The 72,089-nt window shown below is 35.6% G+C and overlaps 3 protein-coding genes and 1 non-coding gene across 7 annotated transcripts; 3 read left to right on the forward strand and 1 right to left on the reverse strand.

The window, feature by feature from the left end:
* Positions 1-1,589: 1,589 nt before the first annotated feature.
* Positions 1,590-1,661, forward strand: Trnae-cuc (transfer RNA glutamic acid (anticodon CUC)). The gene has a single exon. It is a non-coding gene; the product is annotated as a tRNA-Glu (tRNA).
* A 6,957-nt stretch (positions 1,662-8,618) lies between these two features.
* Positions 8,619-17,431, forward strand: LOC123556728 (integumentary mucin C.1-like). The gene is made up of 11 exons (XM_045347667.2): positions 8,619-8,735; positions 9,421-9,462; positions 9,862-10,006; positions 10,386-10,588; positions 11,042-11,143; positions 11,841-11,967; positions 13,523-13,704; positions 14,192-14,318; positions 15,074-15,270; positions 15,940-16,113; positions 17,278-17,431. Exons 1-11 carry the CDS (start codon positions 8,702-8,704, stop codon positions 17,304-17,306), a joined length of 1,362 nt encoding a protein of 453 aa, XP_045203602.2. The 5' UTR covers positions 8,619-8,701; the 3' UTR covers positions 17,307-17,431.
* A 912-nt stretch (positions 17,432-18,343) lies between these two features.
* Positions 18,344-48,297, reverse strand: LOC123556750 (sushi, von Willebrand factor type A, EGF and pentraxin domain-containing protein 1-like). Of its 3 annotated transcripts, XM_053525458.1 has the most exons (22): positions 48,094-48,296; positions 47,177-47,249; positions 45,953-45,991; positions 44,682-44,781; positions 43,253-43,350; positions 42,596-42,722; positions 42,052-42,118; positions 40,793-40,996; positions 38,958-39,093; positions 37,805-37,912; positions 36,833-37,048; positions 35,749-35,846; positions 34,883-34,994; positions 32,529-32,702; positions 30,846-31,052; positions 29,871-30,077; positions 28,872-29,078; positions 27,445-27,651; positions 25,153-25,359; positions 21,539-21,715; positions 20,815-20,941; positions 18,344-19,580 (listed from the first exon to the last, which is right to left on the reverse strand). In XM_053525458.1, the coding sequence occupies exons 1-22, from the start codon at positions 48,127-48,129 to the stop codon at positions 19,436-19,438; spliced, it is 3,072 nt and encodes a 1,023-aa protein (XP_053381433.1). In that variant the 5' UTR covers positions 48,130-48,296; the 3' UTR covers positions 18,344-19,435. The 3 variants fall into 3 exon arrangements, with proteins under 3 accessions (XP_053381433.1, XP_053381435.1, XP_053381434.1); XM_053525460.1 differs by lacking the exon at positions 29,871-30,077 and having other exon boundaries at positions 48,094-48,297; XM_053525459.1 differs by lacking the exon at positions 27,445-27,651.
* A 2,397-nt stretch (positions 48,298-50,694) lies between these two features.
* LOC123556783 (complement factor H-like) lies at positions 50,695-57,746 on the forward strand. Of its 2 annotated transcripts, none has more exons than XM_053525462.1 (9): positions 50,695-50,852; positions 51,667-51,885; positions 52,639-52,827; positions 53,581-53,805; positions 54,125-54,313; positions 54,782-55,009; positions 55,259-55,492; positions 55,949-56,032; positions 56,392-57,746. In XM_053525462.1, the coding sequence occupies exons 1-9, from the start codon at positions 50,783-50,785 to the stop codon at positions 56,934-56,936; spliced, it is 1,983 nt and encodes a 660-aa protein (XP_053381437.1). In that variant the 5' UTR covers positions 50,695-50,782; the 3' UTR covers positions 56,937-57,746. The 2 variants fall into 2 exon arrangements, with proteins under 2 accessions (XP_053381437.1, XP_053381436.1); XM_053525461.1 differs by having other exon boundaries at positions 55,949-56,098; positions 56,392-57,743.
* Positions 57,747-72,089: the final 14,343 nt, after the last annotated feature.

Consider the following 72,089-nt stretch of genomic DNA (forward strand, 5'->3'; position numbering starts at 1 on the left):
TGTACTTTAACAAAAAGTGTACAAAGAAAACAGAAATAAATGGATGTACAGAAATGTAATGTATGTTCAATTAAAGACAAATGGTGATTTTAGATTGTCGAGAAAAAATTAAATATAACATTTTGATATCTGTTTTATTTTTGAAATTTGTGCCAAACTATTTATTCACCGACTTTTGCGCTGTCTCTATCGCCCCTCTTCCAACCCCAAACAGTTTCCTAATTGTTGTTGTTGTACTAATGTTTTCATGGTAATTTGGAAAGCAACAACATTTCAGTCTTTCGGATGAGACATCAGTCAATGTTCCATGTTGGGCGTTTACATTTTCTTAGCTAAATAGCCGGGGGTTAGGGGTGGGGAGCTTCAAGTTATTGAAGCTTCACCCCCAAGAAAAAAATCTAAATGTATGCATATTTTCTATGGGTAACTGATATAAACACCCGAACAAGAAACAAAAAAAGACAACATTCCATATCTTAAAAGAAAACTCTGATATGAAATGAAATTTAATAATTTTAAAATTTCTTTAGTGTTCAAAGTTTAAACTAAACAAATATGATTATTAGATAGCTTAAACAATGTTTTTATGCCACAAAGTCAAATAAAAAGATTGTGTTGACGGCATATCTGAATGTATACACATGAGACTCAAATGCCAAGGTGGCCTGAAGGCATATAGACACTAAATAGAAAAATGGCGCATAATGGCGGATACAAATAGTCCTCAGTTTTTTCGCTGTGTAGAGCTATTTTCCTTATCTTCTTTGCAATTTTTTTGGTAAAATCACATGACAGATCTATGCTTGACATGTAGATAGCATTTTGATCATGAAATAACAACATGACAAAATTTTTCATTGAAACTTAGATCATACACCACCAGTATAATTTGGGGTCTCATTTTTTAGCTGATTTGCAGTTTGTGTGTTTGACTGAAATTATTTTTCTTGCATCAAACATGACCCCCACTTCTTTTGATTTTTATTTAGCACTGACAATATTCTTCAAGAAAATGTAATTTACAGACATTTAAAATGGGTCCTGATGTGTGCTGCGGCCATTGGAAATAGGTCAATTTTATATAGAATAAAGAACAACAACTATTTAGTGTGTTATAACCTGAAAATCTAGAGAAAAAGGCGTGCTTGATTTTTAGCTGAAATGATTTTGAGACAAAATGTGTTAACCAAAGCACAGACTTCCAGTACCCATTTTTCTTGATATCGTAAGAATGTTTAAGACTGAAGCCGGTAATGCTGATTATGGAAACAATGAAACTTTTAAGTTTTTTTTCCCTCGACTTTAATATGAGACGGGATGGCATGAATTTCATCTTCTGTAACAACTGTTTACTTGATTCTGCATAAACCATAAACCTGTTTACCTGCTTTTGTATCAACTTTAATTAATATTTATTTTTTTCTGCATAAACCTATTTAGGCCTACTTGATTCTGCATGGAGGGAAAAACAAAAATCTACTTATTCCCGGAAAGCGATACTGTATAAATGCCAAGAATAACGCATTAGCCGACCAGTTTTCTATTATATATAATTATTATATTACTTCTACTGCAAATTTTCAACATGTTCCCAAGTGGTCTAGTGGTTAGGATTCCGCGCTCTCACCGCGGCGGCCGGGGTTCGATTCCCCGCTTGGGAAATCAATTTTTTTATATTTCTTGTTTAGGGATAGGTACATACGTATAAATGTATCTTGGCTATTAAAATCACTCTTCATGTTATGTGGAAGTTTACAGCCATTTATTTTATCTCTGAATAATTGTTTTTAGTTGTGGACTTGAATGAATGGTTGAAATGCTTTGATTAAGCAAAGACGTTGCTTTTAACTGAAAGAGCCGTCGCCGCACACACTAAGATGTCGAAAAGTCAAAACCACGATGGCGAAAGCCGAAACACTTTTTATCAAAGTACAAAATCATGCCATGTTTTCACCATTGTAGTTTTGTTGTTGACGAACTGGACAGAAAAATAATAGCCGTTGGTGATCCAGAATTTATTTGCCATGGAAGTAAATACACAGTATTTTTTGATAAACATCTTAATTTTAATAATAAATATGATTTTGTCATACATGTATTATAACATACATGGAATAGAACGAGTATAATCGGTTTTGCAATGGTCATTTAACACATTTTGTTATCTGTTGCTCTTCCTATAGACATTGACATAGGTCGAGAATATTTTAGTGAACTATATGGTACAGTCACCGTACTTCTGACTTCGATCCAAAGACTGGTTCTTGAAAACTGATATATTTGATTAAGAACAAAACTCGCTTACTTGCTAAGTACATTGTCAAAGCGTACCTGTACAGGCGTCAAAGTTCATATAGATAACTTGACTCTCATAAATTGATAAAACTGTAGAGATATTACCTTTATCATATTACTACGTAAATATCATTTTTAAATTTAAAGAATCATATTACAGCACTATCATATATTAATTTGAAGACAGAGCGCACTTGCTACATTATATTCATTTGTATTCATTTGTGACCATGTAATATTGTATGATAAATGTAAGTTTAAAAATGACTAATAGGCCCACTGTGCCGGGTGTACTTTGTATGTACATGAACGACCTGGTTCTGTACAACTGTTCACTATAATTAATAATTCATTTACTTATAGGAATCGAAATGACGAGACTATACGATTTATAAGTAAGATGTACATTTAATTCTTCTTACAGAGTATGTATGACTGAAGAAAGATTTGATAAAGATTTCATTAGATGTGTTGAATTTCAGAAATACAGGAGCAGATATATGGTTATCAGTTTTAATTGAGAAGCTAATGCCTTTTGTCGTTCTTGTGGTGAAGTCATGCGAAACTTAGCAATCACGTGTTTCTCAAAAATCGGGTATCTTCGGCTATTATCGACTAAAAATAATTGGTTTTGGAAGAAACATGGCCGCTGAAAGGGGTCAAATACGGCGGTCGGGAGGCAATTTCGGTGGCCGCTGGCCGCGGACGGGAGGTGGCCGCTGAATAAAGTGATGAAATAGAGGAAAATCCGTCGGGGGCGTCAGAAAATGACCGCTAAACGGAGGTGACCGCTGATCGGAGGTGACCGTTAGTGCAGGTAAGACTGTATGTTGATAGCATTTCATTCTTGATTACAATGTAAAATCATAGTCAGGACTTAATTCACATTCCCAATGTTTTCAGAAATATCTGATATAGAAAACATTTCATTTCTTTCAGATCAGAAGATATGTAGCAGTTGACAGAACTGCAACATGTGTACACTGCAACTTGGACGTGCGGGGATACGAATATCACTTTTATTTTTCAACAATACACGTACATCTCTCAATTCACGAATAATGCATCGGATCCATTATTAAAGAAGTTGGTGTTTTCAAATTGAAAATAAAATTGTGTCAGGAATGTGCAAAAACTGAAATGAGTCATGTACTGGAAGCGATACTGATTTATATATTTTATTTTGTACACAGTGAATGGTAAAGTTGCGTATTTTGAAAATTACAGGTATTTTGTTATCTATATAAAAATGTAGGTCTTCAGAGAGTACTGTGTGTAGCTGTGCAGATTCAGTTAATATTTCCCGCGGCTTTATCAGAAATCATATAGCTAATCATTTTGCCTATCGGACAATTCCCTTCCAACTTGTTCGCATGCTTTTCGTGCTAACCATTCTTTCGTCGGAGCATGAAAGATATTATAAAAAGAACACAGCTAATCTATGCCATCACTGTATGACTATGAATGTAAGTCTGGAATTGCCAGATCTATTTTTAGAATAGCAGAATGTTGGCTAAAAATAACTGACTGGCACTCACACTGACAAGTATGGTAACATGCGCGTGAGCGTTTTGATAGACTGGCTCTCAGACCAGTTGTCGGTCAAAATAAAACTTTCAAATATGCGCTATGTTTAAATATACTATATTCAATGCAATTTGAGAGTTCATTCCCTGATATTCAATAACTATAATTCGCCGTAGAAAGCATGATAATGAATTCAGATTCAGTTTTGATTCAATGCCCTCTTTAGAAAAGTACTTGTCAGCCCTGTTTTTGGAATATTAACAATTTTTCCAGCTTGCAGACAGAAGAAAAATACCAAGTAAAGAATGAAGATTACAATTTCCGGCTACAAAAAGCTCACACTTTCACATAAAATGTAAAAGGGTCATAAACATCCGGATTTGTAGAGCTATTAGTCGAAAACATATGTGTATAAGAAAGTTTATTTTAAAGGTCAAACACCAAAGAACGGGTTTCATACCATTTCGAAAAAAATAAATAAAAATAAACAACAAACAAATGTAAATGAGAATTTTGTTCGGGGCATTTTTGTTTTATTATTATTATTGTAACTTATAAATAAAAATGACACGACAAAATTAATACATTTCAAACGTGTTTCATTCTTTTTGTTGTTGTTGTTGTTGTTGTTGTTGAGATTAAGATTAGAATGAAACAGAAAGCGTCTAATCACACTTTTAATAAATATAAATGTATAAAATAATGATAAATTTTATGCTAAAACTATGCAAGAACTGATAGATTTTCTCCCAATAATTTGAAATATATTTGCATATCACAACTTGAACGAAGTTCTAGTCCCAATATTCATACAAAAGCTAGTCTATACGCTGTAGTACACAGCATGCAGTTGAAATGCTAAACACTTGAACAAACTTGAAATCTCATTCAGTGGGAAAGTTGAATACATTTAGTTGACAGGAGATGTGTTTGTTTACTTTGCTAAACCAAAGCCGCCTGAGGGCTTATCAGTTGTAGGATAGTACCAAAATGTATCAGAATGAACTTGAAAGTACTCTGTCATTATGTTATCAGGCGAAATAATTTGATTCTAAATTTTCACAAGATTCCCAAAACGGGAAGTAAGTCGCTCACCTGAGAAAGACATTACTTCTGACCAAGTTTGGTGGACATCCTTTATAGCAGTTCATTAAAACACATCCGTTTTCATATAGGAATTTTAAGGTAGTTTTGACCGTTTAGATAAAAAAGAATGACAACCTTGCCTTTGGAAAAAGGTCCTTTTGATCTGATTTTATTCAGGGCAAATGTATTCTACTACCGCCACAGTACTTACGTGGGAAAATTTAAAATAATTAGTGTACAGTCTTTTTTATAGGAATTCCGATTATATATAAATCATATTCTTTCTCGCCTAAGTATTGTCCAATACAGTTGGAATTATATTTTGAAACTGTGAGCTCATTATGATACAATATACAGTTATTTTTTCTACAAACCGCCGATTAGCATGAAATAAAAGTTGTTCCCATATTGATTTGGATATCACTAGCATTCCTCAACATTTAGAGTCTGGAATTTATGTATAGACTTAAGGTATGACCCATGTAATAGTGTACCTCCTTTTGAAGAGTATTCAATTCCTATAACAAACCTACATTTGACTTAAATTTTACAGGGGACATAGGTTCAAGCCCCACTGGGACCATTTTCCCCCTATATCTCTTTTTTCTAGTAAGTTTTTATTTTTTTCAAGACTTATTATTGTTTTACTGCAGAAAAAAGAAAAAAACATCATCTGATAAATGATTTATTGATGTTCAAAGTGAATTTACCTCTGAAACAGAAGGGGGCAGAGTTAGACATCTTTAAAAGTACAGAGTTACATGCGGTAAAAGTTCTCTATTTTGCCTTTACACTTTAGATTACATATTGTGGAAGAAATGTAGGCAGGTTTTACTTCTGTCACAAGGTTTTTTTTTAATGAAGTGAGCACAATTTAAAACATATTTTCAGCATTTTATTTTCGTTATAATAAATTTATACAAAGAAATTATGTTGTTTTCAGCTGGAGAAAGTAGGCTTGCAAAAGGTTCCATTTCTTTCTGTGCTAATTCAAGAATGATAGGGTAAAAGCATAAATACAATATTAAAAGTCCGAGTTGCAGACGGATACGCCATTCGGTCCATTTAACATCATTATTTTAGACGACTTGATGCTCATCAGGAACTAGTCGTGTTCCTACATCTCTGACACTATTATGACAGCAAGTGAATTACTCATTTCTAGTCTTTTATATCATTTATAGATATAAATAGTATTTTAGCAATATTCCGATAATTTTGTAGTACTAATTAATTCCAAAAAAAAAAAATCATGTATGTTTTTGGTCATAAAACATTCGATATAAACTAAATAGTAATAGAAAAAAAAACATGGAAAAGTGGTATTCTGTTTCTATAACGGTTACATTACAAGTACTACAAGTTCTTTAACACTGTCAGTACGAATACAACTTTACATTATCTTCCTGTCTAGAATGTATATTATAAAATTACTGTTCTGAACGGCGGAAATATGTTAAACAACGTTCTTTAGTGATTATTATCTACACAGCGTCCAGGTGCGATCGTATATAGGTTTAGTAGTCGTTATTTTTACGTAAAATATAGCTGGTACGTGTTTTTAGTAATTAGAGGCTTACGTATTACTGGAGCTTTCAACGTAACATGACTGTATGTATTTGTATATATTATATGCTGTTAATGCTGCCCACGTGGGTTTGCTTGAATAAACTTGAAACTTGAAACTTGGACTTACGTTGTAAAGTCTTTATATTATTGTTTTGTTACATTTAGAGGACATACACAATAAATATTCATAACTATACTAATCCCTGTAGATCTGAATATTCATTCCAAGTAAAGCTGTTTACAAGTTTTGTCAACATCGTCCTAAAGCATGTAATTTAAGTTTTTATTAAAATTCCATGAAGTTATCCTTGCAAACAGCCCTACCTATCAAGTCATTGATTTGCAAGTCCTCAATTATAACTTGATTCTTGTGGGAAGAACCTATCTGACTGTGAAATAGTTGTCGACTACTGACATGCATAATGTATGACGTCAGAAGATGTTTCAACTTTTTTTTAAGTCTGTGAAACTAACTTCAGATCCACTATTTCAGACGTTATTTCATTATTTATTTAAGTTGGTATTTAGATATACTTTTATATCTACCAATTCAGAAGTGATAAATAAAAACAAGAAAAAAGCTCTGACTTAACACAATGTTAGTGATGTTTTGAACCACACAATTTTCAACTACACAGGTGCGTAGATAAATTCCTTGTAGGATTATTATTTTTGTCATTGACTGATCTCTAGCACAATTATCTACATCAGTGCAATATTCCGCGCGTAACTATTGAACACGAGAGAAACATTTATGATGAGGTAATTTATCAGTATTCACATCTGTCAGACTGTAGTTGGAAGCAGCCGATACGTTTTCTTAGAACTGGCGCATGAAAATCACGGGCCAAACCGGGTCAATGTCAGTATAACTGGTATAGTTCGAATGTGATAATCTGACTGTTGTTTAAACATGTATTACAAAATAGAAATAATATAAACGAAACGAATGATATGGCGTAGTAAATTCTCAAAATCAATACAAAACAGTAATGTACACTAAAACTCAAGAAAGCCAACTTTCAAATAATAGAATTGAAATATTCCATATGTTTGAGACCTCTGTTTATAACAATTATGTCTGAAATAATTATTAAAACCGATTATTATTTTTAGAGACATATCAATTTAAAATGTTCAGGAAATGGGGAATATATTAAAGAATTCTAGCTGGAAAGAGATTCTCAGCATATTATCTGAAAAATTTACATCGAAAACTTCTCATTTGGCATCTGTACAACAATCTACTCATTTTGCTTCCTTGAAGTAATGATTGTTACCTATGAAAGTCTTGTAAGCAGTTCTATTTTTAGACGCGATAGTTAATTAATCAGGTATTGTTTATGTTCGGCTTGGCGGAAATATCCGACTACTGTGTTTAGTTTGCGATCGGCAGTTTCCGTGAACAAGCTTTAAAAGGCAATGCAGTTTTTAGCACCGACCTTGGGACGGAAAACATTTTTTTTTTAAATTATAGATACTTTTAGCTGTACTATTTAATGAATGAATCATATTTGCCTTTTAAAAGATCTAGTGAAGGCGAAAGGAAAAATATTTAACGAAGCTTTCTATAATGACCGGAGTATGCATTCAACTAAAATTTGCATTTTTCACTAATTGAAATGTTTTCCTCTAGATATTTCTTTTCATTTAAAGACTGTAAGTTGGGATAAACAGAATCCCTCTTGTTCGTACCCCTTTCAGTCCCTACCAAATGCAAGTAATTTTTTAACTTCGGCAATGTTAACACCGAACGAATCATTTGTATATTATAGCCACTTTTTTGTAAGCAAGTGAATTCGGCGGAAATTAGTTCTACTAGGGGAATGACAGTTAGACTAGGATACAAGTTAAACAGATCAAAAGTTTAGAACAATAAATATAAAAATAATTAATAATAACGTAGGTATAACGTAATAAGATGTCTTGCTGAAATCACATATTCAACAAAAATCATTTCTATCTCATTAATTTAAAAATCTGACGATTTCTAATGTGTGCGTTTTTACCGGATAATGCGTGACCGTAAGAAGGGAGACAACAAGGATTTACGTGAATAGTCTTATCTGACAGTTGAATTCAAAGCAAAAAGAGTTATTTTTCCTGGCGGCGGTAAACAGGCATTGACTTTGAAAATTGTCTTATCTTTAAGCATGATGTAACAAATCATATGTGAACAAGTCATCTGGTGTACAGATTAAGTTATCAAACGACAATTTAAGAAATGAAAAGTTTAACTTTTACACTTGCGAGTGCATGTGAGTATTTGAGAATTTTTTGTTCTGTGTTTATAACTTATAACTTTTTAATGTACGTGCTAATGCCTTTTTGTTATTTTTTCGTTATAAAATATTATAAACTTGAAATTTAATTCGGCCATTTTCTTCGAACGATGCAAAGACCATGGATGAAATGCAAGCAAATCCATCAAATTATTGAAAATCTTCATCTAATATGTAATTAAAATAGTAATGTTTAACGATGCAATATGACTTTTACAAAAAAAAACTTTTCCTTTCCTATGAATTTTGATGTATGATGTACAAAAGTTAAGAATCGAAAATATATACCTGTTTTTTTCAAATTTGCCAAGAGCAACGGGAAAGAATAAGTAATAGTTAATTTGTAAATTATGGACGACGGAGTTGGCTCCCTTTCGAATAAAATGCACTATAGCCTAGGAAATACTGAAGATTTCTATAATGCTTCTTATATTTTCAGACGAATATATATCCCTATAGAGTAAATGGAGTAAAGGTTGCATTTTGAAAAAAAAAAAAAACAAACAAAAAAAAAAACAACGTTTACAGTCACAATTAGGGAATACATGACTTAGATTGTATTGGTCAATGTTGCATGGCACAAGTATACTCAATGTTATAATAAGATAATGATACAGTTAAAAGAAAGTGATTAAACTATAAGGGTTTTTATATATTTCAGTTGCGGCCTTGCTGCTTAAAGGGGTCAGCAGTATAACCACACGTGAGTAGGGATTTCATTATAGTAACGAACAGGGTAGATTATAGCTCATATAAATTAGTGCACCAGCGTAAAAGGTCGCAGAGTTCACATTCTATAGGTTTGGTGATCCAAGTCAAAAATATTGTCCGGTTGGGCTTCGGGATTTTTCCTTCACCATTAAAGCTGGATAGCATAACATACTAGTAATGTATAGAACATTTGTCTATTGCATTCAGTATACTGAAAATGAAAAAAAGAATGATTGTAAAATCAGAGCAAATTTAGCAGTGCCTATTTGAATTTCTCATATTTCTCATATTTAGACGATGCTGTAGGTTTTGAAATATTTTGATATTTTAATGAGCATCTAGAAATACGTCGCCTTTCTCAACGTACATGTATTTTTCGTCTATGTTACAGAATGCTGTATTTGTGACGATTTGTCTTCCGACCCCGCCCAGCACTGTGATGTAAAAGGGATTTGTGAAAACAGTTACACAACCTGTCCAGAGTACTGTGAAACGACAAGACATTTCGTGGGACACAAATGGCTCACCACTAGAAAGTGAGGAAATTATTGAAATAAAATAGCATGTTATTTCATAACATTAAGTTTGATGATAACGGTCAAGGACAAATTGAATGATTGCAGTGAGATAATGTTTACTTCCTTTACACGTAGTTCCCAAGAAAAAAAAATTGCCTTGTATTTTAACCTCTAGTCTGCTAAATTTCTAAAATGGACTGGTCCATCATTCAATGTGGGCAGTACCACTTATTATTTGAAGGGATGTTCAATGAAAATCTACTGACTGAATAGCGAAATGATCACGTCTGCACGTGCAGGCTGATCTTCGTCTGCATTGGTCGCAAAGGCAAAAGCACATGCCGACAGCAGGCTAAAGGTTTAAAGGGAGAGCGCTCCTTTTTGATTTTGATTACAGCTGCGGCCAAGAAAAGACATGCATAGACCACTGGTACCACACGGTAAGCAGCCTTGGTTGCATTGACAACACACGCGGGGAACCAGACAACGGAACCACGTGCTACAAGTGCTGCAAGGTCACCGACCCATTTCAGCCTCATTTTTGTCTTGACCATCCGGACACAAACTTTGTCACTTTCCCCATCACTACACCATCTACTAGTAAGTTATACTTAACATCTATACTAGTATTTTGAAAGTCTTTATTTGTATCACGTGATGACACAAGAGAAATCAGTACCTAACTGTCTGATTCAAAATGCATTCATAGCTTCTAGTATATACAGCACCATCCAAAATCTACAGTTTTTGTTGTATTGGACTCAAACAAAATCCATTTTTTTTGTTTCAAATAGGACGGGAAAACTCTTCCAATTCAGTATAGAGCCATTTCGTATTACTTTACATGTATATAGCGGCCGCAGTATCATTTTAAAAAGAATTGCTATACATATCTTATTTTTGAACGAAACGTGCAAGTGTGAGCACCCAGTTTCTTATTTAAAACATTTCCTATTTCATGATTATGATTTCGGTATCAGTTACTTATAAATTTGGAGCTAATAAACACAAAGCAGACGAAAAGACATGGAGCTTTACTGTTTTATTTACCAGCACCAACAACGACACCGACAACAGTCACAACTACCCCGACGACGACGGCTACAACCACAACGCCGGCACCAACCACCACTTCAAAACCTATGACAACATCAAGTATTAATTTTTGTTAATCTTTTTCATTTTTGATGGGTCTCATGAACATCGTCGTGCATCTGAAGGTTAGATGTTGGGGTTTACTGTGGTGTGCGTCTGGAATGACGCTGGCAATTTACTTGATAACTGTATGCAACAAATTCACATGTAGTGCTTAAATAACCGGCTGAGTAAACGCAAACTGAAAAAAAAAGGCTCGTTGATAGATGAAATTTAGATAATACTAGAGAAGATTCTGATCCCTGGCATACTAAACCGGCAGGGTAACCTTGTAGAAAATATATGTAGGATTTTAAAAGTTAACGGTTTATCTGAATGAAAAAAAAAACTACCCAAAAGTTTACACTCGGTCGTCTTTTCAACTTGGAAGGCAACATAATGATTTGATAAACGACCGGTCTATAAATTAGTGCTTTTGACCAGTGTATAATTCAGTGTCAAAAAGAAATAAAATTTATTTCTGACGCCATGTAGTAAAACACTTCTTGAACGATTTGTGGTTCAATAGTCAAAGCTATTTGCCCTCAGTCCTTGTCGTTCGGTAAAAACTGTCGTTCTACAAGGACAACTCAAGAAGTGTCAGCTTTCTTATCGTAGACCATTTTTGAATGACGAACAATTGTCTTAGTGATAAAGAAAATATTTATACTTGTCGACATTATTTATATGGGCAAAAAATCTGTCTTTTATCTTACAGCCAAATGCGAAACATGTTTAAGCGACAATTGCACGAGCTCTGTGATTAGCACGTGCGGTGCCGATGAAGGTTATTGCATGAACACGATCATACAGCATGGCAACGGCACGTCAACTATAAAGAAATCGTGAGTTTTGTTTTCATTTACTAAGATATTAGAAACCGTCAAAAGGTAATATCGTTTGATTTTGACGTTCGATAGTTCTACATATAGACTCGTGTGTCGATTGGACTTTGTGTTATTTAGACTGGAATCACTACCTGTTATTTCTACTTAGAATGACGTAATGGTTGCATGGTGGCCCGTCACCTAGGCGGCTGGGACTTCAAACTCCGACAAATACTTTCTTTTTTTAGTGAAACATTTTGACGTGCAAATACATTCATTCAATGATGTTATTGGTATTTTGTTAATTGTTTCTATTTTTTTTTCATTTTAATAGTCATATACAAATAAATTTCATTTCATTGCAAACTACCGTTCATAATACTTCTCGTCGGTTGTGTCAGTGGATTCCTGGAGTCAGATTCCACAGCTTATACTTTTATAGCCGAACATTAGGTACAGTTAGAAACTTATTTCAGTTGCACATATGCAACACATTGACTGTGCATTCAACAAAATAATTTATACTTATTTGAAAATGAAATGTTACAATGCAACAGACTTCCATGTTGTTTTAATTTATTTACATATCTTATGAAAATATAATCAAGTAACGAAGATTTACGGAATAAAATACAAAAAAAAATAAAATAAATAAATATGATACAGCGACTCGGTTGGATAACGAACACACACCAGTAAAATGCAAACATTACAATGCTTATACGTACCTGTTGTAAAAAAAAATAGCAACTGTATTAAATGACACTAATTTGTAAACATTACCTAAAGACGGACTGTTCCATTATTAAGATATTAATAAGAATTATTAAGAATAGATTATTAAGAATAGATGGCTGAGCCCAAAACCGAGCTATAATATTTGTTACTATGATCACAATACTGTACATTCTAGTCGTTCATTCTAGTCGTAAGAGGGCCCCATGGAAGATTAGCTTTGCTAAATGGGTTACCCTCTTTAAATAAAGAATTTACTTACTTACTTACTTACTATGATAGTACTCGTGGCGTATGATGAAACAAAGGTCTCAACTACTCTAAACAGAACGTCCATTTTTCTTTATAATGTTGATAAACTATCCAACCAGAACACATTTTAAATGTCTGTCACTTATATTTTCGAGACGAACATTACCAGTGCTAATTATTTTAACAAAAGTAGATGTCTTGTCTGGTGCAAAGGTTTTCTGTCATGCAAACCCGCTGTTACCTCATCTCAAAACTGAGACCCAAAATTTAGATGGTGGTATAGGATCTACGTTTTAGGCATTTCAGTCATGTCCACATGCCCTCATTTGACATACGTGCTAATCTATTTCTAGAAAGCCCCGTAACGTGATAAATAACAATTTTTAGTAATAATGACTGTTAGGTTAGTCGGATTTCTTTCAACAACTTCTGAGTAAGTTCCACTATTAACCTATTTTCTACATCCAAACATGAACTTGTTCATGAATTTTGCTATATTTCAAATTTAATTGTTTTCAAAACATATATACAACTTCTTCACATGTATCAGAGATGGAACTTGCCATGAACACTTTGATCTCCGTAGGTGTGCCAGTGAACTTGAATGCTATTATGACGCCTATGTTGCTATGAAGGCCACCTCGGGATGTGGTTCGCCCACCAGCAAAGCGGCATGCCATTACTGCTGCCAGCCAACACCAGGGTCCTCCTCGCCGTGTAACACAAGTCCAGTCCCACAGAACGTGATCAACTTTGGCAACAACCAAGGTACTTCTACAACGTCATAGTTTCTGCTAAAATCCGCTCGCAAAATGTCGCCAGACGTTTCCATGAATAACGTTATAAAAGTTATCTATACGTATTTATCTTTCCGCTAAACGTTTCAAGAGAAAAGGTATACGTCCTTAAAATCGCTTAAAATTGGAGAAATATAAAGAGAATCTGTCAGAATATTTAAATTTACTCGAATTTACTCAGTAAAATTTATAATGTATATAAAATTTACTACACAAATATATCATATATTTTTTTGCACACCGGGATAGCGTTTCCATTGATTTCACCCATGCGGGCAGAACTCATATTGGGACCCCATTCCAGATGGCTCATATGCTGTACATGACGTCTGAGGAACTATATTTTTGTAGACGATTCGTGTATTAATTTTAATCACATGAGCCTGAAGACATAAACAAAAATGAGTTCTACAAACAACTTGTGGGAGAAAAGCTTTTAATTGTTTTTGCTTTTACAGCCGCTACAGGGACAGTCTGTGAGGTTGGACGTGATGGAGTCTACAGCATGAAGACATGTGATGCCACAACTCCTTTATGCATGAACACGATCATACTGCAGACAAATCTTACAGTTATCAAGAAAACGTAAATTATATATTTGTCATTTCTCTTTTCTCATATATCTATATTTATTGCGCTACGCAAAGATATTGGCTCAACAAATTTGTATTTCAGTCATTCTAGTCCTTTGTAAATATACGTAGCTTTATTGGTTTAGCTGGAAAAAGAATAACCCCGCGACAAACGGACTACTTTTCACGGACTACGTTTCATCCATTTCTCATTTGGGCACCAATATTTTTATTATTTTACAAAAATATTTTGTATTATTTTTTTTCTGACGCTATTTATAGGTGAACCCTGTCAGACTGCATATGCATAAAACTATGAAAGAATGATTAAAATTAATGCTGACTTTAATCGCAGTTAAAAACTCCATCATTCCCAGAAAAAAACCCTGCCTCGGTGTTGTTGTTTTCTTTTCTGGTCTGGTTACCGCACTTGTACTCTTTTCGGATTTGATTTAGCAATTTTCACTGTTTGCCTTATTCTCGGTGCTTCCGAGGGATCTACTTTCCAGATTTTAGTACTGTTGAACACTAAACCTCTTTGAATAATCAAAACATATTTTTCACTGGTAAGAAACTATGAAATGGGTAGAATAAGTCAAAACATGAAATTAAAAGATACAGATATATTTCACTCATAAACACTTTATCTTACATTTTCACTCGTGACTATGCCACTCGTGAAAATATTGTACCTGGTGTTCGTTCGTGAAAGACATTTTAATCTTACACTGAAACAAACAAATATCCTCTATGTATTTTATTTTCTAGCTGTGAATCCGATATTCTTTGCGATCAAGATTGGTGGACGCTTACAAGAGCCAGACCGGAGTGTATGACGACAGATACGGCGTCACTTCCGGTGCGTGATCAAGGTCTCGTCTGCCACTACTGTTGTAAGTCATCAAATGGAAGCGCTTGTAACAAAGAAACTATCCCTGCTGATGTCAAAGATATAGTATCAAGAGGTAATGCATTATAAACCTAATATTTACAATTAGTTCAACAGTTAGAAAAAATTAATTACATAGGAGCAAGTCTGGACCATGTGACAATATCACTCCTTCTTTTTAGATGATTTATAGACAATTCTCAGGCAGCCTTACGTACGATGCTGGCTTCCGTATCGATGAATATTTCTACATTAAAATAAAATAAAGAAGTCACCGATGCTTGTATTAGAGAGATTCTAGCTTCATAGTGTCCAAATTTAATGTTTGAAAATATGGTTAAGAACAATTTTGTAGTATCTATATGTAAACATAAAGTAAGCATATAAATATAGGCAGTTTAAATATGCATTGTCGCTTAACATTGCATTTAATTGTAATATTCTACATTTACATCAATATCTAAATGTTAAAATTGAAAAGGAATATACATGTGTATACGATATAATGAAAACTCGATAGCTAGTTCTAGTTTTTTTTGGTACCGTACTTAGATTTTTATCCTTAGGGATAATGAAGAGCAGTCATTTTTACTGCAATAGAATTCACCAAAAATGATTGTAGCTGCTTAAAAAAAAAACTTCAATAAAATTGTTTCCATATTTATTTTCTAATTTCAATAATACTCGCACATAATCTTTCCAGTCTGTTTGTTATTTTTCACACCCTGTTCTTACGTTTTGCAAGTCGATGGTAACTGGTCTATGTGGTCATTGTGGCAAGGTTGCACGGCAGATTGCAAGGGTATCCGAGTACGCATACGCACGTGCAGTAATCCCTTCCCGGGCCCGAATGGAAGACCGTGTAGTGGCCATGGATCTGAAACTGAAACATGTGACTCGACAAACTGCAACATAGCGGGTAAGCGATCTTTCAAGGGTTGGGGAGGAGTATTTTTTCAAAAAGGATTAACTATGAATGTCAACATGCAAAGAATGGTTTAAGAGGGCTAAAAAATAAAGGATAATGTAAGATAAACAAGCCTGCGGGTGCGGAGGGAATTGTGACAACTAGACATTTGAAAGAGGAACTACTTTTACTATAAAGCGGGTTATATTCGCGGAGGTTGAAGTTAATAAGTACATATATCTTATTGCAATTTTACTTGATGGATGACGCACGTGTTGCACTGAAAATTAACGATGACCTACTTGCAGAGCTATTAGAATCATTACATCATATTCGTTTGAAATTGATGAAACATGCTGAATCTATCACTTGCTACGGTAGATGGGAATATCTGACTGGGTTGTAATGTTTAGGGGGTAACGATATTTTGTCTACTGATTTTGATCATTACTTTAAAACAGTTCTAGACGGTTCGTTCTTTCAGTAACTATACTTTTGATTTTTTTGGAAACTTGAACATTTCAAATAGTAACAACAGCGACAAAAGTACGGGGCGACTTTCTTCGGCCACTGTACACTTACAGCGAAGGACCTCCTTTGTCTAGTAGCTAAAGGTCGCCGCCTTTGAATCGCTGGCCCCAAACCGGTGGTGAGAGTTCGAAATCGTGTTTGCGGGTGTTGAATTCTTCATTAGAGATAGCTATCCAGCTGGCTTGAGGAAGGTCCGTGGTTCTACCCAGACGTCTTCCAATGCCTGAAATAATGCCCGAATAGGCACCTTAGGCCTTCCTCTATTATCAAAAGCTGAAAAAAAGTTGTCTTACTTCCCTAGAACGTACACATATATTGTATATTTTATAGTTATGAAATATTGTTTTTCGTGTAAAAGAGATATGTGTGGATTCGAGTCCTTAATGCTGGAGAGAAACCCAAACAATCTCCCGTGTGCTATTTCATGCTAATGGATAGCATTACCCGACCTGGCGCAAATCAGCTGAGTGGTTTCCTAAAAATGAATGACGACTAAATGGGGGCTCGGACCCATAGGTAGTGATAATAATGCATTTATTAGTCTGTCTGGTTAGCTGGTAAGCTCTTTTGATCAGTATGCTTTGAACATTTTAGTCAACCTTGTTATTGACACAACTCTCAAAATAATATGTTCTTCTTTTGTAGGCACTGGATCACAGGCCATTATTGGATAAGCCTACGGATGAATATACACGGACTAGCTGATTTCAAATTTTAAGGTTTACTTACTTCAAATGCAAGTCTTGTGTAATGCCAATGAAGTAATAAAATTGCAATTTATCAACCACCTCGACTGTCATCTTTGCCCAACGTTAGCTGATTTTTGTTTTGTAGTTACGCAGCGTCTTAAAAACGTAAACATTAGTTGCTTTGATGGAAAATTAATATCACTTCCATTTAGGCCTACTTCAAAAATATGTTAAAATGTTTTTCTTTTATTTAAAGTAAATAATTTTTCAATCTGCGCCAACGTACCAAGCGGGAACATCTCATGATGACAAAATGAACAAAACTTCAATTTGCCCCAACTGCAGCCAGTATTTTCAACGCATATGTAAGTCGCCTACTGTATAATCATTGATATTCGTGGGCACTATTCTAAGTGGTTTTCGTGGTTGCATTAATCCGCGACATTAAATCCATGACAAACATGCATTTTTTTTTAAATACATTGTACTTATTTTACAATTGAAATGCACGACTTCGTGCTCTAACGTTTTTGCAGAAGCTAACGAAATTAAATGATTTCACAATACGCAGGCAAAAGGAACAAAACTTCAATTTGCCCTCAGCATGTATTTTACGGAAGAAGGAGCGTTCCCCCACCCCACCCCCAGAATATCCGCCATTTTGAAAATGTTTCTTTGAATAGTTCTTGCTATATTCTGGCTACCGACTTCATAATCTTTTCTATCATTTCTTTTAAAATAGCTAAATCTTGTATTACATATAGAACTATTTGGTAAACAAAATGTCCACTTGTAAGAAAAAGTTATATACAATTTGGCAATAAATAGTTGTCAAGTCCGGGTCATTTGTTAAAGAATAACGAAATGTTTGATTACAAAATGATATTTAGATATGAAATGTTGGAATTTTTTACCATGAATCAGATGAAATATATAACAGTGATTTTCTTCGTAATTAATCAACGATCAATCTATTTTTACAATGATTAATCGACGTGAAATGCAAAACGCCGGACGACTAATCCATGAATCGCCTTTATTTTGTAAGGAGAAATACGAAGTGATCATAAAATGCTGTTCATTTAATTGTAAATAAAAAAAAACATCTGTACATTGTTCAGTGTGGGTAATTTAATACATAAAAGTAATTTGAAAATACCAGAGAATGGGACAATAGGGGCAGTTCAATACATACTGAGAAGTAAAAATATCTGTCGACAGTTCAATAAGTACAGTGATAGAAGCGAAACTTTCTGATGACAGTTATTTTAGTAATGTGAAATACAGGTATATTACAAATCCGTATAATACCGACAATTTACTACGGATTGTGAAATGAAAATATGCTACTTTATACAATGTGGATTATTTACTAAGACCCATAATGCGGAAAAAATGCTGACATATGCAAAGAACACATCATTTAATAAGTACAGCGATACACAAACATCTGACCTGTCAGTCAATAACTTATTTAACGTACACGTACCAGGCAAATTAACAAGTGTACGTACCAGGCAACTTAACAAGTGTACGTACCAGGCAAATTAACAAGAGAAAAAATGGTATGCTTCCGATTTCCGCAAAACTTGTCACTAATCTGTGTTTCCTCGCAAAACAAAAGATGAGGTTCAGAACAGAATTAATCGACGTCACAACTTTTACATATTTTAGGTGTACTTCATTATTATCAGTTATCTTTAACAGCAAGCGCAGCATCTTTTCATCTTAACACATCATAACTGTTATCTATATATAACGATATTTTTCCTTGTAAAATGTAAAATTTCTCGGAAATAATAAAAACTGGACTCGTCCGATTCCGTATTCTTGTCTGATATTTCGGCATTCTCTGACCGTAAATGTAGTTCCTACGGGCACCTGGCTTTCGGATTGATACCGGAAAATACCGAAGAATGCCAAATTTGCATTCGGAGAATACGGAATAAAACGGAAATTTCCGACTGTGTGTTACCTAAAGAATAGAAGAACAATACCAAATGGACACTTATATAAATGGGCACTTATATATAATGTTCAAAACAAAAATTTGAGAACTTGTCGATATATCCTAATACTAAAAATAGAAACTCCACCAATCACCCGAAGCAGCGTTAATTACGGATGCATTCTCGCTTCCCTATCGTCCAGAATGTCCGCTTCTGTACATATGCTTCATATTCATCTGGACTCTGTGGATGAATGCGACAGAAGTGTCGTCCTTTGTCAGTTCCATATACAAACGACGCGCACAGAAAGCTACAATAAAATCAGAATATCATTCAGCTGGTTATTACCTATATGTATCTTGTATAAGAACAGAGTGTTTTCCCTTCATAATGTTGTCCGAGTTACTCCTCTTAGAAGGCTACATACCAATAAAGAAAATTCTTTGTTCCATATAAATTTCTGACACTTCAGGTCTATATTGTTCTATTTTCTATAGACTTTCCCTCAGTCAAAGACCTATTTCAACAAAGCCTCTATACATTTGCTTAAAAATAAAAAAAAGATGGTGTTAAATATTATGCGTCACCCCATTGCCGAATTTCAGAAACAGGTCCGCAGAATAAACACATTACTAGTACTTTCATTTTCAAACAAATCTTAAAATAAAGGTAAGTCTCAAAACCGAAGGCAATATTTCTCTTCAGAATGATATAAAATGCGGATTTTTAGCTCTGGTGCTCTGGAATTCACATTTTTAAACTCTAACAAGCATTTAGATGACCTTCTCGGTGTCGGTCAGATGCGAAACAGCGATTGCAAATATCAAAACAAAAGTGGCCTAATTCAGCAAGGAGTACTGACAAAAGTAATCGACTGACAGGTAGTTTGTTATGCAGAATAAGTAGGGGAGAAGTTTGTGTGCATTGTTGGACTCCTGTGTTTTCCTAAACTTTTTACCGCCAGGCCAAATGTGGTAATAATATTATTTTGGTCTAAATTTTCATGGACTTACGTTTAACTACTAGGTATGTATGGACTACAGAGTCTTGTAAATGGCAGGTAATCTAGTTACTTGGTTCTACGACAAAGACAAGTAAAAATCTAACTATTAAGGGGCGAAAATAGCTCAAATAGCACACCTTGTGAGGCCCGTCTCGTTATCTGCAAATGACTGACCTATGAAGTATGTATATGGGTTAACCATTGTGGCCATGAAAGTATCATAACATTCTATGTCACGTTTAAATTACTGCACTAAAATTCTGTTTTAATCTGTTCTGTTCTGTTCATATCATAAAGCACAAAATTAAACTAGACGTACAAACAACGGTGTTGAGAGAGTGCCTCATAACAGTAAACATCTTGTTTTCGCAAATTGGAACTGAAACTTGATGGATTAATTGATCGACGTAATATTTTAGAACCGCCTCTAAACACCAAGGTAAAGAGGTCCAGGCACGACACTTATTCATTATTCTGAAAAGGTACCCCGATAATAACCAAAACTGACCACTGCCACTGATAAACATTTATTAGTAAATACCTTTTAAAACGCCTGCATCTTTTCTCACACGCGCTGTATGATGACAGTCCGAATTTTCTATGCCATACGCCTTTTATGAATTCATTGTTTTTAATGGCCTTGAATTCTACCTCACCGTCTTCGCAAACTAGTTAAATAAAAAATAGTTTGTATAATGCGGGTAATTCATTAAACAATCAGGTAAATAATGTTAGAAACTGGACAGTCTACCAAAAGTCTTTCACAAACAAATATCTGACTATTTTGTACAAAAGAAAAGTGCGTCATATAAGTTTTGTAGCAGCTTGAAAAGTATACATATTATCAATACAATTAATTCAAAGGTCAACCCGGTCAGAAGAGCGGAAATCTATTTGCCGACATGTCGCTCTATGCAGTATACCTAATATCAAGAAAACATTTATTATGGTGGTGTCAAATAGCTTATGCATTGCAATTTCTCGATAAAGTCACTTTGTACACGACATACTTACTAGTAGTCCATTCACTGTCAAGTTATAACAATAGTTTATATATAAAAGAAGTAATTCGCAGTTCTCGTCTTTTTTAATTTAGGAAGTTTTCTAAATCCTACAAAGTCAATTAGTTCCGGTTCCCAGTCCAAAATACTTGATTGGTTGACTTACACGAGTATAAACTCGTACTGCTGAAAACAAAATGCTAATTTCAAATTATCAGTTCCAAATCTAAACTACATTACTCTATGAGAGAAAGAGGTACATACACGGTTTGCAAACTGCCGTATCAGACCAGTTTCCGAATTTCTGACATTCTAGTTCCCGACTTCCTTCCAGAGTAAGAATTCCTTTGCATCGTAAAATCCTGACCTTGTCACCATAGATGTATTCCTCTTGCTTCGGCTTGTACATGGCGTCAACAATCGTTGGCTTCGGACACGTTACTATGAAAACATATGATAGTAACTGTATTTTGGATACCTTTTGACAATACATGATATACCAATACCTAATATAATCCTTTAATACTTCCAAGTATGCTCGCTAAATGAAAATATTTCCGTTTGGTAGATATATAACAACTTAAAACAAGTTAAATATGGCAGTCAATTTTGCTTGATATATCTAACAAGAGGGTCATGATGACCCTGGATCGCTCGCCTGAGTAATATGAGCTACATGTTTCAAATGTCAAAATGATGATAAAATATTAAGAAAGTCAGTAGGTCACATTCATGGTCAATAGAATTCAGTTTTACGATTTGTGTGTAAAACAGTGTATGTCAGCAAAATTTCAAGGCTGTATCTTAAAAAACAAGAAAGTAGGTCTGTAGATCAAGGTCACAGTCAATTGACATCATATTACTAGGGGTCATCAGGTAATTGTAATTAAAAAGTCTTGGAACTAGAATCAGATGATTTTTTAAGTATTTTCCTATATAACTCACATAATAACTAAGTGACCCCAGGGCGGGGCCTCTTTTAACACTCAGGGCCATAATTTGATTAATTTTGGTAGAGAACTACTAGACAATGCATCATACCAAATATCAAAAGCCTAGGTCGTATGGTTTCAGACAAGAAGATATTTAAAGCTTTTCCTTTATTAGTCTATATAAAACTTGGGACGCCTAGGGCAGGGTCTCTTTTCACCCAAGGGGTACAATTTGAACAATTTTGGTTGAGTACCATAAGACAATGCTACAAACCAAATATCAAAGGTCTAAGTGTTGTGGTTTCAGACAAGGAGATTTTAAAACTTTTTTTCCTATACATATTTGACCCAAGGGGAATAATTTGAACAGTCTTGGTAGAGGACCACTAGATGACGCTACATACCAAATATCAAAGCCCTAGACCATGTGGATTGTACAAGAAGATTTTCAAAGTTTTCCCTATATAAGTCTATATAAACCATGTGACCCCCGGGGCGGGGCCATATTTGAGCCTAGGGGAATAATTTGAACAGTCTTGGTAGAGGACCACTAGATGATGCTACATACCAAATATCAAAGCCTTAGGCCATGTGGTTTTGTACAATACAAGAAGATTTTCATAGTTTTCCCTATATAAGTCTATATAAACCATGTGACCCCCGGGGCGGGGCCATATTTGAGCCTAGGGGGATAATTTGAACAATCTTGGTAGAGAACCACTAGATGATGCTACGAACCAAATCCCAAAGCCCTGGGCCATGTGGTTTTGTACAATACAAGAAGATTTTCAAAGTTTTCCCTATATAAGTCTATATAAACCATGTGACCCCCGGGACGGGGCCATATTTGACCCTAGGGGGATAATTTGAACAATCTTGGTAGAGGACCACTAGATGATTCAACATACCAAATATCAAAGCCCTAGGCCATGGGGTTTTATACAAGAAGATTTTCAAGGTTTCCCTATAAAAGTCTATATAAGCCATGTGACACCCGGGGCGGGGCCATATTTGAGCCCAGTCTTGGTAGAGGACCACTAGATGATGCTACATACCAAATATCAAAGCCTTAGGCCATGTGGTTTTGTACAATACAAGAAGATTTTCAAAGTTTTCCCTATGTAAGTCTATATAAACCATGTGACCCCCGGGGCGGGGCCATATTTGAGCCTAGGGGGATAATTTGAACAGTCTTGGTAGAGGACCACTAGATGATTCAACATACCAATTATCAAAGCCCTAGGCCATGGGGTTTTATACAAGAAGATTTTCAAAGTTTTCCCTATATAAGCCATGTGACACCCGGGGCGGGGCCATATTTGAGCCCAGGGGGGATAATTTGAACAATCTTAGTAGAGAACCACTAGTTGATGCTACACACCAGATATCAAAGTCCTTGGCCCTGTGGTTTCGGACAAGATTTTTAAATTTTTTCCTTTCGGTTGCCATGGCAACCAGAGTTCTGCATGGAATTCAATTCTTTGAACAAGTTTGAAAGAGGGCCACCCAAGGATCATTACTTGAAGTTTGGTGTAATTCTGCCCAGTGGTTTTCAAGAAGAAGATTTTTTTAGAAATTGTTGACGGACGACTGGCGGCGCACGACGGACGACGGACATCAAGCGGTCACAATAGCTCACCTTGTCACTTTGTGACAGGTGAGCTAAAAATGAGAGCAAACGTAAATTTGATTTCTTCCAGCCAGCTAACTTTAATTAATACAAATGTATTTGATTTTGAAATGTAAATACGGCTATATGCCAATGGAAGAAAATTAATTGTTCTTTCTTTCATATAAAATTCGGCCGCTTCAGATCCAAATGTAAAATAAATTTTTGTACTTTCAAGGTTTTCGCCTTGCCATAGACCTATCCCCCCCCCCCCCCCCCCCCCCAAAAAAAAAAAAAAAAAAAAAAAAAACATTTATAGATTGCTTAAAAACGAAAAAAAGAAAAGTGTTGTTTTATCATGCAATGAAAAGCAATGTCAAATGTAGCCAGGAACGCTCATATTGTTGTACAAAGTATTTCAGAGATTAACACATAGAAAACATGCGAAAGTTAGCAAGGAAAATGCCTTATTTCATGTTAAATATATTCTGCGAGTGAAATAATGTCCTCTTCGCACTAATGCGCTAAAACGAAAAAACAAAAACAAAAAAACATCTGTTCATTAGGGTTATTTTTCTAACAAATCTATATTGCAAGAAATATCACGTGATGAGAATTTCAATATATTTCGTAGACTGAGATGTTAGAATATGCCAAATTCTTGATATTGAAAGTTTCATGTTCTTTTAAAGTTCATTTCAATTCGGACCAATATGATTTTTAATATCGGCCCGATATGAGTATTGCAAAGTTGACATTATACAATTATCGACTTTTTCATAGGTAGATATCGGGTTGATAAATCCTGATATTAATATAACTCTTTTCGGGTTGATAAATCGGATAAATTTTGATATCAACCTATGAAAAAGTCAATAATTGTTTTATTACATGAATAAATGTAAAGTCAGTCTTGTTATTACAATTGTATCTTTAATAAAGAAATAAGGAATAAATTTAGACCAATTCAGGGTGATACTGGTTTTCCAAGCACCTACTTCGATCTATTTTTATTTTCGTACTATTTATAACACAAGATAAGTTGATATGATATGTACTCATTACTTTTCGAACCGTTTTCAGCCAATCAGAGAAACAATAGAATACAGTAATGTAATAATATACCAGCCCGTTATAAATAAGTTATTTCGTTCCGGTATTGTTTCCGAAAGGTAACGACTGATATCGGCTGAATGTTCGACAAATATCATAAACCGATATCGGTTTGCTTGTATATGCATGCATTCAGCCGAAAAAATATAAAATACATTTTTATAGCTCTTTGATTTAGCAAATGTAAAGACAATTTATCGGTAGAGAAACAAGATATTAATTACCTAGAACGCATTCTGGAATTTTTCCATCCGGGGTATTCCAATTTCCGTACTGGCAAGAAAACGTTACCGGGTCTGGCACGTGACCTTTTTGACAATAGAGTGTGACGCCACTTCCGTGTGGAATTTCTGAGCCTATTTGTACTTCCTCTCTATCTTCATTGTAAAGTTCTCTTGGACTGTTCTTCCACCGGGGTATAGAACAATTTGCTTGAAAGTAAAGAATATATTTTTATAGAAATATCGATTTAATCTTTCTTGTGTTTCCATCACCAGGTCATTATGTTCACTAAAATCTTCTGATAATATTGATCGTAAACTATATATTGATATGTGAAAGTTTCTCGCTTATATTTTAAGGCGACAAGTTTACCCAGTTAGTGTTTCTAAATTTTGTACCCCATTGGAACATGAAGATTTGCGGAGTAGGAATTATTTTTTCTTTATGAAATGTAGAATAATAATATAGTTATAAAAATGTCTTTGTTTTCATAAAAGATATCTGCCAGTATCATGATAATGAAAAAGGTCATATACCGGTGAAAGTGATTATTGTATTTGATAAATATATACTTTTTTTTTTTTTTTTTCAATTTGAATAATAAGTTTCGTAAAGTGTACCTTTTTTCATCTTTTACTGAAACGCACGCACGGGTAAATAAATTAAATTATCACCACAGTTAATATGACCATCATTCATTAATTTGTAATTTATACTTTTACGTTCACGCAGTGATCAGTGAACGTAAAGAAGCCATGGTTGTATGTAATAATATTTTAGGCCCATATATAAATTTTTTTCGCGAAATGTTTCAATTATTGAACAGTTTATTGTAATATCGTCAAAAATTATACCGGCACACAGTTTGTAAAGCAATTACATAGAATTAATTCTAATTGCCTTTTTAATTTAATACGGACTTTTTAAGACCAATTTTCCAATTAAAGATGTGACTTAAAGTTTGCTAATTCAAAAAAGTTTTACCTTTAATCATAATATATAAATTAATGTCATTTTATAATGTCATTTTATGCCAAATAAAGTATATGTTATGTATATATCTTATAATATATAAATGAATTAATTAAACGCTCAAACAGATATGCAACACATTGATAAGCATTGCCTTGTGCCGTCGTACCGTCAAGTAAATATGTGTGAAAAGCGTGCTCAAGATTGCGATTACTTCATTTTCAAATTAAAATGGAAGCAATTTGTCATTCAATTTTAAAATAAAAAATACCCAGACAATGTTCAGACAATGGAGAATACTTCACGAGGTTATAAAACAATGTCATTTTGATAGAAAATAAATTATATAGCTTTTTAAAACCTGACATAACCGATCTTTTCAAAATTTCTATATAGAAATACATAGAAACCATAGTCATCAACTTCAAACAAAAATGGAAGCAATAAGTTTTTGTATCACATCGATAAAAAATATATTGAAATAAAGGGCAAAAAATGAAGATTACTTCACGAGGTTATAAAATTTTGTTGATAACGATAAAAATACGTTTTTAATGTTTGAAATATATTTTCCTATACAAATCTATAGTAAAACTGTTTATCGATAAACGTTATCGAGTCCGCGGTCCGTGTATATTCAAGGGAGACTACTTTTGCCGAAACTACTGGTCAATGTATTGGAATGTTGGCCATGAATCACGATTTGTTCTTCACATGAAGTGTGCGTATGAAAGCTTACGTTAGCCGCCACCGGTTATCCATATGGGCGACTCCTCCGGAAGACTGTTAGTACTTTTAGTAGGAGGATAGTGCAAGATACAGAAGACACTACAATTCCAGAAAGTTCCCTGGTTCTTTAGCGTGCCAGGTGTAAAGCACCCAAACACCGGACTCTTATCCAAATGTGATTAATTTTTTGTTGGAGGAGCAGGGGCTCGAACACATGGCCCTGATTTTATAGTAAAACCGCTGGACAACTGCGTTCGATCTCTCTTAACACGTAACTGTTGACTTCCCCTTATAAATCTATGGCTCCCATTTCGTTCTGGCGTAAAGTCTCATTTGAAAATCACAAAGATCAATCATCATATATCGGCCCAATATGGTTTTTAATATCGGTCCGATATCAGTATTGCAATGTCGACTTAATATCGGCCAGATATCAGTGTTGCAAAGTTGATGCAATATTTAACAGATAAATTTAATGTGTCAACTAATATCAGCTGAATGTCTGACCAGTATCATAAACAGATCTCGATCTGCTGGTATACAATGTATCGGTAGAGAAATATGTTTGCAAAGCAAGATATTAAATCAATTACCTGGAGCGCATTCTGGAACTTTTTCATCCGGGGTATTCCATTTTCCGTACTGGCAAGAAAATGTTACTTGGTCTGGCACATGACCTCTAGGACAATCGAGTGTGACGTCACTTCCGTGTGGAATTTTTGAGTCCATCTGTACTTCGTCTCCATCTTCATTGTAAAGTTTTCCTGGACTGTTCCTCGACCGGGGTATAGAACAACTTGCTTGAAAGTAAAGAATATTTTTTATAGAACTATTAATATAATTTTTCTTGTTGTTTTCACCAGGTCATAATTTTCACTAAAATCTTCTGATAATTTTTATCGTAAACTATATATTGCTATGTGAATGTTTCACGCTTATATTTTGAACGGCGACATGTTTACCTAATCACTGTTTCTAAATTCCGTGCCAATACTGATTTGTTCTTCACATGTAGTGTGCGTATGTAAGCTTATGTATAGCCGCCACCGGTTATCCATATGGGCGACTCCTCCAGAAGACTGTTAGGAATTTTAGTGTGAGGTACAGTGCAAGATATGCAAGATACAGAAAACGTTCCAATTCCAGAAAGTTCCCTGGTTCTTTAGCGTACCAAGTGTAAAGCTCCCATACACGGGACTCTTATCCAAATGTTTTTGTTGGGAGAGCGGGGCCTCTAACTCATGACCCCTGATTTTATAGTTAGACAGTGTTGCCACTGGACCACTGCGTTTGCTCCCCCCTTAAGATGTAACTGTTGACTTCCACTTATGAATATATAGCTGATTTCTGCCATTTCGTTCTGGCGTATAGGCTCATTTGAAAAGCGCCAAGGACAATCATCATGTATCGGACCAAAACGGTTTTTAATATCGGCCAGATATCAGTATTGCAAAGCTGATGAATTATCCATCCGATATTGTGTCCGAAAGGTATCAACTAATATCAGCAATCTGACTTTAGTACTTGATCTTCTAAACGAAGATCTGAGAACGACCCATTCACATACGCCTTCCGTATATTTTGGATTTCAAGTTTTGCTATTTTTATTTTAACCAATCAGACGACTTGTTCCAATTTCAAAGAGTAAGAAAAATGTGCAGTCATTCCAGGGCTCGAACCCGGGACCCCTAGCTTACAAAGCAAGTAGCCTACCGACTGAGCCAACTGGCTGTCTGATACATTTTGACATAAGAATTGTAAATATCAGAAGTCAAGGATACAGGTAGATTTGCAAAATATTGTAAGTTAAGCTCTGATTGGCTAGGGAAAGGGTCGTCAGAACGAGGCTATGAATAGGTCGTTCTCAGATCCTATGCGTAGCGTAATAGGAGATGTACTTTAGTCAGACTGCTAATATCGGCTGAATGTATGGCCACTATCAAAAACAGATATCGATCTGTTGCTAAACAATATATCTGAAGAGAAATATATCTGCAATGCAAGATATTGAATCAATTACCTGGAACGCATTCTGGAACTTTTCCATCCGGGGTATTCCATTTTCCGTACTGGCAAGAAAATGTTACTTGGTCTGGTTCGTAACCTCCTGGACAAGAGAGTGTGACGTCACTTCCGTGTGGAATTTCTGAGCCCATCAGTACTTTGTCTCCATCTTCATTGTTAAGATCTCCTGGACTGTTCCTCGACCGGGGTATAGAACAGCTTGCTTAAAAGTAAAGAATATATTTTTTATAGAACTATTGATTTAATTTTTCTTGTTATTTCCACCAGGCCATAATTTTCACTAAAATCTTTTGATAATTTTCATCGTTTACTATATATTGCTATGTGAATGTTTCACGCTTATATTTCTAAAGCCGCCAAGTTTACCAAAGCAGTGTTTATAAATTCTGTACCAATACTGATTAGTTCTTCACATGTAGTGTGCGTATGTAAGCTTATGTATAGCCACCACCGGTTATCCATATGGGCGACTCCTCAAGAAGACTGTAAGGAATTTTAGTGTGAGATACAGAAGACGTTCTAATTCCAGAAAGTTCCCTGGTACTTTAACGTGTCAAGTGTAAAGCACCCATACACGAGAATCTTATCCAAATGTTATTAATTTTTAGTTGGAGGAGCGGGGGCTGGAACTCATGACCCCTGATTTTATAGTTAGACAGTGTTGCCACTGGACCACTGCGTTCGCTCTCTTAAGATGTAACTGTTGACTTCCCCTTATGAATCTATGGCTGATTTCTGCCATTTCGTTCTGGCGTATAGGCTCATTTGAAAAGCGCAAAGAACAATTATCATGTATCGGACCAATATGGTTTTTAATATCGGCCAGATATCAGTATTGCAAAGTTGATGAATTATCCATCCGATATTGTGTTCGAAAGGCATCAACTAATATCGGCTGAATTTTTGACCAGTATCATAAACAGATATCCATCTGTTGGAAAACAATTTATCGGAAGAAAAATATGTCAGCAAAGCAAGATATTAATTCAATTACCTGGAATGCATTCTGGAATTTTTTCATCCGAAGTATTCCATTTTCCGTACAGGCAAGAAAATGTTACTTGGTCTGGTTCGTGACCTTTTGGACAATAGAGTGTGACGTCACTTCCGTGTTGAATTACTGAGCCCATGTGTACTTCGCCTCCATCTTCATTGTAAAGTTCTCCTGGACTGTTCCTCGACCGGGGTATAAAACAGCTTGCTTGAAAGTAAAGAATATATTTTTATAGAACTATTGACATAATCTTTCTGTTGTTTTCACCAGGTCATAATTTTCACTAAAATCTTCTGATAATTTTCATCGTAAACTACATATTGCTATATGAATGTTTCACGCTTATATTTTGAACGGTGACAGGTTTACCTAATCAGTGTTTCTAAATTTTGTACCAATACTGATTTGTTCTTCACATGTAGTGTGCGTATGTAAGCTTATGTATAACCGCCACCGGTTATCCATATGGGCGACTCCTCCAGAAGACTGTTAGGAATTTTAATGTGAGGATAGTGCAAGATACAGAAAACGTTCCAATTCCAGAAAGTTCCCTGGTTCTTTAGCGTGCCAGGTGTAAAGCTCCCATACACGGGACTCTTATCCAAATGTTTTTGTTGGGGGAGCGGGGCCTCTAACTCATGACCCCTGATTCTATAATTAGACAGTGTTGCCACTGGACCACGGCGTTTGCTCTCTCATAAGATGTACCTGCTGACTTCCCCTTATGAATCTATAGCTGATTTCTACCATTTCGTTCTGGCGTATAGGCTCATTTGAAAAGCGCCAACGGTTTTTAATATCGGCCAGATATCAGTATTGCAAAGCTGATGAATTATCCATCCGATATTGTGTCCGAAATGTATCAACTAATATCAGCTGAATGTCTGGACACTATCAAAAACAGATATCGATCTGTTGGTAAACAATATATCAGAAGCGAAATATATCTGCAATGCAAGATATTGAATCAATTACCTGGAACGCATTCTGGAACTTTTCCATCCGGGGTACTCCATTTTCCGTACTGGCAAGAAAATGCTACTTGGTCTGGTTCGTGACTTTCAGGACAAAAGAGTGTGACGTCACTTCCGTGTGGAATCTCTGAGCCCCTCAGTACTTTGTCTCCATCTTCGTTATAAAGTTCTCCTGGATTGTTCTTCGATTGGGGTATAGCACAGCTTGCTTGAAAGCAGAGAACATATATTCACAGAACAATAAATTTAGTTAATCTTTCTCGTTATTTTCACCAGGTCATAACTTTCACTTATTTCTTCGAATATCATCGTAGACTATATAGTTTTTTTTATGTGAGATTTTTATGTTTATATAATTTTGAACATGACTGTGTTTTTTTTCAGTGTTTAAGTTATGTAACGACAACAAGTTCACACAAATCAGTTTTTCTAGATTCTATACCAAATGCTGATTTTTCTTCAGATGTAACTGGCGACTCCCCCTTATGGATCTATGGCTTAATTTTGCCATTTCATTCTGACGTAAAGGCTCATTTGAAGAGCGTCAACACGCCAGAACAAAACACTAGCACACTGACACGACAAAAGGCGTGAACAAAAAACTAGCAGACCGACACGACAAAAACTAGCGCGCCGATACGACAAAATGCGTGAGCAAAAAAAAAATAGCGCGCCGATAAGACAAAAGGCGTGAATAAAAAACTAGCAGGCCGATACGATAAAAGGCGTGACCAGCAAACTAGAGCACTGACAGAAAAAAACACCTTTGGTCGTAGTGGCACGCCAGTCTGTTGCTTTGGCGTGTTGGCGACTTTCAAATGCACCAACACGCTAGACTGAAATGGCAGAAACCAGACACCATATGAATCAGGTATTCATTATGACGACAAATACATGTATTTATCATGAACAAGTCTGAAAATATGATTTATGTGAAACTAAACTCGTACTTTATATATCTGTGGAATATCATATGTACAAGTAGTTGTGAAAATTCCACAGACCTGTTTAAATGATAGCAATAGGGCTCTCCCTCATGGCTCTAGCGAATAAAAGTGAACAAGGCTTGAATATATTATATAAAAGTTTAATTTCATATATTTATGTCATAATAAATGCAAGCTGTTAGGTTACACAAATTATATACCAACATGTTTTTATCAACATTTTTTACACAATTCATTGATATTAACGACTCTCAACACTAAGTTTCTGAACATATTGTTTTCAAAGAGTTTAGCATATAGGCACATCTAGGTCGTACCAAAGGTGGCAAAAACTTGTGCAAAAAAAGTGTATGTAAATGAACACTGAAAGCCCTTTTTTGTTCTTTTGCTTCGGATTTAACGTTACATCGACACACTTTCGGCCGTATCGTGACTTTTCCAACTTCTAACGATGCAAAAAGACTCCAGGTACTCCTACGAGCATTGTTTACGCAATGAGCGCGCATCTGGTTAGAAACACCGATAGTCCGTTTGTCAGCCAGATACATTCCTCACATAAAGAAATCTAAATTAGAAGCGAGGTTTTGAACCTCAAATGGTAAAGGGCGATTAAGCGATCCAAAATCAGAGACTTCAATCGGCCGGCCACCGAGGCGCCATCAAACGTGATTCCCAGTTTTGAAGTCATTTTCTGATTTGTTATTAATGAAAATTACATAAACGTTAATAATAGTTACCTGGGTTACACACCGGTGTGACTGGTTCCCATGCTCCCTCCCAAGAGCACGTGAAGGTGTTACCTGGTTCCCCTTCAGCTTTCAGTTCATAGCCGTCCAAACATCTGACGTTAAACCCGTCATCAAATGAACCGGATAATTGCGAATTTACAACCATTGGACAAAAAGGATGCTCTGAAATGGTATGAAGCGCTAAGATCATTACTCGTGGCCTACTAATATTTCATACAGTGTTAACGTACGCTTGTTCAGATGCAATCCCTCATGCCTTGTGTTCTAAAATCAAAATGAAACATCTGACAGACAGAGAGAGAGAGACCGAGAGGGGGAGAGGGAGAGAGAGAGAGAGAGATCCTTTGCGAATCGACAGTCTCTTTCTTTAACGCACCCGGTATATAGCACTGATACATGCAAAGTCGTATTTTCTTGGAAGAATCAGTACTGACTTCTTAGTTAAGTGGGAGACACACGAGTGCATCTCAGAAATTTCCATTGCTTGGACCGGGGTTCAAACCATGGACCTCTGAACTGACAGTCAAGCGTGTTACCACTAGAACATCAGATGATCCATAAACTTATAATATCAACATGATCAATTCAAACATATAATATTAATCAAATGTTATAGAAATAAGAATTAAGGGCCTATAACGGCTTCAAATAAGTCGATTTTTATCTTGTGAAGTGTCTTTTGCTAAATTTTGCTAAAACCTCACATCTCCGACCTGCGTTGCTTTCACTGGCCGTTATCAAGTCACATAGCATCTTTCGTACTACTTTCAACATCAACTGAAGGATTTTAACAAAGTTTATGCGCATATATAAACTCCAAAAGATACGAAAAACATCTTGTAAAATTCATTCGATATCAAAACTGTTTAAATATGTCATAAAATTTGTACAAATAGATCTTTAGAGTCATAGAACATAATTTCAGAAGTGGTTTGACTGAGTCTATTCTTGAACGGTAATGAAGTGTGCCACTCACGCCTGCTGACAACGATTTTAAAAAAGCGGAATTCTATAATAGTAAAAATGACTTTCTACAGACGCCACACAGCACTTATAGACTGATGCTGTGATAGTAAGTCAGTTATGTATGGTAAACCATTAAATCGCCCCTATTGGATGTACGCACGTATTGAGTGTACATATTGTTGAACAATCAAAACTGATTCAAGCAAATCAGGGGGTCGGACGTATATAATGTCTCTCGGGTTTTTAAGCGAGAATTCAATGTCATCTTGGCAGAAATGACGATGTAAACAAAGAAACGGGGGTTTATTTTCAAAAAACATGTAAGTACATTTTTGTACATGCTTATTTGCCGTTTGATCGAACTGCTGATATACAGTTTTGACCAAAACAGGCATTCTGCTCGTGTTAGATTGACTGTATTACGTACTATATTACTATATCTCAATTTCGGAAATGTTTGCACGTTTCTAAAACCTGGCATCGCCGGTTTTTTTTTTAACTTCAAGCATATTTGGATGTCTGTCGGGCCTATTTAAGCAAATTGAATGTATCAACTGGTTTCAAAGCAAATCGGGGGGCCGTAATACAGTCAATCTAACACGAGCAGAATGCCTGTTTTGGTCAAAACTTGCACAAAAACATGACAGAATTCCAAAAACAGTCACTTCAAATCAATTTGTCCCTTCAATAGTTTTTGTACTGTCAACTGTACGACCAAAAACGAATGTGTCGATCTCACCTTACATATGTGGCTGCCGAAAGAGTACATTTGCAGTTCGATCAAATGGCGAATAAGCATGTACTTACATGTTTTTTGAAAATATACCTCCCGTTTCTTTGTTTACATAGCCATTTCTGCCAAGATGACAATGAATTCTCGCTTAAAAACCAGAGAGACATTATATACGTCCGACCCCCCTGCAAATCACGTGACAATGGTACAAACACGTGATCCTAAAATGGCGACGCGCTTCTCAACGCCTGGTAAATCAAATGCTTTCCATAATCTGCATGCAAATTGACATTTACGTCACAACCTTTAAGAACATAATGGAAGTATTTAATGTGTCTATATTTAGCAGTATGTCATACGTCAAATTCTCTTACTGTACTCAAAATATTGTCAAATAATTCCATTGTTTACATTTTTAGTAGGTCAGTGTCACAACACCGGAAAAAGAAGTAATTTTAGTATTACGGCATTTTATACGTGGTAGCAGTGTCTACTGTACCGATAAGGGGAAGAAACACTGTCTTGAAGGTTATGGTTCGGTTTAATATAGGTTTGATAGTGTGCATTCAATGTGTGCGTACTTGATACCGACCAATATACAAATGGCGTGTATTCATGCAAAGGGAGGTAACTATAAAAATACCTTTAATACAGAACACGTCGGATATATTCCTATCCCATACACCATCAAAACAATCAATATACTTTTCCGAATTGTCTTCATCCTTTCTCTCGTTATTACAGGTGACGGTAATCTAAATGCACAGAAACAAAACATAACAATGATGTCATTTTACTTGCAGCGTTACGTAACTACATGTTTTTAGATTTGGTAATTTAAGGAATATCTGAGTGTTCTTTAAAAATGGTGTTAACAGATTTAGTTGACTAGAAAGTCAGCCTCTTTGCTAAAAAACAATTTCCGATAATTCTGACGTATGATACACCTTTACCCTGTACACACACTTATCACCTGAATACGTTATTCTATTGACTGGCACCAGACAATAAAAGCTAGCTGACTAAACAGTACAGATGCAATAGTTTCACGTGTGGCGTAGTCATGATTGAAAATAAAAGTCTGATCTTCAAAAGTTAATGATATTTTAGTCTTACTTGTAAAACAAATTAATTTTCCATTTATAACATGTCTTTTAAACGTTTTTACCAAATTAAACCCGTTAGGCGCACGCATACAGAGAAAAAAAACTATATTTCATATTTCTAATTGTGGAATAACATAGTGTATTTCCCTTAAAAAGTCCTTAAAAACACGTGAAGAATACGATGATACGCCGAAACAAATAAGTAAGTTCCACTAACGAATATAGCTCATAACTGAATAATTAACGTTACAGCATAAAAAGCAAAGCAAACAATGTGTTAACAATCGAAACAGACCAACGGGGCTTACACGTGTTTGGGTTGAGTTGCGTACATTATAAATGATATATCATCTTTCGATTAAGAAAACATTCAAGTAAGAAGAGAAAATGTTTTAGACGATACCCAGTCTGCCGACAGCACCTGATCTCCCGCTCTCAAAATCTTATAATTATCCCTGTCTCTCACAATATATTCAGCACTATAATCCTCTAAAAAGCACGCTGAAATACAAAGGAAAACCCTTGGAAAGGAATTTACATAAGCTATCAGCTTGTTTTCCAATCCATGTATTTGACATGTAAAAATTTGTTGTACATGTTATGTGTACGTTGCTTAAAAAAATAATAAAATATTGTTTAAACTAAAAGAAACCCCCATTTGTTATACGTTCTCAGATAGCGCTCTGTGTTTTAGTTGGATCCTTTCATGTAGCATATCTATTTAAGAGTTATTGTCTTTTTTTCTTTCATTGTTTTGACATATTTACATTTAATATTTTAAGTTTTATTATTACCAAAACATTCTGTACCCTCAAACCAATTCTGATGAGCACCTGTGAAAAGCGACTACCTGATTCCAGCGATTACTATATAGTTATAATTACAAATTTTACATTAACCAATCAATACAGACCAACACAAATAAATAAAAAAACAGATGTTTGTCTCGCTCCCGCGTGATGTGTATATACAGGTTTTGGTGTACGAGACAAAATGCAGTGGTCTATATTGTGATGTGAAATCCATGTCCCGGCCCTTTCTCTGGTGGTAGGTGCTGGGTTAGGAGGAGGGTGGTGACGGGGGCTGCATTTTTGTTTTATATTACCTTTCTGCGGCCCGTGTTTTATCGAACAACCTTTGGAGATGAGACTGTAGAAGACAATTAAGACTAAGAAATTATTGGTGCTTAGTATACCAGAGGTACATGTACATAATATACACTGGACGTTTCAGGCTCACAGCACAGTGTGCTAAGATAAGTGCGTCCAACTCCAAACACTGATGACTGCAGGTTCGGAATCCGACAGGTGCGTAATTTGACCTTTGTATTCCTAACCCCTTGATGGTGTACGGACACTAAAATCAGGCATTCACATATCAACTTATAAGCTGATAGAAAAATTTCACAGTAAGTGAAGGATAAGTTAAATGTATGTTTATTAAGTGGATTTAAACGAGCTTTTGGTGAAAAATAGTTTTAGGCCTACCTTTTTCACAAGCAGGAAGTATTCCCTCCCATTGACCGTCTGAACAGTCGAAAGATGCGGTTCTATAGCCGCAGCTTACGTTTTTGTGTTTCACCATAAAAGATGTACCGTGAGGGAAAGAAGAGGCTTCTTCTTCCCAGGATGTTATATTGTGGATATCATTATTCGTTGACACTATGTACTCCGACAAACTAATATTTGGCTTACCACAATTTTCTGCAAATGAAAACGATTAAAATGGACTTCTCAAAGATGTTAAATCATATACGTACCATGGAATCTATCTAACAATATTAATGAAAACAAGATATCTCAGAGTGATCTTGGCGCCCACCATTGAGCCAATTTTGAATGTTCCAATTTTCAAGACTAGCTCAAGGTCAAAATCAAGGTCAAAGTTCATTTCGGTACACAAAACAGTGCATGTGGTCCATGCATGTGGTCCAAATTTGAAAGCTTTAGCTTGAGAAATGTGAAAGTAGGTCACTAGATCAATTTCAAGGTCAAAGTTCATTTTGGTACACAAACACTATGCATGTATCCACGTGTTACAAATAGATAAATAAACTGGTTACTTTCTTACTGCCTTACTTTAAAATCCATAAGACTTTTAAGCGTTAGTTCTCTTAGGCCAACTTACTTCTGTTTTACATGCGGTGTAATTCAAATGCAAAACAGCTAAAACAGCTGTCCCTTTTCGTTTGGCGACACGCATGCATGATATTACGCTCATGGCTAGACCCAGCGAACATTATATATCTGGCCGAGTTCAATATCGGCTCAATAATTATCAGCTTTCCAAATCTGACGTAATATCGGTCCAATTATGTTTCTTAGATATTGTCTGATATTGGCTGAATATCGGACCAATATCAAAAACAGACCGGTTAACCGATATTGGTCCAGTATATAATTATGCTTGCTTAGAAGCGGAACAATACTTTGATACCGCATATAGCTAAAAGCACATACCTGTTTTCTCGCACAGAACTATATCATATGCATCTTTGCCAGTACAATAACATTCACAGTTTTTGCCAAGAAATCCGTTTCCAGGACAAACCTTGTGCGTGCACCCAGCTAAAACAAAGCAATAAAGTACTGTATAGTAGATTGCGATATATTATGATCACATCCACCTAACTGCCATGATAACGGCGGCAATACGTAATAACATGTATAAATGAATTTGTAATTGAAAAACTTATAAATCTTATAAGCTATGAGCAATAATAATTATGTACACGGTAGGTGATATTTCAACTGATCTGTTTACAGGAATGAAAGAAAGTTAAAAATTATTGTAACAAGGAAAACAGTTTGAAAAGTTGAAACAAGTTTCAAGTTTCAAGTTTCAAGTTTCAAGTTTTATTTCAAATCTTGGCCCTTTAAGGGCATCAGCATTACAGATAAATGCATATACATATACAAATTAACAGCCAAAACAGTTCAGCAAACAAATATCATGAACCATCTAAACATTAGTAACATTTACTAACAACAGGAATGTAATCAACATAAACTCAAAGTAGCATGCATGAGCCCTGTCACAAGAAAACCGACCCACACACAAGCGGGTGTAGCATTTTTTCTGCCAGAAGTGAATTTCACTGTACATTATAGTGACGTTATTAATTCAGATAACGCCGCGAAGACATATTAAAAGCTAAATAATTTCACACATAAACAAGGACTAACTTGCCATTTTTTACAAACCCAGGCACTAAAATTTGACAGTCACCCTTTGTCAATAATCAGCTTGATATATATCAGACTGCAACGTATTTTAACCTTTTGAAATTTTGCATCGGACCCGTTAAAAAAATCGGCAAATTACATATTCTCCGGATGCGATTTCGGCATTCTCCGTGATAAGCTGTATATACGTCCGAAGACATCCGAAGACTGCCGAATTTACAATCACACGGAAATTGCCGAGTGTCATTACGGATCCACAAACTTGGAAGACGTAACATGCAACATCTTTTTGCAAACTAATTAGAACATTATAAAATATTTATTGTAGGTAAAACTAGTAATGTAAGAAGGCAATGAAAGTGACGTAAAACAATAAGTATGTCACGTCAAACCGATCCCAGTATATAAATCAATTTAATTTCATTACCTGAACAATCGTACATTTCGCTGACGATTTTGACGTCATAGAAACTGAGTGAAGGCGCCTCTCCAATGACGTCCAAATATGCCGCGTCCTTGGGTTCGATCGTTATAAGATCAGCTGTGCGATTCATTGAAAAAAACTGCATAAAAGAAAAATAAATGAAAAGTTAAAAAAAACAAAAACAATGCGATTGTTTTTGTTTACGTGATGTTAAAAATTTCAGACCAGTTGCTTTACTTTACTTCCAGAAGAACAAACAAGAGGTCTAAGTGGGCCTAGTCGCTCACATGAGGCCCACTTTGACCTAATTAGATGTTGCTTGTGAAAAAGTATTAAATCTAGAAAAGAATTTTAAAAATATTTTTAAAAAAAGACTTAATAATAGTTCTAGCAGCCCCTAAAAGAGGCCAATTGCCCCCATTTGAACAAACTTGGGAGAGGACCATGTAATGATGCCACAGACCAAGTTTAATGAAGATTTTTAAGTGGTGCATGGTATGAATATGTTTAAAGGTATTTCTTTTTTAGCTCTAGTGGCCCCTTAGAGGGGCCTAGTACCCCCATTTGAACAAAAAAATGGGAGAAGATCATATAATGAGGCTTCAGACCAAGTTTGATGGAGATCAATCAAGCGGTTTATGAGAAGAAGTCGTTTCAATGCATTTCTATTTTCAGCCCTAACAGGGGCCACGTGCCCCAATTTGAACAAACTTGAAAAAATCTTATAATGATGCCACAGACCAAGTTTGATGAAAATCCATCAAACGGTAATGAGAAGAAATCGTTTAAAGTTATTTCTATGTTTAGCTCAAGCGGCCCCTAAAAGGTCCAAAATACCCCCATTTGAACAAATTTGGGAGAGGGCCTAGCAATGATGCTACAGATAAAACTTGATGAAGATCAGTCAAGCGTTTGATGATAAGAAGTCGTTTAAACGTATTTCTATTACAAGCTCTAGCGGCCACTAAAGGAGGCTAGAGCTCCCATTTGAACAAATTTGTGAGAAGATCTTATTATGATGATACAGACCACATTTTGATGAAAGATCCATCAAGCGGTTCACGAGAAGAAGTCGTATAAAAGTATTTCTATTTTTAGCTCTAGCAGCCCCCTTAAAAGAACAAAGTGCCCCCATTTGAACAAATCTGATAGACCATAATTATAATGAAGCTAAATACTTAGTTTGATGAAGATCAATCCAGCGGTTCATGTTCAGAGGTAGTTTACATGTTTTTTTTTCTTCTATTTTTAGCTCTAGCGGCCCCTAAAAGGGGACAAGTGCCCCAATCTAAACACATTTGGGAGAGGACTTTATAAAAATGCTACAGACCAAGTCTGATGAAAATTCATCAAGCGGTTCATGAGAAGAAGTTGTTTAAATGTTTTTTTGTTTTTTTTATTTTTAGCTCTAGCGCCCCCTAAAAGGGGCCATGTACCCCCATTTGAACAAAAGAGAAAGATGACCTTATAATGATGCTGCATACCAAGTTTGATGAAGATCCATCCAGCGGTTCATGAGAAAAAGTTGTATAAATGGTTCTCTATTTTTAGCTCTAGCGGCCCCTAAAAGGGGCCAAATGCCCCCATTTGCACAAACGTTATGGAGACCTCATCAGAATGCTACAGACCGACTTTGGTGTTATTCTGACCAGTAGTTTCAGAGGAGAAGATGTTTAAGTAAGAACTTGGACGACTTAAAACCTACTTAAAACTGCACAGTTTATTTCATCAAATATCTATTTGTTTTGTCTCAACTGAAACCAGGATTAAAACGATACTGTTTTAGAACTTGACGTCAACATTGACGTCATTCAATATGTTTATAATACAATAATTACCAGTTTCCCATAATGCATTATGCTCTCATAATCATAGGGTTTGTTATAACTGTCATAGGACATGGCCATCAACTTGTCAAACTGTCGATGATTGGTTTCGTTAATGTGATTATAATGGATTGTCACGTGATTATCACGGTCTGCTCGCATATGCTCGTGATATAATCCAAGCGCGTGTCCTATCTCGTGCACAATCACCTCTTTCTGAAATGCATTTTTGCACATGACTAAGATGAGTTTAAAGACATGTCCCATAGTAATAAAACTGACTACAGATCACTACTTAACCTGCTAAATTTTCATAATGAACTTGACCATCTTTCAGTTTGGACAGTACCACTGACTGTTAAAAGGGGTGCTTACCAAAAAGATACTGACTGAATGGCGGATAGTGCAGATCTTGATTAGACTGCTCGGATGTGCCGGCTGATCATGATCATCACTGGTCGCAAAGGCTGAATCAATTGTGTCCAGCATGACAAGCGATAAAATTTGTCAGCCCACAGTCTTGTTGAAATGACAGTGCACCAACACGTCAGTACGACAAACGCTGATATGATAAAATATGTATGTTTCCATATCAAAGGAAAATTGCTGCACCATGCAATGAAAACAGATAAAACAATAATTATAAACAGAGCATACAGGGAGAACGAATGTTTCTTTCGTGTTAAAGTATCTTCAGCATGACGGAGCGACTGGTCGATATCAACTTCTAGCGAGAAATTATGTAGACACTGTAACGTAACAGGGAACAAACTTGCGTTAATTCTCCTCTTGCATAAAACGTGTAAAAAGCTAAATTGTATGAACACTGAGCATTCATTGCCATTCCAAACTAGTTTTAATAATGCATTACAGGGCCTAAATACGCTTGCAATGTACCATTAAGTTAGCATAACTAAAAGCATGTCTAACACTCGTTTAATCTTTCCTTCCAGCACCTCTAGAAAATGATAATAAAATGCACTTTTACTCTTAGAACATCTTCTGAAAAAAAAACAACATTCTTTCAGGTTTGCAAAAGAACTTATACAGCTTGTGCCATAAAGGGATGTAATAAGAACAAAAGTAATTAAACAAAAGCTATTATTTTATTCTAGTATTTATACCTGTTTTTGTGATAACAACTATATATAAGGTGCTCATAATATATAATAATGAGCTTTTATGGTCCCATCTGCTGGTTATCCATCTCCAGATTTGACCATAATGTGGACCAGTTTATAAACAAAAGCATAAATCAATTTGAAACTTACATACATGCATGGTGGTGCTAGGTTTATGGGCTGCCTACCCTGCATTCTACCAAGAAAAGACTCGCACCTGAAATGTAAATATGAAATCGGATCATGGTTCCTACCCTTTCATCTACGGAAGCCTTGTGGTGACATAAAAACTAGCTGAAAATATTTTTGTAAGTCAAACCGTTAAATTCACAAGACACGCGCTCGGGCCTATCTTATGTAGTCTTGGGGTGACAACTGTGCCCGCGAAATGATGGTTAAGTGACTTCATAACGGTACTTTCTCTTTGATGTCATCCATTCCGTTCTGTTTATGTGACTATTTTCTTTTTATGTGACTGATAGAACAACATAGAGAACAATGGGGGTGTCACATAAATACCGTTTCGTGAGAACGTCCGTGACATTGAAACAAATTAAAACAAATTCGCCATGTTCGTTACCTAGAGGCAGTTCGATGCTTCACTATTTAAGTTAAAGTAGTTGGTGATCAAACTTTTCCTTAATTAGCTATGAACACGGTATACTAGTAGCGTCTAAATATCGCGGACACTTACCCGTATGGAATAGGCACAAACTCGATATAGTCATGATCTTTAGTTTTGTTTGCTTCTACAAAATCAAGACATGTATGCTCTTCCCAGTGGTCCATGGCCATTAGAAGTTTGAACTTGTCACTGATATCTGTATTTTACACAGGCAGAGAATAATTAGAAACCATTCACCGGTTGAAGGTGCTTACTGAAGGAAACTGTTAAAGCGAAAACGAGGTTTAAAATATTCTAAGCCATAAAGTCAAATTAATATGCGTTCTTCGTACAAAGAAATCATATGCAGTTTGGAAGTGGGCATTGGAAACAGTTGTTCGGACTCTGTTCACAGGCGGGGTAGTTGACATTTGCCTTAGTTTGACAGTGTATCAAATATGCCTGTTATCGCTCTATTGTGTCATAATTAAATTGCGTGAAATAGACTCTTGGATGATTTATTATGATATGAGCCGCGCCATGGGAAAACCAACATAGTGGCTTTGCGAACAGCATGGATCCGCGCAGTCTGGTCAGGATCCATGCTGTTCGCTTTCTAAGCTTATTGCAATTAGAGAAACTGTAAGCGAACAGCATGGATCCTGATCCATGCTTGTCGCAAACCCACTATGTTGATTTTCTCATGGCGCGGCTCAAATATAAACTGATTGTAAGGTATTTGTTTACTGAATCCATCATTCAGAATATATGGGATCCTTCGTGGCCATAATCGTGCTTTATCTTTCACGGCGTTTCTCTTGTTTCTTGTTGGGAGTGCATCTTCTCTGTGAAAGAGAAAGAATATCGTGAAACAATTGTTCATTTTGTGATAAACTGAGCAACAAACTTGGCACGCACATCTGTACCTGAAAGCATATCACTCAATCTAAGCTATGGATCCATCTTGTCACGTTGAATTTCCAAAATGGCCGCCATTTTCAAAAGGACCGCCAAGATGGTTGCCAAAAGATAGAAAATAAGCATATGTTAATGATTAGATTAATAAACTTACATATTTTACTGAATTTCTCTATTAAACTCAGCACAAGTGTAATAAAGCACATAAACTGTTGTACTAACAATTTAAAGTCGCCTCATAATTAGCTCAAAAAAAAGAATTTGCATTACTTAATTGCAACTAAAATTCCGCTTTAGTTCATATATACATCATGATGGTAAATTGTAAGGAAGGACAAGGTATTACTATCAGTGAAATTTACCGGAAACATGCGAAATAACCATGTCAGTAGGCGGAAGCGTACGCTATGTACAGTCATGTCAGTGACTGAAATTCTAGTAATGCGTGCTAACCGTATCACAATAACCGGAAGCATGTGCAATAACTCTGCATAAGCATTGTAAATTGTGGTATCTATTATCAGAAGCATGAGCAAAAACCATGTAAATTACGGGGAAAATGCGTAATAATCATGCCAATAACCGGACAACTTTTTTGAATGCAGAATACATGTAACCAGAAGCATTCACAATGTCTATGTCAATAATCGATTTTATATGGCATAAAATATAGAAGACCAATTATTTAGTGTGTTCATGCCTATTAATAACCGGAAGCGTGTGCAATATCGTTTCAACTCAATAAATGGTAATGTCGTACTCGGACTGCTACGCCCTCGTTCAAATATTAAAATGGTTTAGTCTTGCCCATAACAAATTATAGCAAAGCTCATTAAGCAAGCATGTATTAGTTTTTGTGTAATCCAACTTGAGTCTATCAGGAAGTAGAAAATAATTGAGCCGCGCCATAAGAAAACCAACATAGTGCATTTGCGCCAACATGGATCCAGACCAGCCTGGTCAGGATCCATGCTGTTCGCTAACAGTTTCTCTAATTGCAATAGGCTTTGAAGGCGAACAGCATAGATCCTGACCAGACTGTGCGGATGCGCAGGCTTTTCTGGATCCATGCTGGTCGCAAATGCACTATGTTGGTTTTCTCATGGCGCGGCTCATATAATAATTCAATAGAACGACTGAAAGAACCAGAATGTGCTTGTGTTTCAATGTACACTTCAAGCACTTTTCCCGCCTCGTTAATGTCAAGTATATGCAGTATAGAATAAGTGGTTACAAAAATTTGTCTAAAAACACTTACGTGTCAATGACGGTATCCCACAATTCTTTTGTCATTATAAGGTCAAGTTGAAGCTTAACCAGCTCTTCTGTACGCCCCTCAACTGCGTAGTCGTACCAGACTGTAGAGAAAATGACAAAAGTGTACTTTTCAGATGAGTTTTGAAATATTTCTCATCAAAATAAAAACCTTTTGTTTTCTTCCGAAATTTGGAAAGAGCATTTATTGTAACTGTAATTTAAAGTACAGTGATATTTGGGTAGTATATCGTTTAGAACTAGACGCGCGTACAGTCTGTTCCATATACAGTAAAGCTCCCAAGTGCGAGAGTAATGCAATAGAAAAGTAATGCGTCTTTATTTCATAATGTTCTTATAAGATCCTTGTTTACATTTTACTGATTTATATGGTTTTGTATTAAACATTCGTTGCTATATATGTTTTTTTAACTGTAGGTAAGTCTCAAACAAAACTTTTGTTTATTATAAAATATCAAATTGTAAGAATATATTACAAAGTTTCTATTTTTAACTTTTAAACATAATATTGTAAAGAATGGTCTCATAGAGTTTGGAATATGCTTTCGATAAGTGCGAGCTGTTACTTTGGCGGTTAAGGTCGGTGGAGACCGCGCTCAAATTCCGTTCTTAGTAAGATTCACATCCACGATCTCTTGTGTACGAGCAATCCCTTTTTCCAATACTACTGAGCCCAGTTTTTGTGTAAACAATTTCTGATAAAGATCAGTTTTATTTCAGTTCACATTTGAGCCCCACCATGAGAAAACCAACATAGTGCATTTGCGACCAGCATGGATCCAGGCCAGCGTGCGCTTCTGCGCAGTCTGGTCGGTCAGGATCCATACTGTTCGCTAACGGTTTCTCTAACAGCAATAGTGTTTGAAAGCGAACAGTATGTATTCCTACCAGACTGCACAGATTCGCAGGCTGGTCTGGAACCATGCTGGTCGTAAATGCACTATGTATGTTTTCTCATGGTGCGGCTAATTTATTACAAAATAATATTATTAAAGACATTTGTTTAACTTGTAGCAGAATCATCCTTAATAGTTTCTGGGCACGTGACCATTAGTTCCACTACTATCCACATAAGGTTTTTTCTTCTTTTTAGTAGACAGCGAAAGAAAATAGTCCTTAGTCATCAAGGAGAGTTTTCTTTCTTTTTTTATGAATAAACGTCATAACAACAACAACAAAATCAGCAACAAAACAACAGGGATAATAACAAAATAATGTAAAGCAATAAACACAATTACAAACAATCTTTCTTACCTCTAGATGGGAACTTGCTCGTCGGTCCAGTGTAGTCTTCTGTCAATAGAACAAAAGACATTTGATATTAATGTTTTCTAAAATTGAGTATGTGAGACAGTTTCTTATATCAAAACTTAAGAAAGGGCGCAGTTTCTATACACAAGAAACTAAAGTGTATTCAACTTGGTAGACCCCTAATTACATTCGACAATTTTCGTGTGATTACGTGCACTCAAATATACTAAAATGTATGTGTTTGTGACAACCGAAGAATGCCGAAGTAGGATACGGAGTTGCACGGAAATTGCCGAATGTGAGTACGGACTTGCTTCGGGATGGTAATTTTGTACAGGCTGCCGCGGCTTGTTCTTAAACGCCCACCCCTCCCCACTATCCTCACCCCCACATAAAATGCAATTTCGAAAACACCCCAGTTTTGTAGATTTATATTTTAGAAAATGATCTATTTACCATATAAATACATTGTATTTTTATTACTTATCTTTGATAGCAACTTCCGTTCAATTCATGTTGATATGTATTCTTTGATTTGATGATTTTACTTAAATTACCTTTCCAATGTTATTCATACGGCGGTCATTTAAATGAACCATTGCCCCCAAATTTTAGCCAAGCATGGCTGTAGATAACACCCTTGGGCAATGAAAAATGGTCTTAGTTGACAGGTGGTCTGTGAACCCAAGAAAATCTACAATATTTATGGTTAGATGGGAAGAGAAAATAGTAGCCTTTATAAGCCGGGTTTACAGTACTGGCTTTTATTCCGAATTGGTCTGTAGTACATGTTTCACTGTATTCTTCACTAGTATTAAAGCTACTCGCGCACAGCTTGGGTTAATTTTTTCAACATGTTCATTTCCACCATGTTAAGCATAGAATGAAAACTGTTAAACTAGGTGAAAATGAAGGTTAGGTATTGCGGAAGAATGTATTTTTTTCTGCATTATTTAAAAAATGTTGCAATTGTTTATTACCTTCTGCACAATATTTTTGGTTATTTATAGGAATACCTTGCAAAATTCTTTTGTCAATAACATTGTTACACTAGACACTTTCAGAGTACTCACTTTTTATGCGTTTTTTAGAGAAACTATTTCTCACTTAAAATGTATGGATTAGTCCCTTTAACCTATTTTCGCTAGTTCACACGAATAAGAAGTAAAGGTCGAGTGGCCTTGCACAATCAAAATTACGTTTCTTGACAGAAATAGGTTGACTTACTTTTATAATCGGTTTCTACATCTTCAATAATTTGATCTATGGAACGTAGTCTAGCGACATGTAATATGCCAAACTGAAAAAAATAAAAGAACGGAAAATTATGCGACCATTTATTTTATAAAAATAAAAACAGTACAGAAAGAGCTATTTAAGTTCGCCCATGTTAGTAAAGGTTTGAGTTTTTTTTTTGTTTTTTTTTTTTCGTTGTTTCTCGGCACTTTCATCCCTCTGTCAAACACTGAGCATGAAAATCACGCATTTTAGACTCCTAATCACGGTTTTACAACCTGCGTAGGCATGCCATTTATTTTCCACAAAAAGATTAGACATTATCTTTCAAACTTACATTTTCTTTAAATTTGGTCGAGTTGGGAACACATTAAAATTCAGTACTTAGATTTCTCACGGCAACTTTGTAGACTGTATGCAACAGTATTGTGCTATTTTCGTAAGCAGGCAGACGTAATTTGAGTCTGAAAAGCTATACTATCAACACTGACATGTTTTTTATGTTGACAGTGGCAAAAGCTCCTTCTGCGAGTGGGAAAGAACAACACCTTTATGAACTTTATGAGAGGCTTTACTTAGAAGACATGTATATGAAACATACGCGAGAACAAATGCGACCTTCATTATAATGCATTGTTAAAGCAAGGTTATCATCTTCCCAACTGACTTTAAACCTACCTACAACCTTACATCTGTCCACCGCCCCCTCTCACGTTCGCTTATACAATTAAAACTTTAATCAAGTCTAGTGGAAAAAAACAACACTTGTGTACATTCGCATGATCGACCTATCTGTACAACAACCAGACACTAATACAACCAAAATACAATTCTACATGGTTTTCTAAACATTAAAGATTCTTTGAAATTGAAGATATTTTTGTAAAGAAAACATTAGTTTAACTTACCAGCATAAAACCGCATAACACGACTTGCACATCCATTTTATTCCTGTTGTAATGACGTGAGAACTTTCTTGAACCCGGATCTTAATGATAAGCTTCTCTCAATTGCAGTATCATGTTTATCAAAATAGTGTAGCCAATGAGTTAACAGGATAATACTCCCAAGTGGTTTACAATATGTCTATTGGTCGAAATTTTATACCAGTTCAAGGATATCACACTATTTCTGTGAATAAAATTAAGAAATTCTGGAAATGCATACTATAAAATATGGAGTGGAGCATCGGAGTGTAGTCTGGAATGTGATATTGTAGTGAGCTTGGAGTGAGATTTGGAGCAAAAAATCAAATGATTTAGATCATATCAGATATAATGGTAACATGACAAATGTCATAAAGATGGCAAGTAGTGGAGCAGGGATGCTCTTGAAGGTGCCGCTTCTGCTGGTAATGATAATAATGATGGTGATAATAATGTAACACTTTTACACTGGGTAGTTATATAGTTTGTAAGTGAGAGGTAATGAAGAGTCGTTTAATACATTATGCTAGTATTGTGTTTATTCAATGTTGTTTATTTTTGTGATGAGGAAAATTCTGCTGCTGATGATGATGATATTGTTATTCTGTTGAACTTAGAAAAGTAGACACGATTATGGCAGGTTATTACGCTGTTAAAATTTGATTATGTTGCTTTTATTTCTTTGTTGTTGTTGTTGCTGCTGCTGCTGCTGCTGCTGCTGCTGATACTGCTGCTGATGATGATGATGATGGTGATGACGATGAAAAGGATGAGGGGATATTTTTAATGATCATTTTGTAATTGAAAATGCGAATCGTATGTATATGATCATGACTATTGTTGATATGTTTGTTTTATGGTGAAAATTATGCTTGTGATGATAAAGGTGTTTATTCAACATTTTGTTAACTTATTAGCCAAATTATTCATTTGTTACCCTGTCCGTTTAAAAAAATAATCTTTAAAATCATTGCGCAAATATAAACAAGTTTATTGCGCTGTGCATTTCATGAATTGGGCAGGCTTACCAAGCTTGCGTAACATCCAGCGAAAGACAAAATATAGTTCCAGAGTATTTTATTGAGTTGGGTACCTCTGAAAGCACTGAAATGTCTCTTATCAAAGAGTTTACCACGTCGATGAAATTAAATTATGACAGCTTCATTTTAAATGACCCGAATAAGATATGTGCAGTACGTTAATTCTTCCGCGAGACTTCGCGGATGAATCCTAACTACATTCTGGGCACTTGTCGGCGAACACACGTGACCTGTTTATAACAACGCTTCTACGACTTTGCGTTTGAAAATACGGGCTTCGGTTTACCGAAAAAATACTACGAAGATCGGCCGGATAAAAATGATGCAAAATCGCACGTGGCGAAAATGCAACGTTTATTACTTCGTTCTAAATCGTAACCTTTCTGAAATTTTGACTGGTTCGGATAATTTGCTTACGATACACGTCGCAAAAAATTAAGCCGTCACTCATTCTTGATGACACATGGGTTGAATTTTGCAGTCAGTAAGCGGATAAATTATCGGGAGAAAAAGCTCTTACTGGTTTGTTTAATTACTAGAAAGATAGAAACAGTGTCATTTTAATAAATTAGCGCACAGGTTACAATTAATTCATAAACTGATTTTCATTTCCGTACGCCGAATCCTGGCTTTATTCTACGTTTTCCGGATAAATGACGTTACGCCATTACTTCCGGTTTATCAAACGTGCAGTACTACCTTAAGAAAAGTGTACGTATCCGGATATAATATTCTGGGTAAATATCGAGCTGTTTTATGAAATTTTAACATTCAAGTAAGAGACATGATTGAAAGGAACACCCATCCCCACACCCACCCTGCTACCGACCACGTAAAAATGGTTCAAACATCTTTCAGCCCAGAATAATTATTTTTTATTCTTGCTCTAGAATCTCACTCAAAAATTACACTACGATGAAACTCTAGAATCTATTCAAAATTTCACTGCGAGCTTCCATTCCATATTTTGTAGTATGCCATCCAGGAAAACAATATACTTAAAATAAATAAATAAGACTGATATCTTAAAGGATGTCACAGAAACATCAAAGAAAGCTAATTAAATGTAAAAAAAAAAGAAAGAAAACAAAGAAAGAAGAAAAATCAATGAACGCAGAATGAAGAAAAGAAGGGAAGACAGAAAGAAGAACGAAAAAAAGTAACTAAGTATGGAGGCAGCCATCTTAATGTTTATAACGTCATTTACACACCACTGAATTATTCATCTACTAACTACCTTTTTCAATAGATTAATTCTTAAGGATGTTTTTAGTTAAAGATAAAACACTATTCTTGTTGGAAAAATAGAGAAACCTTTTCAGAAATAAAGAAATACAGACCAAATATACATAAAAAATATACCCACCGTTTTATTTTACGCTGCCATTGAAACAAAATGGTTGATATTTTGATCAAACGGTTACTATTTTGATCAAATACTGAAATGTTTAAGCTGTAACATTCTCAGCTATCATTTAAAGACATTTCTGCATCTGTATAATTTTACTTATTGTACGACCCTCATTACTACGTCAGAAACAATGAACGGAAGTTTATGAAAGCGGAATCTTAAGTGATTTCCGGTTGTAAATAAAACCAGCATTGTTATCATGAACATAGAAAAATAAACAATGACACGGACTAAAGGATTACACTGTTTTCTGTTTTTTATTCTGGAACTTACATTACATATAAACGCAAGTAAGTGTCCTTAAAATGTATAAACCTTGATAAAAATTGTATATTCGTAATAGCATTCGATAGTTTTCGTGAGATTACGTTTTGGCCATTACGCAGTAATTCGGTCAAAATGTGATTTCGTGGTGTAATCGAAAGAAGTCCTTAATAAATAGATCCTAATTCTTCTATTTTTCGCGAGTTTTGCGCTAACACCCTGGGTCAAATGGGCATTATATATTTCACTCGTGGAATGAATTTTACATAAAATAAGACACTTTTCGTGCTAATATTCACAAGTCTTCGAGTTGTGAACTTGAAAATGTAAAGGTGTTTATTCTGCGGACCTCTTTCTGAAATGCGGAAATATGAGAGTACCTGACTTCAGTTGATTTGCATTTCACTGTTCAACACCCCTTTTTCTTTTCGTTTTCTTGAAGCAAATGTATGAATATCTTGTGGAAAATAGGTCTTCGGAGGTGGGGGGGGGGGGGGGGGGGGGGGGGGGGGGGAGAGAGAAATCTAGAAACTGTATCAAAATTGTTCCGAAGTAGCTGAATTTTATATGAAACAAAGAACAATTTCTTTTATTAGTATATAACCTTTTCGTGTATGACTATTCGGTATTTTTCGGACCATAATGCAACCTCCGCGCAGGAATATTGTCAAACAATCAAGGGATGGGGGGTAACACTCTGTTGGAGTTTTACCATAATTTAGCTCGAACGAGCACCTGTATTTCCGTTCATACCGGAGAATGCCGAAGAATGCTGAAATCGAATACTGCAAATGAGATCCAATTCACATGAAATTATCTTTTATTTATTTCTTTTTAAAGATCGTTGCATCATTCCACGCGGTGGCCAATATAGAAGGTCTGTTTTCCGTCCTCAGTATGGTTCGAACACCAATAAATATCCTCCAGGCAGGCGAATAAGTCATGGAACGAAAATAGTGATCACTTGCAAGAAGGACATTTACCATGATTTAGCGACACAGTTTTCTTTTAGCAAGTGTCAAAATGGAAAATGGGACCCGGCTCTACCGCAATGTAAAGGTATCGTGTTTCTTTGTATATTTTTGATCATTTGTGCCGCGCCATGAGAAAACCAACATAGTGGGTTTGCGACCAGTATTGATCCGCGCAGTCTATTCAGGATCCATGCTGTTCGCTTTAAAAACATATAGCAATTAGAGAAACCGTTAGCGAACAGCATGGATCCTGACCAGACTGCGCGGATGCGCAGGCTGGTCTGGATCCATGCTGGTCGCAAACCCAGTATGTTGGTTTTCTCATGGCGCGGCTCATTTGTGTGTTTGATTGTATTTAAAGGCTCATAATGCATTTGTATAAGATCATGAAGATGTGGTTGCCACATTTTCCATTATGAACATAAAATACATTAATTTCTTGTTAGATCCCATTTCCGATAAATGTTTTCTTTATGATTTGTCGTAGGTTTGAATATTGCTGAATATAATGGAATGTTTTATTGATTCTATTGTTTTTTTATTACAGAAAGCACTTGATTTGATTCGACAACTACATGTATATCGCGACTCTTGGTTCCTAGCTATAATTGGGACCATTTGAAAACTAGGATACAATCTAGATATAGCATGTTCGAACTGTGAAATTATTCTCTACAGTATAAAAGCTTGCTGACTTGTAAATCCCTGAAAACGTCGTAATATACACCTATAGTGATACTAGGATCCAATGATACGACAGGGTCTATTCCTATTGTGGTGACCTTTAATATTTCATAACACATTGTGATGAACACGTGACTGCAAACTGTTTTTTCAGTTCAAAGAAGATGTAGAGCACCAAAAGCTATTCAACACGCCACTGCGTCAGAGCCTCTAACGCCAAATATAACTTTCCCACACGGCACGACTGTGACGTATACATGTGACGTAGGTAAGATGGCAACCGGAAGTAATACTGTCGTCTGCGACAATGGCGAATGGAGCGCATCAAACTTTACATGTTTAGGTAATGAAACATTAATTTTATTTTTGCTGTACATATGCAAACTTTATATAGACAAACACGAAGATGCCTCCATGGCCGGATGGTAAAGGTTACTTAACCGTCACTGATGTGGGTAAGAAACCTCGATTAGCTGTAGAAAACGTCGATGTGTGGAAGTCATTCAGCTTACGGGAGGTCGGTGGTTCTACTCAGGTACCCATCCGTTACGAATCAATTCAGAAATGGACACCTGGGGCCTTCTTCCACAATCAAAAGATGGAAAGTCGATTTATGACCTATATTTGTGTCGGTGTGACGTAAACACCACCACCACACAAAAAATAAAGATGTCACATAACTTTGAATCAAATCTGATTAAAATACAATATGTGTAAAGATCCTTTTGAAAGCAAAGAAAGTAATTTAACATCATAACAACTCAATTGTTTGACTGATCCATGGCCGGTGATCAAAGATCATACCAGTATCTAATGGATAGCAGTGTGCTACCAGCTAACAGAGCTTATTCTCGAAGATGCCGTTGCAAAATCAGTGTCGGATAAAACAAATACTCTAATATAAGTATTTCAACTGAAAAGTTACGGAAAAAAAAGGAAGAAAGTAACGTCACTTGTCTTATGTGACACAGGTTTTCAGCCACGTTTAAACACGAAATATAAGCATATATCTACGCAATTATATGGAGTGTACGGAAATTCCCGAAGATTCACGATTGTTTATAAGTAGAAACAAAATTATTATGTTTCTTTTCAGATGGACGAGGATGCCTTATACCGAGTGGGGCACAGTACAGAAGGTCTGAATTCCGTTCGAAAGCTGGTTCCAGCACCGGTAATTACCCCGCTGGTTCCATGATTGGCAGTGGAAGTACTATAGTGGCTATTTGTAAAAAGGACAAATACGGAGATGTTATAACAAAATGGATTTCAAGTAAATGTCAGAGTGGCGAATGGATTCCTGCGTTGCCAGGTTGTAAAGGTAAATTATTCCCTTTTACATATACAGCTGACAATTTCTAAATTAGTAATCAGTCAACTGACCAGACATGCCCTGATTTTAAGCTTCCAATTTTTTTTTTGCGTCGCAGTTGAAATAATCACACTTGAACACTATGTTCCAAAATACAACACTAGCATTACATAGAACTACACAATATGATTTCACTTTTTAAAAGATATTTTTTTCTCTGAACTAACTTACCGGATTTTGGTAGATCTACAACGTTTATCATTTTTATCGTTTATGAAGTTGAGAAATATGGATTTAAAAGGCTAAATAAGCAACTTAATGTTTCCAGTTTACAGCAGATGTCGGGCACCACCGTCGATTGAACATGCAATCGCATCCGAAAGAATAACGCCTTATATAACATTCCCACATGGCACTACTGTGACGTACACATGTGACGTAGGCAAGATGGCGACAGGAAGTGATACTGTGATTTGTACAGACGGACAATGGTCTAATACGAACTTCCAGTGTGAAGGTACCAAGCAATTGAAAAAATTAAGGTCTAGGTGCACAGAAATTAAAAAGTAAAGAGATTTTTAGCTGTCTTCCCTTCGTTAATGGGAAATAACTGAAAGCAAAATTGAAGTTATCTCTAAAATCCGACCACCATCACTTGTAGAACATTGTTCCGGAATAAAAGCACAAACAAAGTGCTTGTTATTATTACTTACTAGTGTTACATTGCCTAAATTAATGACGTTTATGATAAGCGGTCAAAATTCCTGACAGTCCCCGCATGTGATTACTTTACAGTTTTTGACTCGTAATTTTTGCAGATACAGAACTTATTCTATGACACGTGATAAAATTTGCGTTTACATTAATAATACTAGATAATTTATATCACAAAGTCTGCGACACGTGACATGATTACAAATTAAATGGCACGTGAAATTAATTACACTTGAATCGTGATATATTAATTTACATGTCCATTATCCAGACAACCCTGACTATATGCCGGGCACAACGACTGTCATATCGACTACTACTAAGAGGAGGAGATGCTCTCAGCTGACAGTCGGAAATGGTAAAATCTCTGTCCGAGATACAGCCTACGATACCTATGACGTCACGTGTAACGCTGGATTTCGGCTAAAGTCTACAAAAACTAACACATATATATGCAGAGGAGGCACGTGGATTGATGAAGAACCTAAATGCGTGAGAGGTATACATATGTTTAATAATTTCAACAATCTCAATACGTCTTGCTTTTGTAAATCAAGATAAAATATGATATTTAATATATGTAACAAATTGTGTAAAATGGATTTTATACCATACCATAAAAAAAAACAATATAAATACAGATTTAATACGATAATAATATATTTATACAGTTTTAAAGATCTGTTTTGATATTAATCATTGAGAGTGCCCCTTTAACGAAGTGAATTTAGTAGAAAATGTTATTCAGCTCTACATCAGTGCGAAATCTCTGACACAATGAGAAGAGGGTCCGAGATCAAGTCGAAGGCAACAGGGGAGATAATTAATGTTATGTTCGTCCACCATTGGACACAAGTCGTGCAAACGTGTAAAGTGAAACTGAGAAATGCGAAAAGCAGGACGGCAAGATGTGTAAATGGGCGCTGGCGACCGACTCTTATGACTTGTCCGGACATCAGCGAAAATCGCCAAAGAAATTCTGGTTTGTATGATCTTAATGAAAAGCATGGTATTGCTTTACTTACAATACTTGAATAATATTCTCCAAAGCACTTAAAGTATTATATAAAGTTAAAATAAACATAGCGTTTGAGATTTTCATTCTTCATTCGGCTGAAAGTATCGTACTGATACGGCAAAACAAACAGGTTTCCGGCCTTTGGTCTCAGTTCCCGTTAAGGTAACCTTCATGCGTCAACTAAACAATGGCGGATTCAAACTTTAAAAAAATCTTGCAAATTAAGCAAGTGGTTAAATCTGATGTTTATCGATAATAAATGAAGAAAAAAAATACTGTTTTAATGAAATATGTACTTTGAAATGGTGCATTCATCTGTGCTTCGCTACTGCAGAACTTTATTTCATTAGAAGGCCAATAGCTGATCTATAGCCTTGTTTGAGAAACTGAGTGTAAAATCTTTGAATTTGCATCATCTAGATATAGATTTCGACAACAATGCTCCTGATGAAACCACCAAACAGACGCCAGCCACGACGTCATGTATGAGCCAGACAACTTCCGGTATGACGTCATTTACTATAACGACCACCCCTGTCACAACACAAACCGTGTCAACTTTGCAGCAGGGTAATGGGGATTTTTTTTTTTAATTAAATTTTTAAAATTTAATTTTTTTTCTTGGCCAATGAAATCGCGTCATTTCAATTTCATTTAAAATTTTAAAATGTATTGAATAAAATCAAAATTTCCCCAGACGAATATATGCAACTTACTTTGTCCTGATTTGAGCAACACACGACTAAGCCTGGTGTAAGTGGCACTTTTTGAAGTATTACCGACTTTTCATTTTCGCTTTCTTTCCAACGCAATTGAAAGACAAATCAAGAATTTAAATTACTAATAAAATTTCAATACTGCAGACGAAACTACAACTGGAGAAATGGTATCTCAGACGATAACTGAAGATTTGTCAACTTTCATCATGACGTCAGTGAACACAGCAACCTCGACAGAGACGATTCTTTTGACATCAACTGAGGACCAAGAAGCATTTGATATGACGTCATCTAATCAGACGACGACCGTTACTACGCCACAGATGACAATTTCGACATCATCTGAAGATAAAGCAACATCTGGTATGACGTCATCTACGAAAGCGACCACTGTCACTACGGCACAGGTGACAAGTTCGACATCACATGAGCGTCAATCAACACCCGGTATGACGTCATCTACTCAAAAGACCACCGTTACTAAGGGACAGGCGACAAACTCGACATCATCTAATGGTAAAGCAACATCCGGTATGACGTCATCTACTATAGAGACCACCGTCACTACGGGACAGGCGAAAAGTTTGACATCATCTGAGCATCAAGCAACATCCGGTATGACGTCCACCACTGAAACGAACTACGTCATTACAGCTCAGATGCCAGGTTATGGATTACATTTCTCTTAGGCAACAACATAATGCATCGTCATAGAACACTATTTCTCTCATTTTAACCCTTACCCTGCTAAATTTCTATAATGAACTTGTACACCTTTCAATTTGGACAGGACCATTGACTGTTAAAGGGGGTGCTTACCAAAAAAGGTACTGACTGAATGCCGAACAGCGCAGATCATGAGACTGCACGGACGTGCAGGCTGATCATGATCTACACTGGTCGCAAAGGCAGAATCAGTCTAGTCCAGCATGATCAGGGGTAATGAGGCAAGTAAATGTTTTTCGTGTGTTAAATCTGCTTACAGTAATTCAGCTTCAACTGTATTTCACATAAATCTCACATTTTAGCTTGATGCCATGGTATTTATTGACCATCTCCTACATTAAGCAATTCCAAACATGAGAAATAGTAATATACCTTTTTATTTTCCGAGGTACAATAAAATTCTTGCAAATTTGCACTATGGTCAGATTAACGTCCAAAATAAGTACTGTTGTCAAAATATATTTCTTCATCTGTACTATCGCCAAATTTTAGACTTGTATTTTTACAGGCATTTTTTACTGTAAAAGTATCCTCCTGCATTTATACTGTCTTAACTATCGAACTGTCTTAAAAAGTATCGATATACAACTTTAATAGAGCCAACGCAATTTATGGCACTCCGGGGCCGCGTGGTTAAGGTCGCTGACTTCAAATCACTTGCCCCTCATCGATGTGGGTTCAAGCCTCACTCGGGGAGTTGAATTCATCATGCGAGGAAGGCATCCAGCATCCAGCTGGCGTACGGAAGTTGGTGGTTCTACAGGTTCCCGCTCGTGTTGAAATAATGCAGGGAGGGGCACCTGCGGTCTTCCTCCACAATCAAAGCGGGAAAGTCGCCATTTTACCTAAAAAGGTTTGGGTGCAAACCTTTTAAACCCAAAAAAATTTAATAAATAAATTTTTATGGTCCCCGCAGGTTGCATCCTGCTTTCTTTTATTTTTCTTGTACAGTATGCTTGTCAAATTCTCATAAACTAATAAAGGTTTCAAAATTATATATTTTCCCTGCAATTGTTCAGTAAAAATTCTTAAAAAAGGGGGGGGGGAGAATTCGCCAGTTTATTTTTTCCCTTAAAGGATTTTTGCAGTCTCGTGTTTTTACTTCAACTGATGAACGTGTGACCGACAAGGGACTTGAGAAAATTATAAAAAAATTTCACCCAAATTTGGGAAAGAGGTATTTAAAGCCGCCCCATGAAAAAACCGACATACTGAAATTTAAAGACCAGCAGGATCCAGACCACCTACGCTTTCGCGCAGTCTGGTCAGGATCCATGCTTTCGCTAACGTTTTTCCCAAATGAAATTTGGCTTTGAAAGCGAACAGTATAAAACCCTGACAAAATGAAAGGGAGGGGGCGGGTGGTCTGGTTTAATTGCGGGTCGCAAACGACTATGTTTGTTTTCTCAGGGTGCGGCTCATTTTTTTTTTTTAAGTCAGGGGCCGTAAAGATAGTCGGTAATTTCCTTTTTGGGTTTTCCGTATGTGAACACAGCTGCTCGTTGAACTCGTTTAGGGGCCCGAAAAATGCCAAAAAAAAAACGATGGAATACAAAAATCGCACGGAAATTGCCAAATTGCCGTTTCGGCTTGCATGCTTCCTGATTTTATATTGAAAATAAATTTTTTTAAAAGGAAAAGGTACTTTTTCCCTCTTTTAAAAACTTTTGTAGCCCGACGAAGACCCACCCGGAAGGGTCGAATAACTTTTTTTCCAGCGGGAACCACGGCGGGTGTAAATTTTAACCTCTCCAGCTCCATCTAGGCCGAACTGTGGAACGTACCAATATAAGTAAATCTTTTCCGGGCACTGAACCTATGGGGATTCGGGCCGCAACAGGGAATAAAACCCCCCCCGTCGAACCCGGCCCTTGGGCGTTGTAGCCCCAACCTGCTGACCATTGCCCCCCAAATTTCCCCTCTGAATTTCTAGTGGAAGCTCAAGTGTGCAAATAAGGTTCTTTTGAAATGAAATTCAAATTTGTTTTTTTTTTTCCCCATAATTAGAAAAACTCGGATTCAAGTGGCATACTCCGGGCCAGTTCACTGAAATAAGGTGACCTTGGCAACTTCACGTTTGTATCCTAAAACAAGGAAGATATGATGGATTTTTTATGAAGGGTTCCCCCCAACAGCGAGGCGGTGGTCCAGCACGAAAGGATGTTATTTATATTTTGTTTTTCTTTTTTTTTAATTGATGTTTTTTTTTATTTGCATGGGCTGTTGGGATTTTTAAAGTGTTTGCAACAATTTGCTCCAAAAAGCCTGATTTCTTTTAAACCGTCACAAAAAACAAGCTCTTCCCCTGGGTTTCAAAACTCGCGACCTCACGTTTAATTTCTCATGCCCTAGCTACGGGGCCCTTAAACCAGGAACACACCCATTTAATCAACAGACGACACTTGAAAGGAAGTAAAGGATTTATTTTTAAAAACCAGATAGGGGGTTTCTTTTTTTACGTTTTGGGCAGACAGATGGCGGAGGGGCCCAGGTGGAGAAAAAGGGTCAAATCCCCCAAAAAAAAAAAAAAATTTTTTTTCGGGAACACTGTTTTAATTAAAAATTTGGGCCCACCATGAAAAAACCAAATAGGGGCATTTGCAATCGGCATGGATCCAGACCTGCCTGCCATCCCGCAGTTTTTTTTGGTCGGGAAACCCATACTTTTTCGCTAAGGGTTTTTTTTTAATTTGGCAATAGGGAAATGAAGGCAAACAGTGTAGACCCGACCCAACTGCGGGGATGCCAGGGGGTCTGGCCCCCATGCTGGTGCCTTTGCCCATGTTGGTTTTCACATGGTGCGGCCAAATAGTTATATGTTGCAATTTTATGTTTCCCACCTCGTTTACAAATGGAAAGGAAATATAATGTAAAAGTAAAAATGAAACGTTTTTCGTTGTTCATGCGAAATGAAGGGCAAATTTATGTCTGAAAAATTTAAAAATAAACCCGCTGCCTTGATTCATGGATTTGTCGACCTATTCTTTTTTCCCTTTTGAAATGAACCCCAAAAAAAATATATTTCATTTTTTAAGTCCCTTGCACATGTAAAAAGAAAATTTATGGCAGATGTTTGTTTGGGGAGTATTAAACGTCCTCAACGAAAACGTTTTACTTTTTTTAATCTCTTCAGAAACTAGAAATTATTGCTTGCTTCTTTTTCAGGTAAGGGAGGGCCCAAAGAAAGCGACTTTTTTGTACGAAAGTTACCCCAGCGGCCATATAATTGGCCCGGGAAAACCTAGCGAGAAACCAAAACTTTTACAGATCCCACGACGGGAAACTTAAATGCATAGAAAAAAAACTTTAGTTGCCGGCTTGCTTACTACCAATCTTTTATAAATCGTGTTTTGTCTTTGAAAATGCAGTTTTGCCTCTCAAAATATAGTATCATAAGCCTATTCACTTCCAAAAGTTTGGGACAACTGTTAAATTGGTCGTAATATGAAAGGGTTTGCTAATTTGTTATTCTGTAAATAAAATTTTTTGTGTACTTAAAAAAACGTAAGGCGAACTTCTTTCGTTTCGAATTCGAGGAGACCGACACAATCTGTTCAAGTAAATTTTTATTTCGAGCAATCGAAAAATTTTTGAAATTACTTGGGGAATTGCAAGGGGACTGACGTTGAGCTCCCGAAAGAGATGGAGTTCCTTGTTTCGACTTCGAGAGAAACTAAGTTCGAAACTATGTATTTTAAAATTGCGTTACATTCTCACTTTTAATGTCGAAGGAAGTGCTCTCGTCTTTTCAAGTAAAAAAACTTTCTGGCTGGATGTCGGAGTTTCTTTTTTTGCCCGGGTTTGTGCTGTGACAAATGACAAATCTGAATTTATCGATAGGCTACTTAAGTTTAAAGTTCATTTCAACCAAAAAAGTTTTGGTTGTTTTGTGGGGGTAAAAAAAGGTAATTGAAAATTAAAAAAAAACCAAAAACATCAGGGGGATGGTTTAAAAGGGGACAAGCCTATGATTAAAAGGGGCCCTTTGGTATTTTTTTTTTGATAAACAGTTTTATGGGCAAAACAATAAATTTACCATACCGAAAATTTTTCTTTTTTTTGATATTTTTTTAAAATACTGTTCTTTTGATCACCCAATTCAGGGAATGTGAAAACCTTTTCGGGGGTTTTGGGTAAGGGAGATGCAATTATTTTTTTTAAATATTTCTCGAGCGCACGACTCTTTTTGATGATCAACATCTTTTTTTGTGGCACATCTTTTTTTGAGCGATCAAAAAATTTTTATCTCGTGCCCGAATCTTATCTCGAGCAAATCAGCATTTTAAATCTCGGGGCCCACGACTTTTTTTGTCGAGGGGTTCAACATTTTATCTCAAGATAAACCCATCTTTTTCCTCGGCACAAACACTTTTTTGAGCGATCAACATCTTTTATCGAGCGATCAAGATCTTTTTCTCGAGCGTTCAACAACTTATCTCGTGCCCCGGGACATCTTATTTTGAGCTATCAACATCTTTTCTCGTGCGCACGACATCTTATCTCGAGCAATCAGAAACTTATCTCGAGGGCCGACCCCCTTTATCTTAAGCGATCAACATCAATCTTGAGCTTAAACTTTTTAAATCAATTTTTTTTAAAAGGCCCTTTTGTTTTAAATTTCAGTCATCAGTAAAAACATACGTCTGCCCCGTTTTTGTTTTTTTTCGATTATTTTTAATAAAAACCGTTTAACGTTTTTTACGGGGTTTATAATTTAAATACGAAAAACGGGGTAAAAAAGGAAAACAAAAAATCAGTGATGACCCCCCCAAAGAAATAAATTTAAGTCCTTGGAAAAGAAAAAAATATAGTATAAAGGTTTTCCCCCAATTTTTTAAAAAATTTCCCTTTTTTTCCCCTTAATTCATGCATGCAATTTTATAACTATTTTTACCGCGAATTTACCAGTTAAATTGCTTTTTTGTTGCTTTTCTAACATCCCAAAAAGCCCCCACTGCTTTTTTCCCATTTATTTTTGAAGATTTTAAAGGCCCAAAATTATGGCAGCCCCCCCAAAAAAAATTTTGAAAAATTTGTACATTATATGGGGGGAGTCCGAAAACGTTTGAATAGGGGGAAACCCTAATTTTTCCAATTTTGCCCCGTATGTTTTATTTGGATGACCAAAAATACGCAAAAAGGGCAATAAAAATATAAATAAGAGCGTGCGCTCGAGTAAGATTTTTCATCGCTCGAGATAAATGCTTGGCGCACGAGATAATTGTTGATCGCTCGAGAAAGATGTAGCCCCTTTTTTCTTTTCACATTAGCTTTTTGGTTTATGCATTCATTCAAAAAATTAAAGCACGAGCCCAGAGATGTAAGGAGAGTTTTCCAGCCCCGAAAAGAACGGGAATTTAATTTCGTGAATACCAGAAAAATTCGGTAAAAAAATTTTGTTTCTTTTAAAAAAAAAAAAAAATTTTTTTTTATTAAAACAAATTAAAACTATATAGGGCCAATTAATTGTGAATGAAAAATCCCCCAAACACATGTAGTTTTTTAAAATTAGTAAATTTAGATATATTTGATAAAGTATTTTTTACATTTAAAGTTAATACTTCAAAAAGTAATTTTTTTGGGAAAAGGGAACAAAAAGTTTTTATATGTAATTCAAATGGATAAATTGCGACAACTGCAGTTTTTTTAAACCTATAAGCTTTTTGAAAAAAACCGCCCGAATAACAACAGAGGAAAATAATATAAGCCCTAATATTATTCTAGAGAACCTTCCGAGAAAAATTGTAGGGAAATGTTTTTTTTACGTAAAAAACATATTTGCCAAAAATTAAGGTTTTTCCCGGGGTAAAAACTCGGGTTTTCCCTGTTTCTTTTCCCATGAAGGGAGATAATTGAAATTTCCCGGGACTATTGGGTTATCTTTTAAAATACTTTGGGGTATGTTTTTTTTGTGAGAGGATGATGTCCCAATGCAAACGGGCCAAATGCTAAAAAAATGGAAATATTTCATGCTAAATTCCAGAAACCTAGAGTATTGAAAAAATACTTACACAATTTTAAAAATTTTTAAACCTTTCCCATATACCTAATGCTAAATGAAAAATTTTTAAGAAGCAAAAGGCTTATTCCCAAATGATACATGTTTATCGAAAATTCTTTAATTTTATGAATTCTGTTTTATATATTTTCCCCTTTTTAGATGTAAATTTTTAATTTTTTGAAAATATATAATGTTCAAACGCGTCTAATTTTGGGTGTAATTTAATTTTCCATCAGTCATGGGAACAGGGGACCAAACCCCTGTTACTCTAAAATTTCACCCACTTTTTAAATACGCACTCCAAAAAGCATTTGACAAAATTTAAATTAAAAATTGCTCGCATTTCGAAAAAAAACCGACTAAGCATTTATATCTAAAAAATACCGTTTGAAAAAATAAATTTTAACTTTTTAAAAAAAGCATTTGACAAACAGATTTTTGCATTAGTTAATTTTTGGAATTAGGCATTTGTCAATTAGATGGCGCCCCCCGGGGTTTGTGTAAATTTTAAAGGCACTTTTGGGGTTTTTCTCCCCCAAAAAAACCAAAATCGAGATTGGATAGAAAAGTAAAAACAAGAAAAAACATTAACCTGGTAAGTTTTGGATGGATCCTAAAAAAAATACTTTTACATGTCCCTGAAAAAACATATATGAGCCGCCCCATAAAAAAACAACAAAAGTGCGCAGTCTGGTCGGGTTTTACATGCTGTTTTTTTAAAAACCCTTTTGCAATCAGAAAAACCGTTAGCAAAACAGCATTAAACTTGACCAGATTTGCCGGCCCTGGACCCATGCGGCCCGCAAAGAAACTAGTTGGTTTTCTCGTGGCGCGGCTCATATTTTAAAAAAGGGGGGTTTTTAGGTAGGGGAAATCCAAAAAAAAAAATCTGTATTTTTAGTTCGATCACGTTTTCTCCGTTGCGTTTTCCGGCATTTTTCGGATAATAGATAAAAATAATTTTTGATATGCCCGAATGTTTCCCGGGAATACTTAAGGCCCGCAAAATCCTAATTCGTTTCCCTTCTTCTTTCCATATAAAAATTTAAATTTTCTTGAAATCTATTTTCATATTTTGGGACCCATTTCAATGATACCCGGGAACCCATATATACAGTGAAAAAAAACCATGACTTCATCCCAAAAAATAAAAAAGATATTGCATTTTTTGTTTTAAATATAAGAAAAACAATCTGTCATGAAAAAACATCCCCCTCGAAAATGCTTTTTTAGAAATCGGGGTTTATGTAAAACATTTTCTCAATGTAAAACATTAAAATAGGAAAATAAATGAAAGTGGCCTAGATCTAAGCCTAAAATTAAAACTGCCACGTCCTTATATGCCCCAAACTACTGCATTTCATCCACAACATGGAACTTCTTTTGGTTTACTTCACAAGTACACTGTTTTTTGTGTTACCTGGGCCCAAGGACCACTGCTTTCCCCCTGTCATTTGTTTTGTATTTTTCTTGGGAAAAGATGCCCAATAAAAATGCTGGGTCAAGATAGTCAACTCGTTTTGACCCCCAAAGGGATTTTTGTGTGTTAGTTTTCCCTCTAAAACCTATTCTTCAGGGTGAAATTAAAAAAAACTTAACAACTTTTCCTTTTTAAAAAAAAACAAACAAAAAATGCCAAAAAACGCTAAAAGGGAAAAATTGAATGATTTACCGACGTGTTTTACGGGTGCTTTAAACGCCCAACGGCCCTATTTGCTAAGCAACCTGTCTACACTCATACTCTATAAATATCCACTGAAACCTTAATGCCGACTATATTAGCAAAGTTGTTCAAAACCTGCCCTCTTACGTTTCGCCTTGGACAATCCTCGCAAATCAATCTTCTTGCACTCACACATTTTCTATTACTTAGACAAGACAATTGAGCCGCGCAATGAGAAAACCAACATAGTGGCTTTGCGACCAGCATGGATCCAGACCAGCCTGCGCATCCGCCGGGACCCAATGTAGTTCCCCTTTGAAAGCCTATTAAAATTTTTAAAGAAACTGTTAGCGAACATCATGGATCCTAACCAGACTGCATGGATCCTGGCGGATGCGCAGGCTGGTCTGGATCCATGCTGGTTGCAAAGCCTCTGTGTCGATTTTCTCATGGCGCGGCTCAATTTATAAATAAAAAATACTAATATTGCTTTGAATATATTTTATTGCAAACGCGTATTGAAACATATCAAGCAAAAGTGGTGAGCTTTAAGGGCAAAGGTAGTTAAAGAAACACCACAACCTCTACTTCAATCATAAGTTTGATTGGCCCCTCTGAACTATACCTTTTTCCCAATTTTTCTTACCAAAACTGAGAATTTTAAAAAAAACAAAAATGGGGAATGTTTATAGTACTTCCTTTGCAGAACATAACGCTCTACATTAGAAGCTTGAAAAGAACGATGGTGTGGGGACTTTTGTAAAAAACATTTAAAAGGGAAAAAGCTTTAGCGAAAATTTTTTTAAAATATCAACGTTTAAAAATTCCCCCCTTTCAACCCCTGTTATAACACCCTGACTGAACACCAAAAAATTGGCGGGGCCCTACTACGTTTTGAAATCGGGCTTCCAAAATTTTCATGTTACCCATTAAATTTGGGTTTTCCCCCTTAAAAATATTAAAAATTTAATCAAATTTAAATTAATAGCCCAAAACCCCCCGATTTTTTCCAAACCCCCCCACCAAACCCAAAGGGTTTTATGCCGGTTTTAAATTTTCCGCCCAAACGTATAACCCATGACGAAAACCCTTTGGGTTTAAAAGTTTTGGAAAAAAAGATCAAGTGGTACTATAATACACGGGGAGCGTGTAAATTTACCTTATCGTATTATTTTGATGCATTAATACATGGTTCGGCTATGTATTACCTCTGAATTAAAGTTGTTGTTATCAGTTTATGAAGTAAATCTTTTCTAGCCAAAATATTACAAAAACGGAAGTCACGATCTCCACCCTTTCACTTGAAGAATACGAAAAAGTACCTTAATGTTTTTTACAAAGATAATTAATATTTATTTTTAAAAAAAAAAAGAACAGTGAAGGACAAACCATATGTCCTTTCCCCGGGTTTTTTTTTTTCCAAAAGCACCTTTTTTTTTTAACACGGGAATTTCAATGGCCCGTTGAAATTAAATTTGTGACAATTTTAAGTCCCCAAAAACCGTCGCTTAAATTGTGTTTTGGGTACGCCCTGGTTTCAACTCAAAGATAAAAGCATGGGGGACAATTTTGGCTTTTCAAAAAATACACCCTCGCCTTTAAAAAAAATTTGCGAGATTAAAAACCCTAAATATAGAATTTCAAAGTTATTGCCTGTGCAAAAAATTTTTAAAAAAGAAAAGGAATTAAACAAGGGTGTTTGTAAAAACAAAAGTGCCCCACGAAAGCGGTCGGAGATAATTTTGGGATTTTAATGTTAGGGACATTAGCCGAAAATTCTTTACTTATGAGCGAAAAATGTTTTCATCTCGAAGTCAATGAGACCCTTTGGGTTTTTATTTTCTGGGCAAGGGAAACTGTGACAACAGGCCCAAACATCCCCTTAGCCCCTAACAAAAATAATTGTTTGTTTCCGGTGGCCCCACCTACCCTAAATTTTTTTACCGCCGGGCCCCAAACTTTTTTAGGGGGTAAAATGGGGGGCCGGGAATTTTTTTCAAAAAAGTAAATTTATGTTCTCTTATGAAATAAATTGTTTAAATTTTTTGGGGGGTACGTCTTGTCTAACATAACGCCTCACTGCTAAACCGCCCTGAAATTTTTATTTATATGTACAGTTCAAATTACTAGCCTGACAAGTTTTTAAACCCACGGATTTTCATGGGTAAAATTTTTGGGGGTTTACAAGTACATTTTTTTTATCGGAAAAATTTCCCTAGAGGGGCAATCGTTTTTCAAAAATTTAAAGAAATTTCGGGCGGAAAAAATGCAGCGCCCACTGTTTTGAAATTCGCAAATTTAAAATTTAGTATACATAATTTTTTTCTTTAGTTTTCTGCGCTTTTTAATTTTGATTGCGAAATTTCTGTTTATTTCGGCATTTTAAAATTTTCTCCCGGGAAATTTAAAGGGGAAACTTTTTCATCGTACAATCAGCAAGTATTGGTTATTTGGTTTTATTCAATCACTGAATGAATCCCTTGAAAAATGAATTTTAGTTTTATAAAAAATAAATAAATAAATAAATAAATAAAAAAGAAAAAGACAAAAGTGGGCTGACAAAAACCCCACAGGTAAAAACCCGGTGTGGTCCGGGGTCCTTTTTTTTTTTTTTTTTTTTCATGTACAAAGCGCAAAATGCAGTACGTTTTAGTTCCTTACATTATTTCGGTCATTTTTTATTTATGGGCTTTGATCATATGTACAATATGCATTTTACTGGTTTTACCCCGAGGTTTTATTGAGGTTTATGCTTTTTTAACGGACATTGTTTCGGAAATATTTTTTTTAACATGATGATGGGTTTAGTAACGCTGGGATTAAACAAAGAATTTTGTTTGTAGCCCAAAATAATTTAAAAAAAAAAAAAAAAACAAACTATTATGTCCCTTAAATCAAATAGAAAAATAATTTGGTTTTTTCTTAAAAATTGTCAAAATTATACTTTTAAAAACTTTTCTTTAAAAGAAAAAAGCATGCTGCATAGTCCCAGTTACAGCTTAACAATCCCATGAGAAAGGAGCCCACATACAATTTAAATTTGGGTTTCCCTGCCTTTTCAACAGTAAATTTTGTCAGATGGTTTTAAGGGGTTTTGTAGGACTGCACATAGGGAAAATTTTGTATGAATAAACGCAATTCTAGCCCGTACGCTTTGGGTGCGGAAACCATTATTTAGCAACCCCGGGAAAAACCAGCATTAACACGGTTTAGGGCCCCTGGGATAAGGGGCTGCGAAAACAAGGGCGTCAACCGGCCCATTCTCCCAAAATTTTTTAAAAAAATTAGTACAGGGCGGCGTTTGGGTGGGGGGGTCGGCAGGGTTTTTTGGGGGCACCTTGTGGTTTAAAGGTAACTGCTTTAAACCCATTAATTTTAAATTTGATCCCCATTTATCTAGATCCGTTCATGCTTACTTAACTGCCTGAATGTAAAGAATAAGTTATAAAAATGCATTGATATGAAAAAACAAAAAAAAATCAAGAAATATCAAAATTTTTGGGGTAAAACAGAATTTAATCAATTATGAAATAATGTTTAAAAATAAAAATTAAAAATTTAAAAATAAAGATATAATAATGTTTGAATAATAAGAATGCCCAAAAAAGACGTCACATTTAAAAATGTTCAAAAATAAATTTTGTTTATGACCTAAAAAAGTCAGGGACAGTTAAAAACTCCCTTTTTATTGAAAGTCTTATTGGGTAATGGTTTCCTATTGTCCGCCCTCGTTTCCCTCCGTTCGTCTGATGTTGCGGGGGAAAATAAATAGATAAAAACATTTTGACTGAAAACCCCGTAAGGTTTCATGATGACCCTGGGTTATAGTAATCGAAAATATTGGATAATATTACAAGTACCTAAATACATTTTAAAAAATTAAAATAAAAATATGTAAAATATGCAGCGGTTTTATAGATTTTTATACTTTTTAAAAAATTAAGGTACAAAAGCAAAAGGGGGGGTTTTTAGCTCCCGATTAAAATGTTTGTCAAAGACCTGTTTTACCTATAGAGTAAAGGGGAAATTTACTGCCAAAACCCGGTTTTGGGGGAATTTTATTTTTTAAAAAAAGTTTTAGTGGCCCTCAATACACGTAATGTGCTTTCGGTATGGGATATTGTAAAAAACTTATTGGTACTAAAATCTAAAATGCATTTTCATTCCCTTGAAATCTATAGTTATCTTTTTATATCATTGAGATCGGTGAGAGCAAACTTTGCCTCTTTCTCATGAGTGCCGGGAAATACTAGAACCTACAATTTCCTATTAGGTTTTGGTATGTTCTGCGCCTTTTTTCATAGTTTTCTGCACCTTCGCGCTCATGTTGCTTCCCGGGATTTTAGCTGGAGCTTTGGGCCCTTTTAAAATTTTTCTCAAATTTTAAAATATACCCTGCTATATATTTACAAAGTGGGCCCTAATTTTCATTTTGAAAATTTACAAAAAAAGTCCCCGGCCTTATCCCCCCATTTAAATTTTTTTTTTTTTTGCTAATTTTCTTGGGACTTTCCCCCTTTGTCATAGAACCGGGTGAACTCCCTTTGCAGTCGGGCCCCTACGTAGACGCCTCCAAAAAAAAAAACCTCTTTTAAAAGGTCCACGTCACCTGTTCCCCGAGAAAATATATGTTTTCACAAATACCCGGGATTTTTCATCCCCAAGGGGGGTTCTGCAGCCGGGTTTGACTTTAATTTTTATATATATAAAAAACCCTAAACACCCACCCAAAATTAAGTTAAAAATTTTTGTTTCTTGAAAAAAAAAAAAAAAAAAAAAAAAAAAAAAAATAAAAATTTTTTTAAATTTTGGTGGGTATCGTCTTGTTTTTAACATAACGCCCCCACTGCTAATCCGCACCTGTTTTTTTATTTTTTATCGTATCAGTTTAAATACTAGTCTGACAAGTTTTAAAACCACGGGTTTTCGTGGGAAATTTGTGCAGTGAAAGTACATTCTTTAAACGGAAATCCCCTAGAGGGGCAGATCGTTTAAAAAATTCCCTCCCAAACCCTTTTTTTTTTTTCCCCTTTCAGAAAATTTGTTTTTTTTAACATATTTTTTTGCCGTCAAATTTTAATTTTGTTTTAGGGTCACGTGGTGAACATACTTTCCCGAACCCTGCCACAAAATTTACTGCTGCCCAAACATGTCACGTTTGTTCGTAATCTATGGTTCCCATTGGAGAAAAAAAACTCTTTACAGTGTGTGTGTATAAACTTTAGTTTTGCTAGTTGCTTTTTGGGGGGTTTGGTACATTTTAATCATCAAAGGGAAAAATACGGTTGAATGAAAACGGGCTTGATTTTTACGCTTTAATTCTTTATAAACATTCCCAATGTTACTATTTTTTCCTTTTTTGGGACTCTGTTTGTTTTTTTTTGGGTTTAAATTTGGGTTTTAATTTAAGCACGAAGATTCAAGAATTATGTCGGGTTTTCTACACAAAGCGATAGCATGCGGGGCCCCCAAATTTTGGCATTGTTTTGCAGGAAAAATGAGGAAAATGGGGGGAATGGGGGTTTATTCTGTAAAAAAAAAAAAAACAAACAAACATAACTGAAAAAATTTTTGTAGGAATCGTTTTGGGGACCCTCGTTTATAATTCGATGACCCGCCATGTACAATTTCCCGTTTTTTTGTGGGTTTTTTTGGGTTTTGTTTTTGGGACATTTATTTTATCTACTAGAAACATTGATTATAGTTTAAAATTTCTCGGGAAAACAGGGGGGGGAAAAAGAGCCCTTTTCCCCTGGGGCCCGGCCTCGGGTTCTCCCTACCTCCCCCCCCTTATATAAAAATATTTATAAAAAAAAAGAAAAGGGGTTAGGGTTGGGGGAGCCGGGGTCGCGCATTTCGAATTTAACCCTTTTTTCTTTGGGGAGTTTTTAGATGAAAATTTAAAAAAAAAAAAATAATTTTTAAAAAAAATAATGGGAAAGATTAAAATAAAAATGACAATTTTTTGTCATATTACATATGAAATTTTCCATTCTGTATTCTGTTTTTACGCTAAGTTTATAAATTGTTTCCCGTTATTTTATGTTTTTTTTCGGCCCTTTGATTGCTTAAGTAAGCCCTATTTGGAAAGAATTATACGGGAAACCCTATTGGGGCATTTTTTCTTAGTTTTTATGAAAAACCCTTAGGGATGTCATATTATTGTTTCGTTTTTATAAGTTACCCCTTACATTTTTCTAAATTTTTCTTAGGTGTTATATCTTTTGTGTTACTTATCAAGGGGTTTGATTTGCCTAGGTTCTCAAAAGGGGAAAAAAAAGGCGGACGTTAACGATTTCTTTCTTTTTGGGACTTTACCCCTTTTTGGGAAACCCCCAGAGCTAAAGCTAGAAAAAAGCCTTAAACGGGCCTATGTTTTTGAACAAATGTTGGGTTTGATCAAACTTGGTCCCGTTTTCCCCCAAATAAGGTTTATTTCCAAAATTTTTTTTCAAAACCCGCAATGGTGCCCCCTTTTAGGGGGCTTCTGAGCTAAACCCCAGAAATACCTTTTAAAAATTTTTTTTCTTTAAAATCGGGTTTTTTGGGAATTTTTTTATTTTAAATTTGGGTTTTCAGGGGTTTTTAAAAGGGGTATTTTATCCCCTTTTTGAACCCTTAGACCAAAAAATAAAGACCTTTAAACAATTTTTCCCGGGTGAAACCCCTTGTTTACCCCATTGTATACATATGTAAGGGAAAACTACATTAATAGGGCAAAGTTTTTGCTCGTTTGGCGTTTTTCCCTTTTGGGATAGAAATTTGTTTTCGGGTTTTCCCTACAATTTCCCTATTTTGTGTAAAATGGAGATATTAACTTCGAAACTTTGGAAAAAAACTTGCTTACCTCAAATTGGGCCCCACAAATGCAAGATTTTTTCCAAAATCCCAAATACAGGTTTGATTTTTTTCCCTTTCTATTTTTAAACTATTTTCAAAATATTTTTAACCCATAAATTCCCTCAAATTTTTCGAATAAATCGAGTGCAAATGTCAACCCCACAACTTTTTGTTTTTTTGTTGTTTTTTTGGGAGTTTTAAAATTTTTCTTTGTCAGTACGTCTGTCCGAATATTTTGCCATTTTTATATCCAAAAAATATTTAAAACCTTTGAGTCACTAGACCCAGGATTGTTTATTTAAAAAATTTTTTCCCTTTTACTTTTGGGGTTGTGGTTTAAGTTTTTCAAAACCAGGGGGCCCTGGCCATGACTTTAAAAAAAAATTTACTTATTGTAAAAAAGGGAAATCAGTGTTCGGCCGTTTTCCAAAAATAGAGAATGGCTTAAACGGGGCAAATGGGATAGGTGTATTATGTATTTCATTACTGCCCCTAAAAAGGGCTCCCCCATTTAAAACCCCTTTTTTTTTCCTAGTGAACATTTCAGTTTGTGTCCCTTTCAGGAATTTTATATTTCCCTTACTGCCCCAAAAAAAAGGGTAATTTTAAAAC

Source organism: Mercenaria mercenaria, chromosome 15, assembly GCF_021730395.1.
Source record: "Mercenaria mercenaria strain notata chromosome 15, MADL_Memer_1, whole genome shotgun sequence".
NCBI classification, from domain to species: Eukaryota; Metazoa; Mollusca; class Bivalvia; order Venerida; family Veneridae; genus Mercenaria; species Mercenaria mercenaria.

Bases quoted from the DNA above. Each gene is read 5' to 3' on its own strand.
- LOC123556728 (XM_045347667.2), top strand. From the start codon at position 8,702: ATGAAAAGTTTAACTTTTACACTTGCGAGTGCAT. The intron at 11,968-13,522 runs GTGAGTTTTGTT...TGATCTCCGTAG, and splicing joins ACGTCAACTATAAAGAAATC to GTGTGCCAGTGAACTTGAAT. The intron at 13,705-14,191 runs GTACTTCTACAA...TTGCTTTTACAG, and splicing joins CAACTTTGGCAACAACCAAG to CCGCTACAGGGACAGTCTGT.
- LOC123556750 (XM_053525458.1), bottom strand. From the start codon at position 48,129: ATGGATGTGCAAGTCGTGTTATGCGGTTTTATGCTG. The intron at 30,078-30,845 runs GTAATTGATTCA...TTTACTTTCAAG, and splicing joins AGTTCCAGAATGCGTTCCAG to CAAGCTGTTTTATACCCCGG. The intron at 20,942-21,538 runs GTATGTACCTCT...TTATTTAACTAG, and splicing joins TACGGCAGTTTGCAAACCGT to TTTGCGAAGACGGTGAGGTA.
- LOC123556783 (XM_053525461.1), top strand. From the start codon at position 50,783: ATGACACGGACTAAAGGATTACACTGTTTTCTGTTTTTTATTCTGGAA. The intron at 50,853-51,666 runs GTAAGTGTCCTT...TTCTTTTTAAAG, and splicing joins TACATTACATATAAACGCAA to ATCGTTGCATCATTCCACGC. The intron at 54,314-54,781 runs GTACCAAGCAAT...TCCATTATCCAG, and splicing joins TACGAACTTCCAGTGTGAAG to ACAACCCTGACTATATGCCG.